Source organism: Ochotona princeps, chromosome 13 (genome assembly GCF_030435755.1).
Source record: "Ochotona princeps isolate mOchPri1 chromosome 13, mOchPri1.hap1, whole genome shotgun sequence".
NCBI classification, from domain to species: Eukaryota; Metazoa; Chordata; class Mammalia; order Lagomorpha; family Ochotonidae; genus Ochotona; species Ochotona princeps.
The window spans coordinates 58,549,068-58,620,017 of NC_080844.1; the positions used below are offsets into that span (position 1 = coordinate 58,549,068).

Genomic DNA, 70,950 nt, shown 5'->3' on the forward strand with positions numbered 1-70,950 from the left:
ATATGCAACAAGGTGGAATATTCCACATGGGGGGAGGGCGGAGGGAGGGGTGGGATGATTCCCAGTTCCAACGAAACTGTATCACATAATACAATGTAATCAATGAATAAAAAAAAATAAAATATAAAAAAAAGTATGAATCAAAAGAAAAGCCCAGGACCTAATGACCTTAATGTTGTATTCTCCCAAACATTTAAAGTAGAACTAACAGGTTTAACTCTTGATTCTCAAACTTTTCTTGGGAAAAATAGATTTGTTTCCATTGGTTCAAATGGGGATTAACTGCAACTATGTTACATATATGGATGCCTAACTGAAGAATGCTGTCATTTGGAACATTCTTGTCACGGCATTACATAAATGAAATCATGTGACTACGTAGTGGAGGAGGGCTGACTCGCTGGGTCTGGGTGAGCAAGAACCTCCCTGATGCCTGCCAAGACCATTCCTCACAAGAGTGTACAGCCAAACAGGCCCAGATGGTCACAGATTGTTCTGTCCAGGGAAGTCCAAGGTCCTCAGGGGGGCACGTCCTCCTGTGCACTCTCAAGAGGCTGAGCCAGAAGGGGAGGGTGGGCCAAGCTCTCTGAAGGTTAAGTAAATGTTGACCCATTTGTCTAACTTGTTAGCTACCTTTGCTCACAGGTGTTGCAGGGGTGTTCTTTTCCTTACCTGGAGTCAGGTGTCCCAAGGTTGCCAGCATCAATTTCCAAACACAGATAAATGTTTTATCTTCTCTTCAAACATAGTGCCTTCATTTGAAACTTCCACGCTTTACATTTTGTTTTCAAATGCACAAGGCTTCAGGGCCAACACTGAGGCAGGCTTACGTAGGGCTCTGCTGTATCCTGCGATGTAGGATTTTTCTTCCTCCAGAGCCTACGTAGGCTTCCAATGCCATGAAGTTCTTGGGAATAGCTGTCATGGCTCTGTCACCCACAGGGATCACCTGCCAGCCTGTAAGCCCGAGACAAGAGAAGCAACAGAACATAGAGGAAAGCAGGTTTGGGGTTGGAGGCCCTTACCTGATATTTCATAGTATTTTATGGATCCAGAGCAATGAGTTGTCCAAGGTCCCACATATGGCATCTGTGGAGCCAGGCAACAAAGAGTAAGTTTTACACTGAATTTTGGGGTAGATGTGGCCTCAGACTGCTTGGGTAATAAAAATTACTCTCAAAAAAAATAAATGGAAGAAATGAGCAGGTTTTTAAAAATAATTTGGAAAGTAGCACTGGAGTGATTTTTTTATATTCTTTTTTAATTATTATTTTGAATTTTATGGTACAATTATGTAGGGTCTGAGATTTCCACACACTGCCAAAATTCCCACTCCCCAACAGATTTTCCCCATAGTGTTACAATAGTATAGTCCTTCGAAGTGATTTTTTAAAATTATTTGCTGATATTTGAAATCCAGAGCTACAGAAAGAGAGCTAAAGAAAGAAAAAAATCGTCCATCCATCAGTTCACTCCCCAGATGGTAGCAAAAGTCATGGCCAGGCTGGCCTAAAGCCAGGATCCAAGAGCTTTACCCAAGTCTCCCATAAGGGTAACAAAGGCTCAAGGACTTGGAACATCTTTTGCTGCTTTTCCCAGGCACATTAACATGGAACTGGTTTGGAGGTGGAGAGGCCATGATTCAAACCATTTCCCATACTGGATGCCAACATTGCAGACAGAAGCTTTACCCACCTTACCACAATGATGGCACCTCCACCAGAAACCGAATTTTTGAAAACCAGCAATAGAAGAATTTGTTCATGTCGGGCATCCCTGTGGAGGTAAAGAATCTAAATCTCATGGTGCACAGTCTGGTTTCATACGTTGGGTACCTGAATAATTCACAGAAGGAGAAATGCAACAAATAATTCAGGAAATTTGATCACTGCCCCCATGAAATCCTACTTTCTCAGAACATTAATAACTCATTTCTTACTTGTGTAATACACAAAGTGGGAGTCTGTGATAGTGGGCTGGCTTTCTCTTTCCAGGGATTCCCAGCTCCTTTCTTCTCAGGGTCCTGCCAGCTTCCACGGGGTTGTAGTACTGTTTTCTGCATTAACCTGCTGAGACAAAGGCACGTGGGAGATCTGGAAGCAGAACTAGAACTGGAACATAACCATACAATCATATTTCATTGCAAAAGCTGATTTCCTTTCCCTTCAAGGATAAATGGGCAATAAACAGTCTGATTCCATTCTCTCGAGGACCATCCCTATGTACTCCACAAATAGATGCTTCCAAACAGTCCATCAGCGGTCTGGGTGGAATCAGGAAGTTGGTAAAGCTGCACAGCTCTACTCAAGCGCTCAGCAAAGCTGCATTTAGGAGAAGTCATCCATCCAGTGTAGACATGATGAACTGATGACTGTGCCCCCAATTCCTTCCTCCTTTCTGTGCATTTGAGGAACTGCATCTTTCTAACACATTCTGAAATTCAGACCTATCTTTGCTTAGAGAACAATCCCTATTGATGATCTTATATTGATCACCTATAACAGACATCAGTTGACCTAATGGTAAGTTAAATTTTGTATCATGATTTTCATTCCCATGAAAAATGGGAATTTACAAATAGGAATTCTCACAAAATGGAAATTACTATCTAGTGCATCAAGAGAGTACATGGTTGGGTTCCATTGGGTCAGTGTAACATGACCATGACTAAACAGTATAGACATACAAGACTTCAATTAGAAAGCTCTGGAAAACATTTTCTCTCATATTTTTGGCTTGTTTTGAGTGGAAGAGGCATAAGAGTTCTTTACTGTGAGATTGTGTAGGTGGCTGATATTGTAGCATGGGGCTTTATGCTCAGGTGTGACCACAAGGCCCAGAAATTCCAGCCTTTCCTGAGATGAGGAACAATAAGTGATATTGGGTACTCCTAAAGGGAAGATTTCCTAAAGGGAAAAGAGAAACCAACCCAAGGAAAGCTGGCTAAGACTCCAAGAGTGGAATTGAAGGATGAGGCATGAAGAATCCAATAGGAACAGGCTGCTCCTTTCATCTGTTGTATTCGTTCCTTTGTCCTTTCCTTAACATTTTCCTGTAGCCAAGTAATTCCGGTATGTTTCCGATACCTGTACATTTTGTCAAGAGGCAGATTAACTCTGACAATTTTTGACCTGTGTGCCTGGCTATTTCATATGATTCATCCTAAGACTTGGAACAGTCAGGATAAATAATTATAACCTCTTAAAGCTATGGTGTCGTGCTTTAGTCATTTCAAAATTAAATGTGAACAATCCATTGCAAACTAAAAAACAACTCAGTTTATATCTGTAAAACCTTCTGTTTCAGGGAGCTTTTCCCAATGATTTTTTTCCCCCAAGTTAAACCTTATGTTCATTTCTCATCCAGTGGAGGACTGAGTGTTTCTGTCTCTTGTTACCAGCAGTAACCACAGTTCCTTAGGTCAGCTTTCTTGTTTCTTTCTGCATCTTCGTGTTGAGTCTCACAGTGATTCTGCAACACATCTAAATGAAGCATGACCCCTGTGGAAACACCACTTCTTCTTCTCAGGTTTTGAGAGTTAGGCAAAGTCCCACCAAACCTGTAGGAACTGGTAAACTCCCCAAGTCCGTGTTCCACACTGGTGTTGGCAGATCGGTGGGTATGCTTGCCCAGAGACCCACACAGAGAACTGTAAACCAAGCAGAGAACAGGCTGGAACCTCCAGAGCTGTCGACTCACTGTGGTTCTGAGCATTACATAACCACATCTCATATGGGCACCTTTCTTATGTTCCCACCGTGCTGTAGGAAACTATCTACTCTGTCTATCTAGGTTTACCTAGGATTAAAATTAGAAATAGATTATTTGAAGTCTCTCTCTGTTCAGGGCTCGTTTGCATGGTACTGCTCACAGAGATAAGGTTTGCTTATAAAAAAGCTTTTCCGTATAAGGTTGTGTGCAGAACCTGACAGAACTGCCACGGTGAGTCAGGAACATGTTTCCCAGGGCCCATTTATTAGAATTTACTTGTGTTCTCCCAGACAACTCAATGAACTTGAATTGTGCCAAGCTTTTAAAAGATGTTTACAGGAAGAGTCAATCATGGTTAATTTTTTTTTTAAACTTTATATAGATGTTGCTGGTATGGACACTTTCACTGTTGCTGGGGGCAGCGACAGGTAAGAAAACATGCCTGTGGAGCTAGGAGATGCTCTACTGCTCATTCCTTCCCAGGAGACCTCTGATAGTGCAATGCAAGCCTCTGTGAAGACACGGAGTACAACAGTGGGAATGTGTTGAGAACACAAGAACTGTAAGAAAGATTCTAGGATAAAATCCAAGATGTCTCTGCTAAATTTGAATTTAAGATACATAATGAATTACTTGGATTATGTGACATGTTGACTTTTCCAAATCACTCTAGAAAATACTTGAGATTCAAATGTAGCTTGTACTTTTGTTTGCTATATCTAACTCTAGATTGGATTAAATAAGGGGGAGGAACTGTGTGTCCATCACCTACAACTATAGTATCCACAGCAAATTTCTTACCTCCTCTGTGGTATCTTTGTCTATTAAATGATAATGACATCTCATGAGATGATTGTGTGAGGTTTAGGGAAGATAAATATATCACTGGGCCTAGCAGCTAGCACATGCTAAGAGTTCCAGGAATGCAGCCCTACCAAGAACTACTAATCTTACTGTGACTGTTAATCTTGCTTTTATCACCCTCAAGAACTTTCCCATCAGTTTTGCTTTGTGAGACACAAGGTAAGCACAGTTCATGCATCAAAGCTTGAACTCGGTCCCATAGTTTTGGAACAGCTTCTTCACTTAGGGTCCAGGACAGCCTCAGACAAGGGTCAGATGCCTACAGGCTCAGCCAAGGTGGAGCTGTCTGTTGGCCTTTGCATGAAATTCAGATTTCCACCCAAAATACCAAACTAGATGGTGGCTATAAGATATTGGCAGTCTCGTTACTCACGAAGGCCAGGGACACAGATGTCTTACTCCTGGCCACCAAGGCCCGGGGAGGAACATTGAGTTGAGAAACTAAAAGGAGCCTCTGCGTGGCGCTGAAGGAAACACAGTGGGAGTGGTGGGGTGGTGGGGGAGGAGGTTGGGGGTTCTTGCCAGGTGGAAAATTGGCCAGAGCTGCTGATCTGGAACACAGGCATGGTCCTTTGAAGCTGCTTTAGGAGCATGTGGAAGTCAAGGAAGAAAATCTGCCACCTGCAGAATTTAACTTGTATTTTGGCAGAGAAAAAAAATTACCAGGATTATTGTGATTACACTAATATCCTTAAAATACTTCTGGATGATTTCAGGACTAGAAGTCTGCTATGAGAGACTCGGCTGCTTCAGTAATGAATCCCCATGGGGAGGAACCTTACTAAGACCCTTCAGCAATTTGCCCTCGTCTCCAGCAGATGTCAACACCCGCTTCCTCCTCTACACTAATGAGAATCCAAACAACTACCAAGTAAGAATTCTCATTGTCTTTGGAACTTGGTTCCATCTGTTGTAGGACATCAGGATACTATCTGAGTTCAGGTTTGCTGCCCAATAGAGTATCATGGGCAATGTATAACCCAAAGGCACCAAGTGTTTCTGAATATTTGACTTACAGTTCTGCAGATAGGCAAATCAAAGATCAAAGTTCTACATCTAGTTTGTGTCTCCTTACTGGAACATCATATTACAGGAGACGCAGCATGGAAAAAGAGCATAGGGGCGGGTGAGAAGAGGGATACAGAGTGTACTTGCCCTTTGTCTAGGAACTCACTCCTATGATTAGTAATCTACCCTTGCAAATAACAGTACTAAGCCATAGATGATGACAGAGCCCTTGTGACCTGATCGCCTCCAAAAGGTCCTATCTCTTTCTACTACCCCACGACAATGAGATTTCAACATGAGTTTTGGAGGAACCATTTAAACTATACCATTTATCTTCCCCCAAATTCATGTTCTTTTCACATATAGAATGCATTCATTTCAACCCAATAACCCTAAAGTCTTAACTCATTACTATCCCAACTCCAAAATTCAAAGTTTAGAATTATATTTAAGTCATTTGTAAGAGAGACTCAAGGCAGGATCCATCCAATTTCCTCCTGCTATAAGCCTGTGAAATCAGAACAAGTTATATGCTGCCAACATACAGCACTAGGACACAGGATAGATATTTCCATTCCAAGATGAAGAAATACACAAGATAAAAGAAAAACAGATCCTCCGGTAAATTTAAAATCCATTAGGGAAAATAAACATTCAATGGAAGAGTATAGAATCATCTTTTCCTGTTATGTGCCACTTCTGGATGCCCTGGGATGGGTATTGTGGCCTCAAAACCTTAGACAACCATAGGCTTGTTTCTGAGTTCAATCCATTTATCAGTTCTCACGGACTTGGACTCTTCCACCTGTAGCTCTTCCAGGCTGATATTACATGCTGGTGGCCCTGCAGTCTGGGGTCATGAGAACTGTCCTACTCCCACAGCTCCACTGGCCATTGCTCCGTGGGGATTCTCTACAGTAATTCTCCCCAGGAAGTGTATTTCTGCCTGAGTGTCCCAGGCTATCCATAATATCCTAGGTGCACACAGCTATGCTCCCACAGTTCTTACATTATGTAAGCCTATATACTTAACACCTTATGGATGCCACCAAAAGTTACCTGTTAACCCTCAGACCCACACCTGTAGCCACTTGAGCCACAGCTGGGAAGACGGGAGAATTACACCAGATGTGTGGTACAGAGGCACAAGATGGCTCTGGACAGTGATGTCCCAGCTCACACCCCCAAGCCATTCTGCCTTCCTAGAACTCCGGTCATGGTGGGAAAGAAAGTCTCAGAAATGATTCTTGGAGTCTTTTCCCCACTGTCTTGATAAATAACAGCACCTGGCTTTCTGTTCCCATTTTTATTTTCTCTCAAAAGGTCACTTGGCTCTAGCTTTGTTTCTGTTGCCTAAAGATGACTTCTCACTCCAGGCTAAAAATCATAAAACCATTCCAGACCGCTTCCCTTTGAACTATAAAGTCCGTTTTAGCTCATGATTTTTCCTCCTGCATCTCATTGTATAGAGTTAAAAGTCACCAAGAAACACCCTAAATGCTTTCCTTCTTAGGTATGTCTTGTGCTGCATGTTCTAGTCATTGCTCTTCAATTTTGCCTTCTATGAGATCTTGGGCAGTGGATGCAAATCGGCCAAATTCTTTTCACCTCCGTAAAACAGATACACTTTACTGTCTTCCATGTGATATTACAAATGAATGGCCTTTATCATCCATGTCTACCAATACTATTGTCATGACCAGCTAAGTAATCCATAAGAAGTTTAAAATTGTCACTGCAGATCTTCTCTGTCCCTCCACCACCCAGTAGCATCTTCAGTAATCCATTCATGGTAAAAATGGACTTTTCCTATCTTATTCCTCCAAATTCTTCCCATTTCTATCCATTTCTAGGTTTCAAAGCAGCATCCATACCTTCAGATATTTGTGGTGGTAACAATCTGACTCCTGGTACCAACTTTTCCATGTTAGTCCATCTTGTAGAGCTAAACAAGAATACCATGAACTGGATTGATTATATGTAGTTGACATTTATTTAATTGGTGGGAGACTGGAAAACCTCAGAAAGAGAGACCTCATGCAAGGAAGAGGGAACAAGTGGTAGGGGCCAAACTTGGAACAGAAACCCACCCCTGCAGTAATTAGTCCACTCCTGCAACAGCAGCATTATCTACTCATGAAATCAAAACGTCTCAAGGCCTGATCTCTTAACAGCATCATAGTGGCTCTTAAATTTAAACATGAGTTTTGGAGAAAATATACAAACCAGAGCAAATCCTGAATTTTTGAGATACTATGAGAGAATTGACCTGAAACCCTTTTCTCCCGCCAATGTAGGAGATCTCTGCAGATGCATCGGTAATCCGGAGCTCCAATTTCAAAACAGAGAGAAAAACTCGTTTCATTATCCATGGATTCATAGACAACGGAGAAGAAAACTGGCTGTACAAGCTGTGTAAGGTGAGAAATGTGGTAATTGCTTAAGGGAAGGCTGCATTAGCAGTGGTCACTAGCGACCAATAAAACGCTGTCCTCCACCAAGGAGGACACACTAGTGGCCACAACACTGGAGGTCCCTGTATCCGCTGCTCATGCCAGGCTTCCCAGGAGAGACCCAGAGGTACTGATAATGGAGGGACCCTGGGACACTCATGACAATGAGGTCAGCAGGCATGTGATGGTCCCAGACAGTAGTTATTCATAACTAACACAGAACTAACTAATAAATTTTAGCAGCAGAAGCAACCATTCATGTGAGGTGCAAACCACAACTTCTAATTTCGTTGTAAAGACCTAGGAGATCCCATTTTCTCAAAATCATTATTTTCCTACAGTTTTCACTTATTGCTCTTTGATCTCTACTGGTAGCCATATCTAGAGAATGTGATGGATTTCATTTCTGGTTTCTGTGGTTTCAATAACAGTAATCCTGTCTCCTTTAATTTGAGTTAGGCTAGGTGCCATGGGATAGAGAAGAATTGAAAGACAGAAAGTCAAATGGAATAAAATGTCCCAGTAACTGCTAGTACTTGCTAGTATTAGTATGGATTCATTAATTAATCTGTGTGTTTGCTCATGTATTCATCCATTTCTGTGGTCGGCAATGGCAGAAAGTTGTAGTAGTCACTTCTAAAAACGTCAAGATAAAGACACTACAGTCTTCCCACATCCACTTTATTTCTGCCCAGACTGTATCAGCTCAAAGAGAGAACTGAGGCAGTTTGGATACACATCCGCTCATCCTGAACACTCATGAAGGCACTCAAGTGCACTCACTTCACAGATTTAAAAATAATCAGTCAAGGGATAAGCATTGTGGTTCCGTGGGGTTACGCTGCTCCTTAGGATGCCTATGTCCTGTATCAGACTGCCTGGATTTGAGCCCAGCACCTACTTCTGATTAATTTCTTGCTAATGCACAGATTGGGGGAGTAGGGGCAGATGCTAGTTCGAACACTGGGGTCTGTGCCACCTACATAGGGACTCTGGCTGGAGTTCTGGGCTTCTGGCTGCTGCCTAGCCTGGTGAAGTCTTGGCTGTTGCAGGCATCGTGGGCTTCAGAGAGTGAATCAGCTGATGGAGTTTATCTCTCTCACACACACATGCATGCACACACACTTTCTCTTTTCCTGTTGCTCTGGATTTTAAATAAAAATAAACATTTTTGAAAACACATTTGTCTTCTAATTTAAATCTGATGATACATAATAATAGATGCCTATACAACAATTAGAGAAAACATGATTTTTCCCTTTAAGGAATATAGTTTTTAATGTATATGTACAATTTATTTCTAAAGCTCCCAAATCAGGTATTTTTTTCTTGCATTTCATTTGGCTTTCACAACTTTGTTTCATTACAATAGAAAAATAAGTGGGTTAACTAGGTAGTAAAAAGTGTTCCAAATTCAAGTTCTACTTTATCCTTAATGAGCCATGACAATAACAATTTCTGTATACTTTTCCTTCTATAAAAGAAGAAAGTATTGGCAATCATTTCTAAAATTCATTATTCACAACTTTTTCTTTTCGGAAAAGATGTGAGCATGTATGAATGCACTCTCAAATAAACATGATTACTGCCGAAACTAGCCAGGAAGCTGTAATGGAACTCATTGGACAAGATCCCCAGTACGTATCTAGGAAAGGACACAATTATGTAAGATAACCTTAATGATGGACAATCAACATGTTCATCAGGAGCTTTAATTGAACTTTGTCTCTCAGACAAGTTTACTCCTTTACTTTCAATGTATTTACACATTATGGAGTCCTTATATAGTCTTCATTCGTTCATCATACATTTATTGATCAACTGCTATGAACTATTCTTGTAAGGTTCCAGTTATAAAGAAGATAGGCCAAGTCCTTGGATGTATTTTTGTTAGGGACACTGGAGTCTAATGACAATTGTGATGTTCTAATGGCGCAACTCATTGCACTATATTGTATACATTTATCCCCAAATCAAATGTATATGCAACTATGGCAGTAGAAGTCACAAGAATCGAGTTTCCATGATGGTCAAATTCCCAGTTCAGAAACAATGATGTATGTTATCCAGGATTCATATCCATAAGAGATCAAAAATTTTGGTCATTGAGTTGGGATTTAAAGTAACATAAGATAGACTAGGACAAGGAATTTATACTAGTCTTCACGTATGCTAATAGAAACCAAAAAGGATCCTGAATTACTCATGTGTATATTGTGTCTCTTCCATCAGAACTTGTTTGAGGTGGAGAGTGTGAACTGCATCTGTGTGGACTGGAAGGGCGGCTCCCGAACCACGTACCCACAGGCCACACAGAACATCCAGGTTGTCGGGGCAGAAGTGGCGTATTTAGTTGACTTTCTTCAGGTAACTACATCCGGGTTCTGTAAAAGTCCATGCATGTTGCCCTCTGGATTTTTTTTCCCAAAACACCTGTAGGTATGAGCATTGACAAAGACATTGTTCTATTAAGAAATGCCTTTCCCTTTGGTTAACGTGAAAAAGAAAAGACCTAGTTTGGGCTCGTCAATATCTCTTCTTAGGTCAGTAAGCTAGTTTTTATTTTTCTTTAAGTGCGTTTTTCCATTTAGGTGCATAGGTTGTTTTTGCTGAATTCCCACCAGAAGTTGTTTTATTTTTAGCAGTTATTATCAAGTAGGCTTGACATGGTCAATGTCAGAACTAAACTACTTTTTAAAAATATTTAGATTTTGTCTTGTTAAAGGAAGTACAGTGACAAACATTCATAAACAAAACAGAAAAATATTTAACTAAGCAATTGCTTATATAATTGTTTTAAAGTCTGTCACGTGTGGGCAAAAGCCCTCATTTCTTTTCTGGAATCATTTACACACTAAACATCATATCCATTTTTAATGATAGCTATAGAGGAAAAACAAGAAAATCCTGACTTTAAAGTGAATGTATGTATTCTTAAAACTTGAAGTTTGGGAAATTTCCTTCTGTGACTGTCAGAAAATCCATCATATTTGATAACATTGCAAAGACATTTTCTTTGGAGGGGATCACCTGTACCCTTCTTAAATCTATTCTAGAGACGTCAGTAAAATTTAGGAGACAAATTAACCCAACACAGATTAATAGAAAAAAGCACATGTCTTACATTATTAAGCTTTATATTTGCATAGGAACACTTACATGAGAGTGAAAGTCTAAAGAAATGGAGAAAGCAAAAAAAGTGTACTTTTTTAAAAATTTAAATTTTCTGCAAAAGTGACAAGAGAAAGGGGTCTAGGACAGAGAGAAGAAATTTGAAAGGATGTCCTGAGAAGGAACAGTGAAAGCTAATGGGTCCCTTGATGAGTCCCCACAGGCACAACCCCTGCAGCCCCAGCGCTCAGCAGGGTCCCAGGGTTCTCCTTGCCATACTGGTCCCAGCAGGCACCTTCCCTCATGGGCGCTCAGAGCTGGCTGAGATCAGGTACGCAGTACAGACGCCATGCTGCAACTACTGCTTCTGCTGGACTTCTGTTCCAACGTGTGTGTCCAAGAGACATACATGGAGGTGACATAATCTTGCTGCTTCCATTTCCCCACAGTCATCCCTGGAGTACTCACCTTCCAAAGTCCATGTCATTGGTCACAGCCTGGGTTCCCATGCTGCTGGGGAGGCAGGACGGAGGACCAAAGGAGTCATTGGAAGAATCACAGGTTGGTCAACTTTTAGACTGTGTGCATCTCCCAGAGTTTGAAAGGAAATGCTGGAGGGAAATTTGGTACAGACCTGCTTTTCTCCTTTCTGAATTAGGCTAAGTGACCAAAAAATCAATCAGTGGGGATTCTTTTTCTTTCTATTTTTTTTTTTTTTGATATGCAACGTGGTTCTATACTGTTCCATGTGACTAATGTCTGAATTAGGAATATCTAGACATTTTATTTCATCTCTGTTTCTCCATTGTCAGGCATTTGCAAAGGACAAGAACTCATGTTTTCACAATTAGTTGTATTCTGCTTTAGCAACAATGGCTAATGAGCCAAACCTCATTAACCCCAATGCCAGAGCTGCTTGAGGTTGGAGGGCAGATGGTCAGGCTGCCCAATGCTGCCAGTACTGAATGCTACTAATTAGATTTCTATAAAACTTCCTTTCACAACACTCCTAGGCCAATCCTGTAACCTTGTGGGAAAAAAAACTGCTAGCTTTAATCTGACAGATGACGGCTTCATTTTTCTAAGTTATCTTCCAACTTTCCATGTCTCACCCAGTGGACCTCCTTTTCAATTATTGGACTAAACTGGATACATTTAAACTTGCAGAAGCATCTGAAACACCCATTGGGTTAATTTGCCCTGTAGATGTCTGCAGAATCCTCTTTCCTGTTGTCTATAAATGTTTGCCTGCCTAGCCAGGCGCTGTGCCATCAAGCCTGTGACATGTGGCCAGGAAAGCCGAGGTCCACGGTCTCCTAGGGTTCTTGGAGCTTCTGCTGGAGGTTCTGCTTCCTCTAGCGACTAAGCATCCATATGCAAAGGCAAATTCTAGGGTGTGGTAAAGTTGGGCAAATTAGAAGCAAGTTGTGAATACTTGCAGTTACTAATACTAATACTACATGTCTGTAGCTCAGGGGAGAGGTGAATGTGCATGAATACTGACAGATATTAAGAACACATCTGTTGGCTTTAGGGCTGGATCCTGCTGAACCTTACTTTCAGAATACACCTGAGTTAGTCCGTCTGGATCCCAGCGATGCTCAGTTTGTGGATGTAATTCACACAGATGGCGCCCCCATGGTCCCCAACTTGGGTGAGTCTCTCAACTTGTCTTCCATCAAGGTTTTGTGTCTGCACAGAGGAGTGTTTTGGAGTTATTTGAGTCTATGCAGTAATATAAACCTTCTCTTTATTTTAAAAATTCCTCAGGATTAGGAATGATCCAGAATGTGGGTCACCTGGATTTCTTTCCAAACGGAGGAAAAGAAATGCCCGGATGTCAGAAGAATATCCTCTCTCAAATTGTTGATTTAGATGGGATCTGGGAAGGTAAAATTATTATGTGTATTAAAAGATTTTCTTTGGGGGAAAAATGGTGCTTTGTTTTGCTAAATTTGCTAACTACCTGGAAATTGTACTGGTCTCTTATTTTATAGGACAGAAGATTTTTAATTGTATTTCCAAGACAGAGGATCTCTTTGAGAGAATCAGGCATTAAGAGATTGGGAAAGAGAAAGTATTTGCAGGCAACTTTCCATGGGCCTAATTTAGGAAACACACGCCCAAAGATTATCTATTTGAACCAATCTTTTTGTTCTGAAGTTAGTTTTTCCATTTTATTTAACGCTGATGTTAACTAGTAGAACCTTCAACAGTAGTTGACTTCCTATTGCATCACTGCATTTCATAACTGATTTTACTCTGGGAATTCCATGAGATCATAACAGAGTACTCCAATTCAGCATTTATATCATTATCATGAAATTAGCTTGAAAAAATCAAGGTGATTGTTTATGCATAATCATGTCTGACTTTAAAGGAACACGGGACTTTGTGGCCTGTAATCACTTAAGAAGCTACAAGTATTACACTGATAGCATCGTCAACCCCACTGGCTTTGCTGGTTTCTCTTGTGCCTCTTATGACACCTTCACTGAAGTAAGTAGAACTCTTTCTGCTCTGACGTCTGTGACTATCACTCCTCACGGCATGTGTAAGCCATTGTTCATGACAGCGTTTAGTGAATGCTTATGCTTTCATACATGATTATACAGTTGATCTTCGATGCATGTTTTCTTAGTGCTACAAAATGCTTTAGCAGAGTTGAGAGAAGCAGGTTTGGAAATGAATATGTCCTATGTCTGCCTTGGTTTCTGTTACTTTTTGTGTGTTAGGGAAGTGCTTAAATTGGCAAGGGAAATATCTTAAACAACAGTAATGGAACTCATCTATGGATAACTGATCTGTGATCACAGGATGCTGATGAACATGGAAATTTTTCCATACAGGTCGACCTTTTTGACAACAGAATAGAGGACATGTGTGCCTTACTATGCAATCTGAAAATGGCCAATATTTTCTTGAGTTTTCATCTTGCTTGGTTTCCTCTCAGTATCTGGGTTGAATTCTTATTTGTTGTCTTAAACATGAAATGAGAGTACTTAAAAAATGAGAGTGCAGAAAAATAGAGATTTGAAGATAGGTTGATCTGTTGTAAGAGTTTTTAAAATACATATGTAGTTCCTCATTGTAAGATATTCTGTCAACTTCCTGAAGGCTTCTAGTATCTATTGCCAGTGATTTTCCCCTCCAGAAGACTTTTCCTTTCATGGCAACATTAAAAAAAAAATCAGCAACCTATGCTATTTAGTAAAAAAAAAAAAAAGATACTTTATGTAATATACATGTGCAGGTACTCACAGCAGAGATGTGGATCCAGACTTCACCAATAAAATGCTGAGAAACACTGGAAAAACCACTTCTTTAAGTCAATTCCCTCACCGTAAATGTGAACAGTAATGGTTGACACAACCTGTTTGGCAGGGAGACTTCATGATATAATACATGTTAATTATAATACATGTTAATTATTTAGCCCAGAGCTAAATAAATAAATATTAGGTATTATGTAGAAGGCACATTTATTTTATTCACATCACAGCTTGTATATATAATAAGAAAAGAGTCCTCTTTCTCGCTTTATTTGGTATAACTTTTCATCTTCTTCAGTAATACCCAAAGCTTGGTAATGTAGGACACAAATAAAGAAAGAAACAAGTAAGTTGCAGGCCTTTCTTGTTAAACTGAGTCTGAATCAGTAAAAATTAAGCGTACTTCGAGGGGTGCTCAGCACTTCTATAAAAACAATGTGCACTCTGCCCGTTCCCCCCTTTGGACCCCATTCTCAGCCGCTCTCTGGTACTTCGCCAGGTAATTGTAGGGATGCTGTGGCTAGCGTGTGTGCAGCAGGGGTGACTCGGCCCTGGGCTCCATTGCACTGGGGGGCATAACCCCACCCTGCTGGCATTTAGAGACAGCTGGGCTCTCCTCCTTTTCTCTTCAGTCAGTGCCTTCTGAGAGCTGCAGCCATGTCTTCCTGCCTGGCTCAGTCTCCTCTTAGGTCTTCTTGAGGGGACGCTGATCTCGCCAGTGTCCACCACACCTGGTCCACTGATTCTGGAACTGACCACTTGGCTGCACTGTGTGGTAACCTTCCTCCTCCACAGTGGCAGTTGAGATGCTCCTCCTCACTCTGTGCTTCCCTCCTCATCTCTTGTACAACAGATCCTGGTCCAGAGAGAAAGGACTTGTATTTGTCTGCCTTTTTGGCATTGTGTTATTTGTCAGTGAAATTGCAGATGTATCCTTGTGACTAGTGAGAGGTGCTGTGACCCGTTGCAGAGACACTGTTGTAGCCCTGGACTCGGGAGAGGGCAGGGCACTGGTGCACAGCATTCTCATGCATCGTGTGTTTGTTTACACTAGAACAAATGCTTTCCCTGTTCCAAAGGAGGATGCCCGCAGATGGGACATTACGCTGATCTATTTCCTGGGAAAACAGATGCTGTGAACCAGGTATTTTATCTAAACACCGGTGAATCCAGTAATTTTGCCCGTAAGTGTCTATTTTATTTAACTTACATTCCAAATCCTACATATTTCCTTCTCTTCACTGAAAATGTGCAAAACTGTTGTAAACACCCCCGCAAATGGGGAAGAATTTCCATTCCATGCTCGACGTCATTGTGTCTAATTTAAGTAACAAAAGAGACCTGGGAGTCTGAGTTGTTAATGACACAAAGATCACTTTCTCCATATTTTACTCAAATCCTAAAATGATACGTTTCACCTCTGTTCCTGTCAGTTTGGTCCAAACTAATTCTAACTGGCTAAAATGCTAATTTACTATTGGTTAGTACCATGGCAATGTTCATTTTGTTACTGTAACAGGACCTACGTCCAGTATCAACCAAAAGTAGAATTATACAGTATTTTAAGTATTTTGGATAGAAAGGTGATAGCATGCTGAAACCTGCTCTTTTAGCTTTCTGTTACCCCTGAACATAAAGCTTTTATACCAGTCGAGAGTAGGTGTTTATGTTAAAACTCTGAAGACAAATATTTTTGAAAATATAATTTTTGACATTTGGGAAAGTTTCCACTCCTCTATGCCTGTCCCCTGAATGCCTAGAGAAAGGAATGCCTGTGACTGTTTCATTAGAAGGATCACCAGGGGGCCCATATTATAGCCCAGTGGTGTAAACCACAATTTGCCACATCAGCATTCAACATCAGAGCGCATGTTCCAGTCCTGGATGCTCTGCTTCTGACCCAGCTTCCTCTCAATGCACCTGGGAAAGCGACATAAACCAGTGCTAGTCTTGGGGCCCTGCCAGCCATGCAGGAGACCAGGATGGAGGTCCTGGGTTCTAGCTTTGGCTTGGGCCAGCCCTGGCTGTTGTGGCCATTTCTAGAGTGAACCAGAGGATAGAAATCTCTATTTGTGTCTCCCCCTTTGTCATTCTGCCTTCTAGATAAATAACTACATCTGTTAAAAGAAGAATCACAAACACCACATATACATTTTTTGAAAATTCTTCAATCATAAGGTCTTGTTAACCTGTCTTAGTGTCTCTTCACCACATCCTGGCAACCTGCTAAGTCTCTTTGTCCACATAGGTTGGAGGTACCGTGTGGCTGTCACACTCTCAGGCAGGAGTGTTACAGGATATGTGCTGGTGTCTCTGCAAGGAAATAACGGAAGCTCCAAACAGTATGAAATTTTCAGGTGGGTAAAATACTACTCTAAGCTTCTTAGAGGTTGGAATATTGGGCACATATAATGAATGCTGTAAACCTAAGAGTTCATTTATTCATTCTGCAGTGGAGTGAAATGTTGTCACACAAAATAAAAAGAAAGAAATTCCTTCACCTTTACATCTTACTGTATTTCAGAATTCTGTCTGAAAAAGCATGCATGTTTATTTAGCCTCTAACTTACAAATTGTAAAGAATTATTCTCCAATTAAGGTAACTGGGAAAGATGACATGATAGTATCATCATTGATTACATTGTGGATTGTAACTGGAACACGTTTGAAGTTTAATGGAATTAAAGAGGATGGTGTTGTTATGAGTGGGTTAAGCCATTACATTCAAAGTCAGCATTCCCAATGAGTGCTAATTGGAATCCTGGTTGCTCCACTGTCTGTGCAATTCTCTGCTAATGCATCAGGAAAAGCAATGGACAATGGCTCAAGGATGGCATTTCAGACTCCTGGCTGTGGCTTGCCCATCCATTGTATTATAGCCATTGAGGGTGCTAAACCAGCAAATAAAAGATTCTCTCTCTCTATGCCTGTCTCCCTCTCTATACATAACTCCAGCTTTCAAATAAATAAATATTTAAAATAAAATAATGATGATATAACAATGTGAGTCATTAATAGTAAAGTAGTGTTTAATGCACTAAAATGACAAATGTACTAACAATTATTTTACATATGGATGCACTTCTTGTTGGCTTAAGAAACATGGGCACATACCTGCATATGTGTAAGTATATGTACACTTATGTGTGTGTATATATGTGTCTATAAGTAGATGTGTGTATGGATGGTTATTCAAATGGCTTTACTTCTTTAACTCCTCAGGGGATATCTCCAATCAGACAAGACTTATACCAATGAGTTTGACTCTGACGTGGAGGTTGGAGATTTGCAGAGTGTTAAGTTTATTTGGAATAACAATGTGATCAACCCAACACTACCCAAGGTGGGAGCATCCTTGATCACAGTGGAACAAAATGATGGAACGCTGTAAGTAATAAAAATCGTAAAAGGTTTGAAATATTAAGTCATACTCATAGTTATGGTCCCACTGAATTTCTTTTTTTTTTTTAAATTAAATTTCTACCATGGTTGTTTTACCCCAACCACAGCTGCTTCCTCATATCTTTTATTTCTACAGGAAGACAACTTTGACATATTTATATACGTGCTAATTTCCTGATACACATCAAGTGTATAAGAATCACTATTCATGATCCTAAATTGCTACCTCTTGAGGACTAGAAATGGCCTCTTTCCAATCACAGGTCTTACAGCAATGTCAGAGTTCTAGATCAATCCTTCCTTACATGTAAGCTTAGGGTGTGTGTAAATTAAAATTTATCACGGTGAAACATCAGAGAAGATGAGCTGACGATGCTCCCAGCGATAACTGATATTAGCTTGCTGCATATTGCTCTACTTCTTCTCTCTTCACAGCATAACAGCTCTTTTAAAAATCTAGCAAGCTGACATCCATTTCTGGCAGTGATGGAGTAACACAAACACTTTTATTTTCCCAGTGAAAACATTCGGACAGAATGTATGAGACAGCATTTGTTTAAGGCACTGAATGTCAAACAGTAGGAGTAGGGATGTCTAGAGAAACACAAGCAAGGTGGAGCCTTCAGCTTGCCCAGACGACGGTGCTGAGAGATCTTACAGCACGTGGCCCTGGCAGCAGAAATCCAGGCAGAACCCAGTGGACTCCATTAATAGATGAGAGACTGAGCCGCAAGCATAACATTGGAAGCAACTAGGAGTTCATAGGACAGCCACCTAGCAGGGAGGAGGAGTCCCAGAAACCTGGAGGTTAATAATCAACACAGGTGTGTTTCACTAGCCACACCCAGGCAAAGGTGAATAAGGGAGTCCTCTTTTAGGACTGGAAAGAGCTCTTGTTTTGTCCAGTAAATTGGAAAAATGTATGCTTTTTAGGAAAGTTTTGCTCCATGATGGGAAGTAATTAACCTAGGTTAAACAAGACCTGAAGTGACCAATTTCCAAATATCTGCATCTCAGAACGAAGTTCAAGAATATTGGTAGGCTTACCAAGTCATCTGACAGTCAGCCAAAAACAGACACACACCAAACTTCAATGCCAAGATTCCCAGGCATCCAGAAAGGCAGACAAACACAAGCTCTGTTCAGAACAACAATTACTTACGTGACAAACCCTGACTGATACAGATGTTAGGGCAGCCACAAAGGCATTCAAACAGTGATTGAGCCAGCATTCCATTTGCTGAAAAGGTCAATTGAGGCATGACTCAATATTGGAAAAATTCCGAAATGAACTTATGGAGGAGAAAAAGTCAAGTAAAATATATAGGGTCTGCAGTCAAGAACTGTTTAGACATTGCAGAAGAAAAGGTGAGCAGTCTTGAAGACATAATAGCAACTATAGAAAGTGAAAGAGAGAAAAATATCTCAAAGAGCATCAGCAACCTGCAGAATGACTTTTAGGTGGCTGATACTCAAACGCTTGTCTTTGAAGATTCCAAAGGAAGAGAATAATGGCTCTATAATGACTAAGCCTGGTGAAAGCTAGATCAGTGAATCATGTTACCCCTCTCCCATGCTACACAAGAAATATGAAGAGATCAATCAGAATACATCAAAATCAAATGATTGGAAATCAGTGGTAAAGAGAAAGTCTTAAAGATAGAGAAAAGTCAGAACAATCCAGACTGCTACAGAAAAACAATGACTTGCCACAGCATACTTCTCATCACACACAAGGCAGCAAGGACACAGCGGGGAAAATATGTGTAAGTATTGAAAGAAGAAAATCCTTAATCTAGAATTTACACCTAGAAAAATGCCTTTCAAAGACATAGATGAAATAAAAACATTGCAGACATACCAGAGTACACAGAGTTTATCACAAGAAAAAAACCTGAAAGAAATGACCCCAATATTTCCCCAGGCAGAGGCAAACAGTACTGATTAGAAAAACATGGCTCATCCTGGCTTATTCTACGCTGTTAAGTCTACACTGGCTCAGCTGGTTTAGTTGCCATGTGTCAGGTGTCTGGTCCATGCCAGCAAGAGGTGACTCTCTGTTTTCTCACCATAGGTCCAGATTCTGCAGCACAGAAACGGTGAGGGAGAACGTGCTGCTCACCCTCACCCCGTGTTAGGAGGCTGCTTGATGTGTGACCTCTGACCCTCACTGCTAATAAAAGCTGCTGTTCCAGCAATCCCTGCACTTTCATTGTCTTCATCGTCATCAATGCTCATTATTACTGAAACACATGAATAAGGTGACAAAATTCCAAATTTGCAGCTGGCATGAAAATCTTACTGAAAATGACAGGTGAATTTTACTTCTGATTGTGTGGGATTGCGACTATTGTTCATGCGACAACGTCATCATGTCCATGATTATTGATCATGTGATATTACCACTAACATCACTGACAGACTTCTGCTCCCAGGAGGCCATCTGTATTTTGCTGTATGAAACATTGGCAAACTGCATTAGGGATTTCCAGATGTATGTGCCTGGAATGTGCTAGGAAAGCAAATATTTTTAAGTGATCATCATTAAATAAGAAAATATCTACTGCAATCAGAGGGACTGAGACAAGCTGAGTCAGAGCAACCACTGGCAGGTGCATGATCTACGGCTAGGGACAGGCCCAGTTGGCGAGGTAAGGGGACACCTTAACTGGTTTGAGGTTCCCACCAAGGGGCGCGTGTGCTGGAATGGGGTTGCGTTCTATCTAGGAAACAGTTGCAATCTCCCGAGGCACTAGTGTGGACTGGGATTGGATGTGCCAGGCCAGGCCAGACCCTAACATCATCTGGTGTCATGGAGAACCAGGGTGGATGTGGGACTGACTAGGCTGGGTCTCAACTCCTTACTGAGCCATGTGTGAGCTGTACGTGGGTATGGACGAGCCATGGCTGGGCTGAAACATCCAACAACAAGAACCAGAATGGGGTGAAAGCAAGCCAGGAAAAGCCACTGTTCCTGCTAGGACATGAGGTGAACTGAATAGGGCTGGCTCAAGGACCCCCTGGTATGCACAAAATCTGGCATTGGGAGAGGTTCTGATGGAGGAGCCTGGGCAACTCCTCTGGCAGGACACAGTCCCTGCAGGTAAGCGCAAGAAGCATGATAGGAAACAGCCCAGAATAGGCCATGGAAAGTTTCCCACTGGCATACATCTGGCATAGGTCAGGGGCAGACCGGGCTGAGTCAGTTCATGTCATACACTGGTAAATCCGAACACCATAACAGAGTGTGGGTCGAGCCGGGACTGGTCGCGACAAAACCAGTGCACACTATGGAACGCTAGGGTGAGGTTGCCTGTACTGGATTTGACTGCAGCACCCAACCAGCATGCGCGAGATCCAGGAAGGGAGGGACAGAGCCGGCAGGGGGATTAAGAGGCTGGTCCCCTCGCCTGACAGCTACTCCCACTGGAGAGCATGGGCTGGGAAGGAAGGGGACAGACCAGACTAAGCAAGGCGGCAACACCTGTGCGCTGCACATGGACTAGATCAGGGAAAAGCCAGGCTGGGCGGATTATTCCTGCTGGTGCAAGCATAAATTAGAGTGGGTGAGGGAGGTTTGGGCCTAGCCACAGCATCAACTGGCAGAAGCTGGCACTGGGGACTAATTCTGTCAAGTCAAATCACAGAACCACCCGAAGAGTGCATAAACTGGGACTGAGAGAGACCTGGGAGGGAAATAGTGGGTTCCCCCCTCTTGGGTCACTACTCCCGCGGAAGAGCATGAAAACTAAGACGGGGGCTGGGGTGGCTAGACAGAGAGGCACTCAACAACATCTGTGAGGGCTGGAGAGTTGAGTTGGTTAGATGGAACTAAGCTTTAATACCCACTGACAAGTACAAGAGCCAAATAGGATGTGGGACAGACTGGACTAGTCTGCTATACATACTGGCAAACCAGGGTAGGGGGCGGGCCTGGTGGGGGTTATTGTGGGTCGCCCCGACTAGGCTGCAGCTCTCACTGGTTGATGCGGGGGCCGAGTGTGTGCTGGGCAGAACCAGGCTGGACTGCAACACCCATTGGTTCCAGTGGAAATCAGGACTGAAAACAGAACCAACCCAGCAATTGAAACCACCAGCTGATCGAGGTGACGGACTGTGCCAGGCCCTGTGCTTGCTAGAACATACAAGAATCTGGTCTGGGAATACCTCAAAGTTTCTTTGGAGATCTCCCCAATCGAACTGCAGGACTCAGAACCCTAGCCAAGAAAAGACAGGACAGAGCAAGTCAATCAACCATCTCAGCTATATGTTGGCAGCGAAATACTGGGCAAATGAAGACTCTGTGATGGACCGTGTCAATCAGTGGACGACCTCATCGAGTGAAACTGGCAGTGATTCATAACTGGAGAACTATTAAAACCATTTGAGCAAGGATCTCAGAGCATGCCCCACATCCGGGACTTGGGGTGGGTGGGAAACTGGGTGGGGCTTCTCCGTCAATACCCCTCTTTACCTCAGATACATGATGGAAACAATATGGACATAATACTATTACCCACTTCCCTATACCCCCTGAGCGTTTTTTTTTTACCATAATTAACTATGTAAATATTGTCAACAAAAATACAATAAAAAAAAAGAATTAGACCATGAACATATCCTGATCAAATATTTAAAATTAGACTATGATCATAGCCTAGTAATGTTTGAAAAGAAAAATGGTTATTTATGCCAAACTTAAAGGATGGCTAGAGATTTATCAGGAGAACGTGGTGGGAAAGGCACTCCAGGAAGGGGCAGCAGCAGAGGGGAAACACAGAGAAATGGGTCAGCACAGTGGTACAGTAGCTTAAGCCTCTGACTGCAGTGCTGGCATCCCATATGGGCAGCAGTTCAAGTCCCAGTTTATGATCTAGCCCCCTGCTTATGCCCTATGAAAGGAACAAAGGATGATTCAAGTCCTTGGGCCCCACTCACAAAGGAGACCCAGAGGAAGCTCCTGGTTCCTAGCTTCTGATCAGTTTAGCTCTGGACATTGCAGCTAGTTAGGAAGTGAACTGGTAGATGGAAAAATCCTTCTCCATCTCTTTGTAAATCTGCGTTTCCAATAAAAATAAATAAATCTGTAAGAAGCACAGAAGAATGAAACTGAGAAACTGGAAAAAAAATTTTATGCTGCATTTCATAACAAAATCTAGCTGATCAGCATCTAAAGACTTGTTCTAGAGATATCAGCCTGTCAATTAGGGCTCCTGCATGTCTGTGAAACAAAATCTCCACTCCATCTGGCTTGGAACAAAAAGTGTTTTGGCTCCCAGAAATGGAAAGTCCCACTTCTGATTGTGTCGATGAGCAGCCCAGTGACTTCTTCAAGAGCCATCTTTGTTCTGTCTCCATCTTCTGTTGTCTCTGCAGAGGTTTTTATACCAAGGCTGGCTCTCCTCCAAGCTGAAGGAGGACTGGCTACAATTGAAATTCCAGATTTCCTTTAGAACATGTTTCTCTTCTTTCATATGTTCCTGACAAAACTACTGAGCATCTCTTGGCAAGGACAGAGCGTGAAGCTTAAGTGGATCAGGGCACATTATGGGAATCCCCATTGTGCCTAGACCAGGTGCAGGAGGAGTGAATGCCGAAGTGAAAGTCAAGATGATGCTTGTGTTGTGCAACTGGATGCAAGGAGTTGCCCTGGGCTGAAATGTGGAATGCTTTTGGAGGAACAGGTGCATCAGATGTTTGAGTCTAGAACTGAGGACAGAGGTTTGAGTTGGACATAGGTTTTGGCACCTTTGGTTTATAGATGACATTTTCTAAAGCACCGTGTTTCTGGGCATCACTGCAGTCATATGTGTGCTCAATTAATGCTTACCATTAGTAGGAGTACCTCACAAAACGGTATTAGCCAGCATTAATAATGATGGTGAATGAAAAAAATCAACAAAAATGTTTTCTGGAAATTATTCAAATATAAGAAGAAACAAAGGGGTTCAAACTGATTTAAATTTTAAAAATACATCTTTTAAAAGCTCTCTTGTCAAGAATGATACCCATTTTGTGAAAGTTGCCAAAATCAAAACAGAGTCACTTTGACAAACTCCAATAAAAAATAAACAAGTAAGGCCAGAGATTATGAAGGAGAGAATCTCATGTGTCCATACCTATTAATAAGAGCTATTTGCACAGCCTGAGCGGTAGCATAGCAAGCTAATTGATTACTCTGCCTTTGACATCAGCATCCTAGATGGGTGCTGGTTAGTGTCCCGCTGCTCCACTTACAATCCAGCTCCCTGAGAAAGCAGTAAAGGATGGTCCAAAGCCTTGGGACCCTGCACTCATGTGGAAGACCCCGAAGAAGCTCCTGGCTCCTGCTTTGGATTGGCTCAGTTCTGGCCATTGTGGCCATTTGGGGAGTGAAGTATCAGATGGAAGACCTTTCTCTCCCATCTCACCTTTTCTCTGTAAATCTCTGCCTTTCCATTGAAAATAAATAAGCCTTTAAAATAAGGTAAGAATAACAAATCAAATCAAATATAAACTGGAAGATCTTTGTGTGCATATGGGTTTGTGTGTTATATATGTGTACACATGGCCTATTGTGTGTATTCATATTGGCTTCCAGGAAAATGAGAGCTCAAATAAAACCATGGAGATTATATAAATAAAATCCAGCTGCCTTTTAGTTCACCAAACTAAATAACCTGATTTCAAAGTTGTTGGTAGGATAACAATGAAGGTGTTGCCTATCTCTAGAAATGCTGTCATACATTTTTGCTCAGGTGTGGTGGCCAGACAGGATTATACTTATCTGATAGAGGTTTAACATTGTAAAAGTTTAAGCACAAGATTTAACATCCTAGAGACTTAAGCAAAAAAAAAAAAAAATTTGAGCGAAGAAAAAATATGTAGAAAAGTGTATGCTGCAGTATCTGTTTCTTCCTAGTGGGCCTGGCAATTTAATTTATAGTTGTTACTTATTTATTTGATTTAAAAAAAGTCCCAGTTTTCATAAGTAATCTATGTATAATTGTTTAAAAAAACAAATAAGTATATGTAGATGGGATTACCAATTATTCCCATAATCTGAATGCTTAGAACATTAACATTAAATTGAATAAATTACATGATTCATTTCCACATAAGCTAAAATACTGAAATATCAATTGCAAAATAGAAATTCATATGCTCTTGGGTTCTTAAACTCTCTGGAAAAGACAATATAGTTGAATTTATTAATAAATATATCTTGTGGGCCAGCGAGACGGAACAGCAAGCTAATCCCCCACCCTGTGGTGCCAGCATCCCTTATGAGTGCTGGTTCATGTCCTGATGCTCCACTTCTAGTTCAGCTCCAGTCTTGTGGCCTGGGAAAACAGTGGAATTTGGCCTGAGTCCTTGGGCTCCTGACCCTTCGTGGAAGACCCAGAAGTTTTTGGTGTCCAGCTTCACATCATCTCGACTCTAGCCATTGCAGCCATTTAGAGAGTGACCCAGTGGATGGAAGACCTCTCCTTTCCTTTCTGTAAAATATACCTTCCAAATAAAAATAGATGTCTAAATAAATAAATAAATAATACTCCACATTATTTTTGTTTGTTTTATGAGAAGGCATATGTTACTAAAAATTATACAGTATTTATTCACGGGTTAGAACTGTGGCACAGCATGTTGAATTACCGCCTGTGATTCTGCCATCCCACTCAGGTGCTCTTTGGAGTCCCATCTCTGCTCCACTGCTGATCCAGTTCTTTGTAGTGCACCTCGGGAAGCGGTGGAAGATGATTCTCCAACATCTGGACTCCTGCCACCCATGTGGGAGTTCTGAAAGGAGTTTCAGGCTCCTGGCTTTGGCCTGGACCAGTCCTGGCCGTTGTGGCCACTTGGGGAGTAAACCGGCACATGGAAGCTCTCTCTACGTAACTCCATCTCAAATAACGAAAAAAAATTTAAATGTACATTTATAAATTGTTGCTTTAAAGTAAAACAAAGATTGTTTTCTTTCTGGATCTTCAATAGAACTTAAGGTGTAAGAGTTAAAAGTTCTAATTAATATAAGTAATACTATATGCAAAGAGTATAATAAGAAAATTAAGATATGTTTTATAATAAAACTCACAAGTACATAAAAATTATGTTTATTGAGAAAAATCTATTCTGTAGAATTCTGTAGAATTGGTAAATACTAAAATGAAAACAGACACGAGACAGCTGAATAGTACCCTATAGCCACTACAAGATGTATAGCAGCCAGTTCTGTGTACAAACAAAAATTGAAGGGTCAATGAAGTCGTCACAGGAGGTGGTTAAGAACTTGCCCTGTTATAACGTATTGATTACTCAATACCATGTCAATTAATTCCATAATGTTGTAAATTGTTGTTGATGTTGTGCTGGGGCTTCTAATCGATTGGGACGATATTCTGCCAGCTCTGCCTTCAGCCCAGAGATGGTCTCCCCAAGTTGTTGAATTTATCTGGACAGTAAGATGCTGGACTCTATGCTTGGTATATGTTTGCAACGAAAGAGTCTCGACTTAATTTGAACTGTAATACTGCAACAAGGTGGAGGAATCCACCACAGGGGGAGGGCCCGGGGAGGAGATGGGGGAATCCCAGAGCCTATAAAACTGTGTCACATAATGCAACGTAATAAGAAATTTTTTTAAAGATTTATTTTTATTGGAAAGTCAAATATACAGAGAGGAGGAGAGGTAGAGAGGATCTTCCATCCTCTGGTTCACTCCTCAAGTGACTACAATGGCCTGAGCTAAGCTGATCTGAAGCCAGGAGCCAGGAAACTCTTGGGTCTCCCACGCGGGTGCAGGGTCTCAAGGCTTTGGGCTGTCCTCTGTTGCTTTCCCCGGCTGCAAGCAGGGAGCTGGATGGGAAGTGGGGCTGCCAGGATTAGAACCAGCGACCATATGGGATCCCAGCGTGGGGACTTTAGCTGCTAGGCTACCATGACATGCCCATAATTAAATGTTTTTTTAAAAGAATTATTTTAAAATGTAAACTTAGGAAAAAATTAAAACAAGGCAGAAAGGAGTCAGCAGAAGAGAGATGTAAAGGAAGTTACATTATGAAGTTGTAGTTTTGACATGGAAGTTGTAAAAATTTTAAAGGGAATTTCTTTGTATGAAAAAGCATTTTTTTAGATTTATTTATGCTGGAATGCAGATAAAACAGAGAGAGAGAGAATATTCATGTGCCGTTTCACGCCACAAATGGCAACAGCAACCAAGTGTGGGCCAAGCCATAGCCAGAAGCCAGGAACACCATCATCGAGTGGATTGCAGGGTCACCAAAACCTGAGCTATTATCTACTGCTTTCTCAGACACATTAGCAGGGACCTGGATCAGAAGCAGAGCAGATGGGACCTGACACTCACTGTAGGATGTTGATTTCAAAAGAGGCAGTTTAACCCGCTATGCCATGCCAGCCCCTACATTATTCTGTAAGATGCTGTATGCTTATAACCTTGGACACGCATTTTTTTCTATGTCTCATTAAATTCAAGTATCTTTTTTATCAGGCTTTACTTCCAGGTTATGTAACTTTGTTTTCACTAAGGACACGAAATCGTGTCATAGGAAGTTTTTCTTTATCTGTTGGTGATATTTTTGGTTTTGTGCTGTTTAGTTAGGTTTTTGTTTACTAGAAAAATTGAGCCTTGAAAGAGTTAAAGCTTCTTTGTTAATACCTATTTGTTAAGTCTTTTAATTACCACTTGATTAAAAGAATGACTTATTGATCTGTAATTCTATTTCAATGAGTTTTAGAATTTTAATACCTCTTCTTTATACTGTATTTAAATAAACATGTTCTTGGTGCAAATGAACCAAATATTTTTTGAAAAGTATTCAAGCTGACAGGTCGTGGTGACATGATGAGTCATGATTGCTGTCTTACAATACTGAGTGCAAGAGAACATAAATGCCTTTGTTGATTGCTGGACTCTCATCAAGCTTTACTCATGGCTCTTCCTTTTGTCATCCACTGTTTTGAATTTCCTTTAACAGCGTTTGCAATGATGGAAAATACTCTGACAAAGTACTCTTCTTAAGTTTCAGATAAATGCAAGTAAACACCTTCAAAACTCTAAAGAAGAACATGATGGATTCAGCAAACTGCTAATGAAGGTGAGACTGAATGAGCAGCTTGAAGTTTGTGGAGTCGACTGCCTTTTATTTCAAACAGTGTGGGTTATATATATATTTTGCTTCTCGATTTGAGAAACTTTTTTCTTTAACTAAACATCATTCATGGTGATTCAGTGTGATCTGTTTTTGTAAATAGGTGTGGAAGCGTTTACTTGTTTCTACTTGATTGTTCCAACATTCAAAAACTGTGCTTTTTTATCTTTTGTTATGGCTATGTGTTTTTGCATAATTTCAATAAGTTTCTATTCCTTTTTGTAACAGTTTACAAATGAAAACATTGGCATATTGGGAAAGTAGGCGTACAGTACCTGACTTCCAATGAGTGAAGACCGCCTTACAGGCTGTGAGTATCACTGTCACTTCCCAGAAGGAGCTCCAAGATTAGCCCTCACAGGTGTGAGCTAAGATCTGCCTGGTTTGGGTCTCCTGCCTCCAGAAATTTCTAAATCAGACAACGGTATAGTAAATTGCTTTACTTGCTGCACTAATGTAAAATGGTGGAGCCAAATCTGGGAAAAAATTAAATTCACTTGCAAAATTAGTTTTTCTTTAATTATATTTGGTAAAACTCAGTATGCCAGTAGAGATAAAGAAATTGTGTCAAAAGAAACACACTAGGGCCTGGCGCAGTAGCCTAGCGGCTAAAGTCCTCGCCTTGCACACCCCAGGATCCCATACGGCTGCCAGTTTTAATCCTGATGGGCCCTGCTTCCCATCCAGCTCCCTGCTTGTGGCCTGGGAAAGCAGTTGAGGACGGCCCAAAGCCTTGAGACCCTGTACCCACGTGGGAGACCCAAAAGAGTTTCCTGGCTCCTAGTGTTGTTGTATTGGCTCAACTCAGGACATTGTGGTCGCTTGGGGATTGAATCAGTGAACAAAAGATCTTTTTCTCTGTCTCTCCTCCTCTCTGTATATCTGATTTTCCAATGAAAATAAATAAATCATAAAAAAGAAAGAAACACACTAATAGATACTAATAGATTACGACTCTGGTCATTGTTTGGGAGTTTTTCATTTGATACCTGTTGACTAGACAACATGCCAAATTCTTCGAAGTTCTCCTAGTCTATTTTTTTTTCTCATGGAATTGATAAAAACAAGAAATTCTCTTTCCTAAATCCTTATTTATGTCAATTTCAAGGGACAAGCCTTGATGCATGGGCCATATAGGGTGCACCAAACTTTCCAATGCTGTAGGCAGAGGCATTTAAAATGCAAACCAAGAGGAGAATTGACATTAAAACAAGTCTGTATACCATAATGAGACCTTTACCTGTCAGGGTTGGGCCACTTCCCTATGGCAGTTCCAGAAGTTGTGGCCTAGCAAAACTAGACACTGTACATTTACATAAACATACAAATGGAAATTCATAAGCATAATGTATGTCTCATATAATTTCCTTGAGTCCAATTTATTGTGGTGTAATTTATATGCTGTAGAATTCACCCCCTTTGAGTGTATAATTAATAGTTGTGTCACCATCAGCACAATCTGACACAGACCATTTCTATCACAATGTAGGTATATTTTAATCAATCCTTCCACTAATGTAGTGATGCATGACAAAACAAGTTAAACATTTCAACACCATATATGCATTTCTCAACCAGGCTTTATTTATGGATCCCCAGACTATGTAAGACTCTGAGGATGCAGGGATGAACGTAACACTCTACTCATAATTTACAATCAGGCAGGAAGACAGAAACTGAGTAAGAAGTTACAGAGGCGGCAAACGTAATGGATTGCTGTTGTGGCATGGAATAGGGATCCAACCTGACCAGTGGGAGGGATGGGGCATCTTATGTACATAAATGTGCAAATATTTCATGTGAGCATGTGTATGTGTGTGCATCAGTGTGTGTTGTTGTGCATGTGTGTGCAAGGTTGTATCTTTGCATCATTTAATGTGAGTATATAGCTGCCTGTATGTAGGTATGTGTGTGTGTGTGCATGGGTTTGCAAATATAGACTTGAATGGTGTTGTGCAGGTTTGCATGTGTTTGTGGGCACTGAAATACTACATGTAGGCAGAAGTCTAGGCAATGATTTACCATGCTCCTATGTTGTGCTAGAGTCTTGCTGGGGTCCTGGGAACAGACTTGAGAGTCAGCCCCTGTTCTCAAGGCACTGGCCAGATTGTACTCCTGTGTCATCCTCCTGAATGAAGCGGCTAGCCCTGCTTTTCCTCCTCTCTCCCAATTCCTAGCCCTGCCATTCTAGAGTGGAGCCATCTAGCAGAACTTTCCGTAATGAAAGTGTGTTATGCCCTGTCCAGAACATTTACCCATATTGTGTGACTCATTACATGCAGTGTTGCTTATGAACCTGAGAAACTAAATTTTTTGCCAAGTTCCAATTTGATTTAGGCGTCGGGAGCCCCTCTGACTAGTCACCCACTTATGAGGCATAGGGTGTCTACAGGGAGCCCTGCTGGATATGTATTTCCCCTACAGCCTAGCTTGAGTTGTAGATTAACAAGTACAGTTTCTCACACCCCATGCCTCCATGTGAGGAACAGGAATCTGGGATCTGTTTTACCTCTTTGTGTGTAATAAATTGTCTCTTCCATCCTCTGTGTAGGCTGGAGGTACAGCATTTCCATAACACTGAGTGGAAGAACAGCGCCTGGTCAGATCAAAATCGCCTTGTTCGGAAGTAAAGGAAGCCCTCGCCAGTACAATGTCTTCAGGTAAGCACTATTTGCAGAATTCATTTCCTATCTTTAATCTAATGATTCGCACGACCTTGAAACCACACACTTAACCTGCTATTGCCTGCTTTATATTGATGGTTTTAAAGTTATTTAAATGAATTGCAGAATTCTGCCAGTGAGTTTATTTTTCTGTGTTACATACCCAGGTATTTGGCTCTTTCTCTTCCAACAGAACAGATTGAAAAAAAAACACATCTGCTCTTATCCCATGGACCCTGTTTTCCGATTAGCACAATAACACTTGATTGCTTTGTTAAATCAAGTGGCTAAATTATTACTGCACAAATGATGAATTTCCCAAACAATAATATAAAAGAATTATATCATTTTATGCAATAAAGTTTCGAGTAGAAACTCATTAGGTTTGAAAAACAAAGCTTAAATCATAGTTTGGGAGTTGCCAGCACATAGGTGACTTCCATGTCTCTATCATCCACTTGAGGATTAAGTTGGAAAAGTAATCTCAACCATCCAAGGTAGAGAAAAGCAGCACAGCTTTCTAGAATCCTGAGAACTTGTCTCCAGGAAGAGGGTTTCTTTCTTTGTTTCAGGGGGATCATCCAACCAGGCTCCACCCATTCTATGGAGTTTGACACAGAGCTTGATGTTGGAACAACTGAGAAAGTCAAGTTTCTTTGGAATAACTACGTGGTAAACCCAACCTTCCCCAGAGTGGGTGCAGCCAAGATCACTGTGCAAAAGGGAGAAGACGGGACAGTGTATGTATCTTGGCTGATTTGGGTCAGAGGATATGTATGTTTCTGTTGGGTAAACTGTACATGAGTTCTCAGCATAGCCTATGGTGATACAGAATATGTGGCCTGACCTTCAAAGGAAAAAAAACAAAAACAAAAAATTGGAATAAATAAGAAAGAGAAACAAGGAACTCATTCCTGAAAGTCCAAGGTCAGAACTATGCGCTAGAGAGTAGAGTGGACCAATAACATCTCAGAATAATTTTAGGAAAAGATAGAAAATGTGAGCTAGCACAAGAGGGCACTGAGGTGGCTTATGGAATCTGAATCCTCCTGGTGGCCTCTCTTGATCTGTTTCTGAACCAGCACAGGGCCTTGAGCAGGGCAAGCTGAGCCTACAGGAAAGTGGAAAGAACCAGAAGGCAATAGAGCTCAGGCATGGCTGAAGTGACCTGGTGGGAAAGAATCTGGGCTCTCAGCCACTGTGTTTAGGGTTAGGTGGGGCTCCTGGCCTCAGAGTCTGGGGAGTGATACTTGCTTGGTTGGCAGAGTAGCAGAGAGGCTGCGCCAAGACACAGCCGTGAGTCACCAGGCTGGAGGCTCTGTAAGGTTCTCCTCCCTACGAGGCAGGAATGGCAGGGCTGGAGGCCCAAATAAGACCCCTTACTGCCATGTCTCCTGTGGAGGACACCATACCTCTAAAATCAGCTCCATGAGGACCCTTTAGGAGTACCCTGAAGTCTGGATCCAGCAACTGAGTGGTTAAGAAAAAATCACAAGTTGATACTATTGGGTTCTTGAAAATAAGAGAAGTTACCAGGAAATGAATTCCCACAGGTAGCCCATATAAGACCAAGCCATCCATGGCTAGCACCTGCTGGGTATTTCGAGGAAAACAGATTTTCTTGAAACACACATGCTTGAGGCCATCTTTGAGGTCCTGAGCCCAACAGCTATGCCTGAAGCCTCCAGTGAAAGGACAGTAGTTGGAAGGGACAGGGCATGTAACGGTGTGGGACAGGCAAGGGGCTGCTGGAGGCTGGACCCTAACACTGAGCTCAAGGTACAAAGGAATGTGTCTGGGGTCTTGATGCCAGGTTAGGGCCATCAGGGAAGATGAATGAAACACAAAAGAAGTGGTAGGAGTGGAGATGTGAAGATAAATGAGGAACTAGGACAAGTTCTGGAGCCCAAAAGTAGTGAGGCTCAAGGAAAGTCTGGTTATCCAGTCGCCAGCTTAACAACGCCTTACAAATACCTCTTTTGTTAATTGCAAAGCTTTTTCACATCTAATGTGGTGGGGTATTCCATAGAGCACCCTCTTCTACAAATAAAGGTATCAGTGCTGAAAGTCTTTAGGTAAACAGCCCCGTGCTGTGGCTAGAAGATGGGTGGGTACACTCAGGGACAGAGCCAGTTCTCCCAACTCCAGATCCAAACCACAAGGTCAAGGAAGCTTTGACTCTTAACCCTACCACAGAAAGGTCAGGCCAGGCAGAGCTCAGTGGATCAGCTAAAACTCAGTCCAGTAGCTCCTGTAACATTCAGTGGGGTCTCCTGTGGGGCTGCAGGAAGAAGGTCCACCTGTGAACCAACCACCTGTCCTCTAAGGCTGCCCTGCACCTAGGAGTAGCACCCTCAGGATCCCCCAGTCGTGTTGGACATAGGACCAGGTGACAGGGCCCCAGCCAGAGCAACAGCATCTTGTCCTGGGGCCCATGTGAGAACCCTCAGACTGGAAGCTACAACTGCACAGCCTTCCTTGTTCCTTTTGAGTTGTAACTGAGAAGTTACATTTTTCTTACCAACTCACAAGGCCATGGCTTTCCTAAGAAGGCTCAGACCCTTAGAGAGCCCCGCTTGTGTCCTCAGGTACAACTTCTGCAGTGAGGAAGTCGTGAAAGAAGATGTCCTGCTGACCCTCATGCCCTGTGTATCTCCAGGCGCTCTGTGATTTCCCTGTTTACATCAATAAAACCCACCCTGCATTCTATCTGCTGCCACCATCTGTATCTGGCATCAACTGCCATCTGGGGAAAGGGAGGACACTGGGGAATGGATCATTCAAGAACTCCAGGAGCATTTGCCTCTGTTTGGGTTTCCTGCCATTGAGTTCCCATCATGCCCCATTCTCTATCCCCAGCTCAATGAAGCCTCTTACCCAAGAAAGAGTGATTCTCAACGGAACCTGAGTGTGAGGGTCCAGCCCCATCAGCTCCCTTGGTCCTGCCCCTCATGTTCTAGTGCAGTAGCAGGTGTCGACTGCTGACACTGAGTGGACAGCAGCCCCATCAGCTCCCTTGGTCCTACCCCTCATTTATAGTGCAGTAGCAGGTGTCGACTGCTGAGACACTGAGTGGACAGCAGCCCCATCAGCTCCCTTGGTCCTGCCCCTCATGTTATAGTGCAGTAGCAGGAGTTTAGTGCTGAGACACTGAGTGGACAGCAGCCCCATCAGAGCTGGCAGTCACATCCCTTCTCTTTTTTTTTAATATGAGCATTTATTTAAGATTTATTTTATGTATTTGAAATGAAAATTTGCAGAGAAAGGACAACAGAGAGGTCTTCTATCCACTAGTTCCTGCTCCAAATGGCCAGAACGGTCAGGGTAAAGCCAGGAGCAAGGAACTTGATCCAGGCTTCTATGCGGATGGCAGGGGCCCAAGTACTTGAGCCATTCTCCACTGCTTTTCCCAGGCCAGCAGCTGGGACAGGAACCAGTGCCCACATGGGGTGCCCCCACTGTAGATGGAAGCTTAACCTGTTATATCACCATACCAGACCCCACCTCCTGTCTAAGTCCCCTGGATCACCTTGCAGTGTCACAGGGAAGCCCTGGATGATGCAGCCTCCCTGTGATGATACTGGTTGAACTGAGAGCGCTGGTGACCCTGGTTGTTGGTGTGGTATCCGGGGATGTTGTGGAGTCAGTGGGTCATCTCTTGTTGGAGTTCTTCCTGGGAAAGACCTGGGCACTGATGAGGGCTCCCCATGTGGGATTCTGAGCCCAGTGCAGAACCCTGATCAGCTGCCACCGTGGGTTCCACCCATGCACACCTTGGATCTAGGCCAGGGAAGGATTTTCTTCATCAAGGCCCAGCCTGCAAGGATCTAACAAGAAAGTCAACAGCACCTGGAAAAGCAAGGCCCTACCTGTAAGTTAGCAGGCTGTAAGGTGAGCAAGCCAGTTACATACCCCAAATCCACAGTCCAATGCTTTGGGTTACCTGCACCCACCAGGCAGCAGTGCTTGTTACAGCTGGCTTCACACGTTCCCACCCCACATCCTACACATAACCCTGATGTCCAAGGATGGCCCTGTCCCCGGGGTGCCAGGTTCCAGGAGACCAGCCAAAGCACAATCAGGGAATGCCAGGTTGTCATCTTGACCATGAGCCGAATCACCTGGGAGCTTACAAGGACCCCTGGGGCCTCAGCCTGACCAGTGAAAAAGTAAACTGCATCACAGACATTTGAAAAAGGCTCAAGGGAGTCTGGTCTGTCCCACGTACAAACAGTTGAAAGTTCTGCCACAGGTCCCGGCACGATAGCCTAGTGGCTAAAGTCCTCGCCATTCATGCAATGGGATCCCATATGGGTGCTGGTTCATGTTCCGGCTGCTGCACTTCCCATCCAGCTCCTTGCTTATGGCCTGGAAAATCCCAAGGCCTTGGGACCCTGTACCTGTGTGGGAGATCTGGCATAAGTTCCTGGATCCTGGCTTCAGATTAGCTCAGCTCTAGCCATTGTGGCCATTTGGGGAATGAACCAGCAGTGGAGCATCCTTGTCTTTCCTTCTCTGTAAATCTGACTTTCCAATAAAAATAAATAAACCTTTTTTAAAAAGTTCTCCTTCAGCCTCCAGGACCCTGGCACGCTCTCTTACGAACAACTGTTAGTATTCTGTTTTCATTTTGATAATAGCAATGTGTTTTCTCTTGGTTGTGTTGCTGTGCATAAAAGTTGATTTCTGAGTCATTGCTCTATCATGAAATGAATAGAATATTCCAGAGGGTGTACTAAGGAATATTCCAGGAAGGCTGGATGGCATACATTTCCTGGAGTGAGGCAATGAGAGTATGATCCGGGATGGAAAATTCTAAAGAGGGAGTCCACTCTGGTCCCAGAGTCCACTCTGGGACCTGGAAAGGAGCAAACATGGCTGGCGAGGAGCCTGGTAAGAAGGAGAATAAGTGAGCCAGGGTGTGGGGAGCTTCTGGGGCAGAACTGTGGCAGCATCCCTGGCAGAAGGAGCTGTAAGTGTAAAAGCTCAGGGGAGGGAAAAGCATGCTCATGCCAGAAGCCCAAGTCCTGCTGCGTATAAGCAGTAAGGGCTCAGAGTAGCACAGAGGAAGCTAGGTGGAGGTCAGATGGGAACTGGGCTTTGGGCTGCTCTGACAAAGTAGCTTCAGCAACAGAAACACATTGCCTGATAGTCTCAGAGGCTGAAAGTCCCACATGACTGTGAGGTGGCTCCTTCTGAGGCCCGCAAGAGAGAATTGATGCCATGCCACTTGCCTGCCTTCACCAGCAGTGCTGGTACACTCGGCGACCCTGGCCCTCGTGTTCCCCTGCCTTTCTCCCTGGGGTATCTGGCTGTATCCAAAGTCCCCTTGCTGTAAGGTCACTAAGGCCCCTCCTAATGACCTCATTTGTAACTTCACCATCTGTTAAGACCCCCTTCTGCAAGTCAGACCATGCTCTGAGTTGCTGGGGATCAGAACTTAAACCTGTCTTCTTGCAAGGAACACAATTCAACCCATGGCAGTGGCCTCTTGCTAGGATGTGAGTGTATAAGCACCTCCCAAATGCACTTGGAAGCTTAGCCCTCTTGGTGGGGTATTAAGACGTGGGGCAAGCTCTGTCCTCTGGAACTGCATTCATGACTGCATAAAAGATGCTTCCAAGAGCTGCCTGCCCATGCAACCATTTCCGCCATGTGAGACAGGCATCACCACCCCGGCTGCAGACACCAAATCTAGCACCTTGATCTCCATTTTCCCAGCCCCGGAACTGTGAGCAACAAATGAGACATTATTCTAAATTACCCAGGCTGACCAAGACAGCACCCTTGTACATCCAGCTTAGGAGCTTGGCTGCTCCTGTATTCTGACCCCAACGCAGAGCTGTTCTCTTGGACAAAAGTCTGAATCGCATTACTGCCTACACACAAGCCCTCAGCAATCTACTTTCTCAGCAATTTTTGGCATGTGTGGTTATGCATCTATTTGTGGTCCTATTGTCTACTTCCATGCCATCATCAGTCCCACAAGGGCAGGGAAGGAGGATGTCCAGTTCGCTGTTGAAACCCCAGGGCTTCAACCCTATCCATGCCATTGAAGGCCACATGAAAATAACTACAGGAGGGTGACTCTGCAGCCATGCATCTGAAGATCCAGCTCAGGATGAAAGCTTAGAGTAACTTGGCAAGTTGGGGGAGGATAACTTGAAGAGGGAGAGGCTATAGCCTAGAAAGAGGTGATGTTGGCCACATGAGAGTAAAGATGGGTGGGCTGGGAGGATAAAGTGGAGGTGATAGATACAGGAAGTGTTGAGTGGCATGGGGCAGGTGTGTTTCCATAGGCCTCAGGAGCAGGAGAAAGAGGATCCAAATCACCACCATCCCCCAGGTTAGCTGCTGTGCCAGCTGGCAAGGCTCACCCAGACCCTGCCACCTGCTGGTCATGTGGTTGCTGAGTGTGTTTTCCCACAGGTGCTGGCCTCCATTTTCTTCTCACAGCAGACAGCTGGCAGATCCTGGTGCCTCAGACAGGGAAGGGCAGCTGAGCTGGCTCTGCCAAGGGCCGACAATTGCGAGTGAATGAGTGCCTGGGCACTCATTTGGGGTCAGCTCACCTGCTGTAGATCACCCCTCTGGAAGACAGCAAGCAGGCTCTGGGCTTCTTGGATGTCTTTTCTTAACCACTGGTGATTGGTCAGAAGGGGGGGTCCCTAATGCTCTTGATGGGAGGAGTTTGGCATAGGGACAAGTTCCTAAATCAGCCCAGATTCTGCCCATTTTACAGATCCACAAACGGATGTGCAGGAGGAAGAACCCAGAGATCAAAGTCCTGTTCTTTTCCGTCTTTCCACTAAACCCTTCAGTCTTTGGGCCTCAGCTGTCACTGCTGAAAATGGGAATACAGCAAGACTATTTCTTGAATGTCTTCAGTTTCAGAGGACTTGGATTTCATCTCTGCTGTTTTCTTTGAGCACATTTTCCATTGTCTACCACCCAGTTCTTTCTCCATCTCCACTCTTCCCATCTCAGCCCCCAATGCCTGCCCCTACTGTTTATTTCTCATTTATTTTGGCATTATGACATCTGGGTGATTTTTTTTATCCTTGTTAAAAGAAGGACTTCAATTTTGTGCTTCTTCATTTTGTGCTTCTTCAAGATGAGTGTTGCTTGAGCAGAATAGCAGTATTCTTGCCCTGGGTTAGCTTCCAAATTTCTAGAAAAAAAATCTCTATTTGAAAAAGATTTTCAAATCAGATCGCTCACATCACCTGTACCAAATGCTTGATTTCTGCCTACCTCCAGTCACGCTGCAATACCATTCAGACTTGATGGCGATTTCACTCTCCACCTGTAAAACCTCATGATGGCTTGAGGTGACCCTGAGCTGCCCTTGACACTTGGAACAGAGCCTGATGACCTGGATTCAAGAACTATTCTTGTCTAGAATTGTAACCCTCCACCGTTTCCCTAGCTCAGCCGTCCGGGATGGGTGCTTACCACATGAAACACCACTGGCCATTCTGGCGTGAAAATCTCCCTGGATTCCTGATTAGCCTGTGGCTGGAACTACGTGACCTAATTTTCTCTTCATGGATGTGCAGTGGTCAGCGCACTATTGGGGTGCTGAAGATGGCCTCCAAAAGGGTGTATCAAAAGGACTCTTTGCCTTATGGATAAGATTAGAGGAACTCAGCCGGAATGAAGATGCACCCAAGGATCAAAAGTAGCTGGAAATCTTTTCTTACTGAGGCATGAACATGGAGAGAGGAAGTTGTTCTAAAATCTGCAAAAAGTTGGGGGCTGTTGGAGGGAAGCTGCTTGTGAGGCACTACAACCCTTGGGAGAAAAGTAAAGACCTAGCCCAAACACTCCCTGGGAGACAGGGAGCCCGAGCACAAGCCCTCTAGCCCCTGCTTCCTTCTCCAACCCTTCCTCTGCTGGAGTCTTCCACAAGCTGAACTCAACCAGAAGACCAGGGACCAAGGATCCCAGGGAGGCAACCTTGGGGCCCAGAGAAGGGGGAAGACCCAAAGACCATCTCTAGAGAATCACTGAGTTATCCAGCTCACCAGCCCAATGAGCCACTCATTTCTATTGCCCTGTTCATTCATTTGGCAAATATTTTTGGATCACCTGCTTCCTGCCAGAAGCTATATTGTACTCAGGTGACATTGACAATGGCCACACAGATCTAGATCTGAAATGAAGACAAAAGCTTAAAAAGTGATCACAGAAGTATAAATGTCAACTGGGGCACTTCCTATGAAAAGAAATTAAGGACTAGGAAGAAAGATCAGATTTTGACTTGGGAGGTGAATATGGTCTCGTTGAGAATATGACTTGTAATTAGAGCAACTTAGCCAGCAAAAAGGAAAGAATAATGTTTTAGAAAAACCCTACACACAAGAATCTAAAGGCTGTGAAAGCAAAGAGAGCTTACAATGGAAAGCACACAGATTGTGGATCTCTGGCCCGTGAGGCAGGGAAAAAGGCCAAAGATGCCCCACAGCCAAGACTTTCTCAAGAACAGTGACCACCCTGTGCATTAGATAAAGTGCATTTCAGGTTCCAGCCCCACAAGATAGTCCAACGTCTTATCTAATAACTTAGCTTATCCTGTAAATGTGGGATCACCCTCAGGATTATTTAAAGGACAAGGTAAAGGGTATGTCCAAGATGGCAGTGATCATGTCAAGCAGAATATTTACACAACGGAATATACCAAGGTCTGAGATGGCCATTTTCCAGGATCAATTTGAGTTCAGTGATCTAGGGGGAGAGAGGGGAAGCTGGAGCTGGGGAAGGGTCCAGGTGACGCCCTCGGAGTCATGGTTAGGAATCTGATATTTTCCCAGTGTGACAGGCAGCCCTGGCCTCATGGCATGGGCCCAGGACTTCCTTTCGGTCTGATATTGTTCCAAGCAGCTCAGTGCAGCTCTGTATGAGTGTGACCTAACCTGCTGCCTCAGCTGTTGGACACCTTTCCAGGGGCTTTGCAGTCACCCAGGCAGAGATGGTCCCATTCAGACTTCAGCATCACATTCGCAGTTTCACAAACCCTGACTTAAGCCTGTTTGATACAGGAAACTTCATTCCTTGGCGCCCATCAGGCCACTTTGCTTCACGTTTTGTCTATTTCCCAAGATTAGCAAACTCGAGACAGCATCCTGGAAGTTCCCACCTCAGTTTTTTCAGTATTCCGTTTTGTAGGATTCAGACTGACACAATGGCAGCATATTGAATGTGTCTACCAGCTTGGCCGCCGGGCAGCCCTGACAATCATCCCAAATGTTTTTTAGCCTCAGAATCCTCAGAAGGGAGTCTATCTCTCCCTCTCTCTCCCTCCCTCCCTTCCTTCCTCCCTTCCTCCCTCTCTCTTTCTCTCTCACACACAGAAGCCATTTCTCTATACTTGAGACTCTCAGGAAGTTCCTAGCAGATTCAGAACTTCTAGGATTGCTCAAACGGCAGAAGAGGGACGTGGAGTGATAGGAACTCTCAGCTAACTGCAGGTAGACCTTATGCTGCTGTGGCCTCTTTGGAAAGCTGCTTGCCAGTACCTCCTAAAGCTAAGCATGTGCACACTCCAGGACCCACAAAACACCCTTGGGGATATGAGAAAACCCTAGAGAAACGAGTGTATATGTCTTCCCAAAGATGTACAGATTAAAATGCTCTTAGCAGGATCATCCATAGCATCCTCTAGCTGGGAGGAATCCACATGTCCACCCGTGGCCAAATGGCACCTAAATTTCAATAATATATTCCCACAACATTCACATAGCAATGCCACACAACAGTAAAGGAAATCAACCATAGAACAAAACCGTTTCCTATGAAAATGAATCTTAAAAATGTCTTGTGTGAAAAAACACCAACAACATACTGTACTATTATATTGATGTGAAATCTAGGAGAAAGAAAAAAATAAATCTGTGGTGATAGAATTCAGAGTTACGGTGTTATTGTTCTAGGAGTGGAAGAAGAGAAACTTTTGGGTGCTCCAAGTATTTTACATCTTGATGTAGGGGACTGTAAAAGTACTTCAAAATACTCATGTGAAATTTGAATTAAAGTACGTTATTGAAATCTGTTCGTGTTTTCAGGATACACATTCGCCAAGGATTTTTGAAGACCCCTTGGATATATGTCAGAACCCATTACACTGAAAAAGCATTTTAAGTATAAATTTTAAAAACTTATTAAATCATACTTAGGATTTAAACTGAAGATCTATGTACTTTGGTGGATCCAAATCAGAGGCCAATTGAAGACATGACAGGGGGCACCTGCGCATTCCACCCCCTGCATGTATGTGCCCCTTGAGCACTGGAGGGAAGAATGCACCTCTACTTCTTATCTCCAAGCCAGAGTAGATCAATGCAGTTCAAAAAGGCTTGGAAAAGAGACTGCATGATTTCTAGACACAGCAGTGCTTGGACAGTATCCACTGTGTTGTGCAGTGAGCCAGGTCTGCGGTATTGCCTTTGTTTCTACCCTGTCTGGTCTGGGTTTATCAGAGGCAGGGACCACTCTGCCACCAAGGATAACAAGCGGTGGGCACATCCCTACTGACACATGCTTGCATGGATAGGAAACGAGGAGCTTCGCAGCCCACACTGTCTGCCAGGAACAGCAGCATGACATGCTAGGTTTGGGGTTCCTGCAGCAGGTGGGATTTGGGTCAGTAGATGCTATGGTTTTATAATCCCCTGCTATCACTTCGGGTACACAATCCTTCAGAAACTGGGGAGTCCTTCCCATCCAACCCCCACCAAATCGATTTTTCCTCCTCTCGATTTCACTTTCAAAAGGGGTTTCACTGGCTGTGTGTGTTTAAGATAATAGGTTCAAAGTTCCCATGTACAGTCCCCTGTCTAGCCTGCTGTGGCATTTCCTCTAAGGAGTCTAGAAGATAAAGCCTGGTATTAAAAAGCCACAGCAGGTTTGTGGGGCCAAGAGAAAAAGCTCCTGCCTTGCACTGTAAGTTGTGGCTCTGCCTGGCTAGGGGGGTTGACAGGATGGCCACATGGCATCAGGATGGAGGTTGGGGGAGGGGTCGCTGTGGCTCTGGGAAGATGCTGAGTTCAGGGTTCTAGGGTGGTGCTGCCCACTCTTGAGCCCCACTTTATCCTGAATACTCTCCCAGCCTCTCACCCTGCCCCAGTCCTGCCACTGCAGCACACAGCTGTGGATGTAGCCTCTGTGTGTGTCTGTGTTGTCCGCCCTGCAGATGCTGCCCCCGTGGACCCTCAGCCTTCTCCTGCTGGCCACAGTCAGAGGTGAGGACAAAGTGAAGCCTGGGCTGTCTGGGAGGGGCGGGGTGGGTAAGCAATACAGTAATAATCATACTTATGAGCAAGATTATAATTGCGGTTATTAAAACACCCATTGCTTCATTTGGAGTGCTGTCTCTGAGGCAAACAGGGCGGTGTGCTGGATATGTGGTTCCTGCAGGGGCTTCCTTCTTCACCTTGACTCTTGCCATTGTGTCCTTGGCATCCCAGCCCACTCTTGGCCTTCCCTTGTGCCCTGGCCATGAAATAAGACTCAGCTCCTGACAGCAGAACCAGGGGAATCGGGCTCTCCTCTTCGCTAACCTGCTGCTTCCTCCTGCTCCAGACATGGGAACTCCCCGAGGCTCACCCTCAAGGCCCTCCCCTCCTCAAGACTCTCTGCTGATTGACCTCTGGCCCTCATGAGTTCCAGAAAGCCTTGCCAGTCCCATAACTCAAACCCATAATCCTGCACCAGGCAGGCAGTACCTTCACTCCTACCCTTCACTTTGCTGAATTTTTATGCTAATCTATTAGGTTGTTTGCCAGCAGTCAGCCCAGTCCTCACCCACTTAACCCCAGACTCACCCCTACCCTCTCTCAGATTCTATTGCTTCTGAGCCACTTCTTCCTGGTTCCCAAAACCACCTTGAGGAAGCACAGCCCCACCCCTCACCCTTACAGCTCAACGCTGTCCAGGGCATTCCCTGCTCTCCACCAAAGGGAGCCCTGACATCTAGATCTGGCATCCAGGGCTCTTTGGTCAGCACTGGGCCCAGCTACCACTGCCTTCTTAAGCAGAGGCTGCTCTAGCCTGCTGTAGCTTCACTTCCAATCCCCACTTGGATTCTTCCCATGGCCTAGAAGGAACCCAGCGTCATTGCCAGTTCTTGGGGGATTTCCTCACTTTTAGGACTGGGCTGGTGGTCGACTTTTCCTTCTCATCCTCAGTTCCTGCCTTCCACCCCAACTAAGTTCTTGGGTTCACATTTCAACTCCATCACTAGCCATGGCCATTAGCTTCCTGTGCCTTGGTTTCCCAACCTGTAATATAGAGGCCGCAGCTGTTCATTTATCATGTACTAAGACTCAGATGAGCTAATACTACTTAGAACATTCTCATGGTATCTGACATGTGGTAAACAACATTAGATACTCATTTTTGAATACATGGCCAATATGTGGCACTATCCTTTGAAGAGTGGAGAAGTCCTAAGAGAGAAACCAATTATAATTCTTTGGATCTGCATTATGTCATCTCTCATGACTATTTCTTGTGCTAATGTTTATGTCATAGACATGGAAAGGACACTCAGATTTAGTCATAGCTCCTTGGGTCATCAGTACATGTACTGAGTTCATACTACATTCAGTGTGATGCAAAATGAAGTCATCTCCATTCTTAAGAAATGTACCCTTCAAAGGCAACAGAGAAAATCTGGTATGACAGGGAATAATTTGAATAACGGTGTATATAAAGATGACATGAAGATGTATCGATTGGACAAACACCAGTGAAGGCTTCCTGTGTGCATGGCCTGTGTTGAATATGAGAAGAGAGATGCCAAGACAAACAACAGCACAGGTAGCATACCTGCTTGATGTTTGGTGTCGGTGCATTTGACATGGCCAAGGGCCAGCTGTGAGTTTGCCACTCAAGGTGGTTTTAGTAACAGGTTGCAAATCAATGATTCTGCTTATTACATTAGCTGTTTCTAGGGTCCAAACCCATATCACTGTGAATCAGGATCTACAGGGGAGGGCTTGGGAACATATGTGCAATACAAACATCCAGCTCCAGGTTCTGGGTGATTTGCATCATGTAAGTCTAGGGGGTCACTGATGGCAAAGAGGACCAGCCCTAGCTTCAGCCACATGTGAGCTCCTAGCTGAAGTCATCCCGTGCAGAGGGGACACGGTTTATCTCCAGAATCTCACGTGTGTCCTGTTGCTGGTACCATCTGTTCCAGGGAGAGAGATCTGCTATGCACCTCTTGGTTGCTTTTCTGATGAAAAACCATGGGCAGGAATCATTCAGAGGCCTTTGAAGCTATTTCCCTGGGCCCCCGAGGACATCCGCACTCGTTTCCATCTGTACACCAATGAAAACCCAAACAACTACCAAGTAAGAGTGGGTGTGAGGTGGGTGGAGGGCACAAGGATGTGGATCCATGCTGGAAACTTGCTAGCACCGTCCAGGGAATACGCGCTGCCTTGGAACTTTCCCGATGAGGCGCTCACTGTTGTCAGACCTGTCACCATCCTTGCTCTTAGAATGCTAAACCACTGAGTACCTGAAAAATCTATGGATGGCTGAGTCACACTCACCCCTTCATGCACACTGGTGCTCGAGACTCCTGGGGCTGCTCCAGCATCAGGTCCCTGCTACTACGAGGGAGAAATCAGACAGTACATCCATCCCTCCCCCAGACCCTGAACTGGGGACAAGGAGATGTGACTCCTTCTCTGGGAGTGAAGTGGGGAAGAGAGAGCACATATCCATGAGTGAGAAGAGGAAAGGTGTGCCCAGCAGGCCTGTGGGGAGAGCAGGCCACGATTGCTCCAGGTGGTCAGCAGTGACCACAAGGCGGTTTAGAGGAATCTCTGGCTAAGGATGTCAACACCTCACAGCCCTGGCCCCTGACAGAGTTGCAAGATCCAGTTATCTGCCTCTTCGTCACCAAGGTCACCCACTTTGGGAATCTGTGTGACAAATTCCTCACTCACCTTGCTGAGCTGACAGTGTGCCTGCACATGACTAATATGCAATTTAAAAACAACACAAAACATAAACCACTTGTATTTATTTGAAAAGCCAACAGACACACAGAGATAAAGAGCTGTCATTCCCTGGTTTACTCACTATGTGGCCACAAGGGCCAGAGCTGGGTTTGGGCCAAGGTCAGAAGCTATAAACTAAATCCAGGTCACCTTTGGGGCGGCAGGGACTCTAATTACCTGAGTCATCACTGCCACCTCTAAGGGTCTGTGCTGGCAAGAAGCTGGAGGCAGGAGCCAGAGCTGGGTATGAAACCCAGGTCCTCTGGTGTGGGATGCAGGTGCCTTCATCACTTAGTTAAAGCCAGTTTGTACATGTGATCCTTCTTTAGCATCGTGTCTGTGACAGCAGGTGCATTGGCCAGGCAGGCCAGTGGGCAGTGAGGAGTCTGTTCTGAGCTCTCACAGCTCCACAGAGCTAAACCATCCCTCAGCCCACATGCTTTGGGCATATGAATTCTGTGCCTTGGACCTCTGTGGCCACCTGGGAAAATCTACAAATCCCCAGTCAGCGCAATGATTTCAATTGCATAAAGCCTATGAGATTATGAAGGAAGCCCATTATATTGGGAAGCAATCACCAGAAGATAAAGCTACAAATTACAAAAATTAGAGCTATGTGGTAGAATAATGTATGTGCTGCTGTATTTCCTCACCAACAAGATCTAGAGATTAGTGTAATAACTGCTGATACTTCAAGTCACCCTGAGTGTAATATTTTGAGGAATCTGCCACAACCATACTATGACAGAAAAAATTATCTTTTATTCTATGGTCTTTTGCTGCTTCATTTCATGATTCCCAGAAACACTAGATTTCAGGCAGTGGGAAGTGGAAATAGAAAGTTTATGAACTTGGACTTGGTGGTTCTACCCACAACTCCAGGTCAGGAACTCCTTGCAGACTGCCCCAGCTTCCTGCTGTGCAACCTGTGGTCTCGCTGCTACAGGCACTTACAGACCCGTGGTTCAGAAAGGCCATCGTTTGTCTCATTAATGCAGCTGATCACGGCCACTGACCCAGCCACAATTGCAGCTTCAAACTTCCAATTGGACCGCAAGACTCGCTTCGTCATCCATGGCTTCATAGATGAGGGCGAAGGGAACTGGCTGCTGGACATGTGCCGGGTAGGGGCCCGCCCTCCTCACCTGTTTTGTCCCAGCACACAGGTGCAGACACTGCACCCTGATATCCTTGGAATGGGGTGACAGCCTTCCTCCAAGGCTGGTCAAAGAGTCTCAGAGATGGAGCCCAAAGCAAGCTCCCGGAGGCCGCCTCTGAGGGTGAACAGCTATAAAGCAGAATATTCTGCAGTGACACACATATTCTGCACCCACATTGTCATAACAGCAGCCACTGGCCATGTGGTTCCCCAGCTCAGGCCTGCTGCAACTGACAAACTGCTGCACGTTATTGGGTAGTAGCCTGCTCACTCCCCGATTTCTAGTAAGTGAGCTTTTTGCCCTGGCTGTGTCCTTACCTACAGGCCTCAGCTTTCACATCTGTGCAGCAGCTCTGAGTAGGCCCAGTCCAAAGTGCTGCGGATGAGGTTAAGGAATATCAAAGCTCCCGCACAAACAAGGTGCCTGGTGGGTGTGAATCGCTGGGGAGTTGGCAGATGGGTTTCCCAACTTCATGCTTGCCCTCTCCCCTTCTCTCCCCAGAAAATGTTTCAAGTAGAGGAAGTCAACTGCATCTGCGTGGACTGGAGCCACGGGTCACGAACAGCCTACACCCAGGCAGTGCACAACATCCGCGTGGTGGGGGCAGAGATCGCCCTGTTGGTCCAAGTGCTCTCGGTAAAACCCTGCCTGAGCCAGGTCCTGGGAGCGAGAGGGGCAGAGCTGGGGCAGGGAAGCACCCCACTGCGAGCAGGGCTAGTCCAGGACTGGAGGGCCAAGGCCGAGCAGGGTCTGGGTAGCAGTCAGGTGGCCAGGCTCACGTGCCCTTCCCAAAAGTGCACTGACACGTTGAGCCTTTGCCAATCGTCCTGATGTCTTCAGGACCCTCTTGGAGGATCTGAGGCGCGCTAATATCTTCAGTCGTCCTGTGCAGGCTGTTCCGGGAAACAGCATTCTAGCTTCGCTGACAGGTCCCACCCGTGCCAGAGACTGCGCCGGGAGCCCCTGGTGGGCGGCAGCAGGCGGCGCAGGTGCGCTCCCGGCCGGCGCCCAGCCTGCAGTTGGCGTGGAGGCCACTGGTCCGCACTGTTGCCCCGCGCACGAGCTGGCCCTCCGCAGTGATGGGGACCGGCTCCTCTCGCGTGACCAACCTGGGCCCTTAAACCTGATACGCCGTCCCAATACAGACCGAGATGGGATACAGCCCCGAAGACGTGCATCTCATCGGCCACAGCCTGGGCGCACACGCGGCCGCGGAAGCGGGCAGGAGACTGGGGGGCCTCGTGGGCAGGATCACAGGTGAGAGTCTGGGGATTGCGGGCTTGGATCGGTGACCAGGGGGAGTGTGCGGCAGCGGCGCCCCAAGGCGAAGGGCACCCCCACTGGCTCTCCAAGAGCAGATGGCCTTGCTCCCACCTAAAAAATAATTGCCCGTGTATTGTAAAGTGTGTCAGCAAATAGATGATTATAAATGAAAATACACTTATGAAGAAAATAAGCAAATAGATATGGTTCTAAGGAAGAGGTAACCAGCGCCTGAAACCCATGACTTCACGGATATAATTACTAGAGTATGAGCTAAAGAGAAAGGAGGAAGGCAGAGAGAGAGAGAGAGACGGAGAGAAACTTGCCAGTTCACATTTTCTGCCACACAGGCAGAAAATGAAACTGGCTTAGCTGAGTGCTGCCAGTAGGAGGCGCCCAGGAAATAGGAATGAATGAATTACTAAGTAGAATGGGTATGGAGAGGCACGGCTATTCTGGGCAGCCAGTAGATGACCACGGCAAACAGCTGGACTCTACTCACAAGTGTCTTCTGGGCACCAGGCATGGGGTGAAGGATGGGATGGGGAGAAGTAATCATTTTCACGGTTATGTAGAAATTTGCTATTTGTAAAAGACTTTCTCTTACCTCTTTTCATGGGGTTTGCACAATGGTTCTGTAGGGTAGATTGTTTATTCCCATTTTCTGGGTGGGAGTCGAGGTCAGAGAAGACAGACATGTGACCCTGAGCAGAAGCAGGGCAGGGATGTGGGTCACAGTGTGCGTGTTTATACCCTCTGCTGTTTCTGCTCCCACAGTCGCGTGGGCCAGCTGGGGAGGCAGACCACAGGGTCAGCAATAAAAATCAAACAGAATTAGTCAGTGCAGAATACGCCTGTACAGTGAGGAGGGGACTTGGGAAGGGTAGTTGAGTCTTCCTCCAGGAGGAAGTGCTTGAGCTCAGTTTTAGAAGGGAAGGATTTAAGGTGCAGCAGGCTGGGGAATAGCATGAGCAAAGGCCCAGAGGAGCAGATATGTGGGCCTTGGGGCCTGGACACAGTGGGGGAAGGTCAGGGAGCCCACAGTATCTCAGGGCCAGAGCTGGATGGTGATTGGTGTGGAGACAAGGAGCCAGGCATTGGGGATTTCAAATGGTCCCTGAAGGCCACGATCCCTGTTCCCATTGCCCTTCCAGGCAGGCCCAGGTCCCTAACCCAAGCTGCTGGGAATCCCTGGAGCAGGTTTCTCACACCCCGTTTGTGGGTATGGGGCATAGATCTCAGTCTTCCCTGGTGTGCAGCCTGTTGAGCTCTCTCCTTCTCAGGGCTGGATCCAGCAGAGCCCTGCTTCCAGGGAGCGCCCGAGGAGGTTCGGCTGGACCCATCCGATGCAGAATTCGTGGATGTGATTCACACCGACATGGCTCCCATCATCCCTTTCCTAGGTGAGCTCCTCAGTCCAGCCTCCTGTGTGGCAGGGCTGTGGCTAGTGACATTGGGTCCAGGTGTCCCACACACACAAAATTTTGTTCATGGCTTATTTTGTTGACAACTAAATATATCCCACAATTTTTCTTCTCAGTTCAGTTCTTTTTTTTTTCAGTGCTTTCATATATAAAATCCCATAAAGCTTGCCAATGTATTGAATGATGATGTAGCATTTGTCAGGTGCTGCACTGGATATATTATAAACATGAGCTCATTCAATCTGTGGCATCCTACAAAGTGGTCCCCATTTCACAGCTGAGGAACTGAGACTCAAGGAGGTTAGGTAGCTTCCCAAGGTGCGTGATCTGTTAGTAAAACAGCATTTCATCACAGCTCTGTGTGCCTGCAAAGCTCCTCACCAGTGTGCAGTGGCTGTCAATATAAAGTATGGCATCTCATTAAAACCATGTAACATAGAAATCATCATTTAAAAGTGAATCAAGTAACACAAGTAATACCAGTCATGATATGGTCCAATGGTGCACTATGGTATCAGGGCACAGGGGGCCCCTAAGGTAAATAGACACACACACACACACATACACACATACATATACCCACACAAATACATGTATGACCTCTCCTCCCCCCTTGCCTTGCCAAGCTTCCATCTCTGAGAACCTCCTGCCTGCAGACTTGGAGGCGGCAATGGGGAAAATTTGCCAAGAGTGTTCTCACAGGGATTGGCAGGGGTTGAACACCTCGCTATGTCCCTGATCCAGCTTGGAGGCTACTGACCTGCCTGCTTCCCTCTGCTCCATATACCTCAGGTTTTGGAATGAGCCAGAAGGTGGGTCACCTGGATTTCTTTCCAAATGGAGGAAAGCACATGCCAGGATGTCAGAAGAATATCCTGTCCACCATCATTGACATAGACGGGATCTGGGAAGGTAGGATCCCTGAAGGCAGCAACAGCTGCTTAGTTTGGAGGGAAGAGCAGTGAAGGGGGGAAGTGGCCGAGCCACTCCAGTGCTGAGTCTGTCACCATTTACGGAGCACGGTTTCTGATCCAGGTATTTGCCCAGCAGTACCAGGAGACAGTTTACTCTGATTAGCCCTAGTTTCCAAATGCCAAGTCTGGGTATCATGAAAGTTATTGAATTAGTCATCACAGGCTGGTCCAAATTTAATCCCAGTTCAGACTGTAAATCTATGCTCTCAGCCCCAGCCTATACTATCTTCCCAGAGCAGAAGTCTGGAATGAGACACACACATAAGCCAAACCCAGCTCCAGCTTCGGTCACCTATTCTGTCTGCAGCATAACTCCTTGAAGATCAGATCCCTTATTTGTCTTCATTTTTCCATGCTTGGAGTTCTGCAAGGCTAAAGACCCTAGTCTTGGGCATCCCAGCCCCGAGCCACTCTGGTAAACTGAGTCAAGTGATTGGAGTGACGTGTTATTAGTTCACATGCTTCATGTCAAAGCATGGGGTTGATAAATTAACAGCCAGCATTCTGCCCTCCGCCACTCAGTTCTGATCCAGATAACTACTGAACCAATGTGCCTGGGCCACTGAACCTGAAAGAAGCAGGAAGTGAGGAGTAGGCACACAGCAGAGAAAGGCTCCCTCATTTCATTAAGAGGCAATTTGGAGTGGACAGTCCCTGAATGCTGGAGAGTATCTCCATGAGTTCAGGGCATGGGGAACAAGGCACGCCACTCTCCTATGACGGGGTCCTTGGGCAGCCGTTGGAGAGAAACGAGTTGGAAACAAGTTGTGTCCTGTGGCGATGAGTGTTGATATGGGCACAGGCGCATGGGGCGTGGCCATGGCTGGCCTGCGAGTGGTGAGGAGCAGACCTGTATCAGGCTCAAAGAGGACTTTCTCTGTGAGTGGGAGATTGAGTCCACCAGCTCCTCAGGAGAGATCCCAGGTGTGTCTGGGGATGCTCCTGTGGATTACTCCATGGAAAAATTGAAGCCAGGCAGCTGGAGGAATGAATAAACCAATTTTCAAGCAAGAGACTTGATTAAAGACAGTGACAAGTATAGCTGACAGTCACAGTGTCGCAGCTCTCCATGAAGTCCGTCTGTGCCCGGCATGACAGGCAGGAGTGGCTACTCAGCCTGGGCTTAGGCACAGCAGAGACCAGGCTGGCAAAAGCGTGTTCCGTGTGGCCTTGAGGTTCCCACAACACCATGGGTGGAAAGCAGCCCTCGGTGTGTCTGAAGGACCTGAACAGAACCATCTGGAAAACTGGAGTAAGCTGCAGTCCTGGAGTCATGAAAAGTAGATTCTCCTTTCTCATAACAATCAGAGGACCAAGCAAGCTGTGCCTCTAACATGCTGGGGAGGGACTCCTGGAAGCCACTGTTCTCTTCTCAGGCCCTCGGGTTCTAGGTAGATAGACAGATGGATGTTAGACATAAATCAGTCTGTTTCAAAAAGCTGGTACTGCCTTTTTAATCTTTAGATGTTTGATGCATAACACATTACACGTGTTTGTGATCCCATGAGATATCTCAATGCAGTATGCACTGTTCATGCGCAGAATGACTCTGCTTCTCTATACCTTGAGCACCTCTTCACAGAAAATAACCCAAGTCCTCTCCCCTGGCTGTCATTCAGAAGGTGTTACGCCTGTTCTTATCTTCCTTCAGTCCCTCTTTGTACATATGTGTGTGTACAAATATGAACTCTATGTTTCTCTCTGTCTCTCCATCTGTGTGTGTGTGTGTGTGTCTGTGTCCACAGCACTCCCTTTCCCCCACCAGCCCTCTCATTCATTCATTTTTGGCACATGCCTGGCCACTAGCGCCCTGAACACAAATGCTTGTTAGGACTCATCACTCCTCAGCAATCGCCTGGCTCTGAGTGAGCATGCCCAGTGTGTTCAGTGGTGCTGACACCCGTCTAAGACATGGGGAGGTGACTCCTTGCTTACTCATTTCTAAAGAAAAGAAAGGTCTTCCATGAGCCACCCTGGTCTTTGTCCTCTCAGGAACCCACAACTTTGTAGCCTGCAATCACCTCCGGAGCTACAAGTATTATGCCAGCAGCATCTTGCAACCTGATGGCTTCCTGGGATATCCCTGTGCCTCCTACAAGGAATTTGAGGAGGTAGGATCATACTGGGGACCTAGAGAAGATGTTGGGGAGCTGCACTGTTGGTACCGCCTGTGGCTTAGAACAGAACGAGGACATGTGACTCTACAACTCAGGCGAGGAGGTGGAGAGAGGGCTGAGGTCGGGCAGTATACGTGGGCCTGAGGGCAGGTGGCACAGACCTGCCAGGCTGGCATTCCCTGGGGTCCCCAGCTTTTCAGCTTTTCATGTAGGACAATCGCCAGCTCACACACAGTGTGAAAGATCAGTCCAAATGAACACCTGTATAACCATCATCTGGAAGCACTGCTAACATTACTCATACACTAACACATGTAAGTGTGTGTAGGGGCTTTCATAGAAAATAAAACTCAAAGCTAAGTTTACTTTTGTGTAATTAATTTGAGACCATGCATAGTTTTTCATAATACATATGTTCTATGAACTTTCTGGGTCCCCTTGAATATGTACTTTTCCTTTAGGTTGTGTTAGTGAAATTAAAGATATTATAACGCTTTGCTCATGTCCTAAGGACTAGATCATTCTCCTATGCATGAGAAATGCAACTTTGATGTGCTAGTATTTTCCAATATGTAGATCACAGTCCAGCTTCTGCACTTTTCCAAATGATGGCTTCTACAGCTGTGTCTGCCCTCCTCCTTCTGTTCTTCCTTCCCCACTCCTTCCTATCCTCCCATCCCTTCTTTTCCTTGCATTTATTGTGTTGTCACTTTAGCTTCCGTTCATCCAGAACAGTTTTCCCTTTCTTGGTTGTCGAGAACATTGACAGTTGTGGGGATTCCAGATCAGGTGCTTAGAGACTAACTCACATTAGAAATTGATTATTTCAGTGTAATCCAACAGAAGACACTGGTACTTCTCAGCTTATTACATATATAAGGCACTTATTTAATAGAGCTTTGTCCATATTTTGATGCCATGAATTTTGATAACTTGGTTAAGGTAGTATCTGCAAAAGTTACCCGTTGTGAAAGTATTATTTCCCTTAAGTTCTTCACTAGGTAAAATTGTCCCCTGACAATAAACCCAGAGGTTTGAACGCCTGCGATGATCCTACCTTGAATTCACTACTATGTTGGAGGTTACAAAAAGTTGATATTTAAATTTTTTTCTCAAATACAAAAATGTTTCAACTCACATGTTTTGCATTCAAAATTAATTTTGACCTTGGCATTCTAGGGTTGAGTTAAGGTCTAAAGAGCATCTTGTTTGATCCAGGTATCTGTGAATCTTCAGGAAGAATCCCTGGCTGTGTTGATCCTCACTGGTGCACAGATAATATTGTGGCCTCCAGAGTTCCATGCTACATGCTTCCCAAATTGCGAAATAACTCCTCACACCACACATTTGGTTCATGGTGTAGGCTCAAAGGCAGAGTGAATATTGATGCTGTGCCACAAAGTGCTCACCTGATTGCAAAGAGCAAACTGCCTCCTTTAAACCCAGTTAATGAACAACCGTTGAGGAACAAGGAGGAACAAGGAATATTAAGTAGTCTAGAAAAATAACTCACATGAAAATGAATATGATCGTGTTTCCCTTCCTCTTTTGAGATAGTTAACTCACCTCTTTCTAGAGACACTGTTTTCCATCTTAATTTCATATTTTAATTTGACTGTGTCTTCTAAGTGACTTGACTCTTCAGCTGTACTCTGAGTCTTCCATGCTTAGTGGGTTATCTGCAGGGCGTAGCCAAGTTGTATGTAGTTCTAAGGATAGATGCACAAATGGGCTGGGAGAGTGCAGGATCAATGGAATGATGGAGGGGTGGGTGATAAGTTGGGTAGGAGGTGAATTGATATGTGGGTGGTTGGATAGTTGGATGGATGAACTGGAAAGCTGATGGAGTGAGTGAGCAAAAGGCATACCCCTAATAGACATTTTTTTTCCTCATTAGAACGGTTGCTTTCCTTGTCCACCTGAAGGATGCCCCAAAATGGGGCACTTTGCTGACCAGTTTCAGGGGAAAAATAGCACTGTGGAACAAGCCTTTTTTCTGAACACAGGAAGTCGTGGTAACTTTACTCGTAAGTTTTACTCACTTAAAATGTCTTGCAAGTAAATTTAAAAAGTATACTAACTAGCCTTATCAGTCAGAACGCTTGGTTATAATGGACAGAAACATAGCTGCAACCAGCTGAAGGTGTAATATACACAGAGAACACCATTTGTTTGGAGTCTTTTGTTCACCAGTGATGGTCAGGCGTGGTCACACGTCTACCCACTCCTGTGGCAGGAAGGATCTATCTATTAGAAGAAAAAGAGGGCAGCATGAGACCAAGTCCTTGCAACTCAAAGCACCTCCAAAGTGGCGACTGGCCACCATACTAGTTCCCCTACTCACATGCTCTGTGTTATTCTTTTGCTCAGCTCCTCCTTTAAAAACAGCAGACAGTAAAGTCATTAAGACTCATTTGCTAGAAATAATGTCATGTGATGACCAGAGAGGAGCAAAGTTATTTTCCAAAGAAGTGTTAAGTTGTTAAAGCTATTTAAATTGTTTTAAAACAAAGTATTTAATAATGAATGTGTAACTAGGCAAATGTATAATATTTAGCTATAAAATAAGTTTAAAATTAATTTTTTAAATGCATATGTCATTCTATAAAACATTTTTCACACTCGATATTTCCTATAATCTTTGCAATGCTTATCACAGAAGGTGCCAATTGGCAGTATTTGTAGAGTCTAATGTACACATTTCTTTAACCCAGTCACTTCACTTCTCAGAACACACCATAGAAAATGCCTGCTTGTATGCACAGCGGGACTTGTTCAAGGACACCCACTGTAGAGTTGTCTTTAAATAGCAGAAGATTGATGGACAAATGTGAGTGTCGGCCACTTGGCAAATGACTAAATAATAATGTTATTTAAATCTACATGGAACTAATAAAAGGAGGCTACAGCTCTGTGTACTGAGGAGAGGAAACCATGCAACCAGAATATGTAAACTAGACAACAGAAATTTATTTCTCACCACTCTGGAGGCTGGAAGGCTAAGAACGTAGTGTCCACATGGTCAGGTCCTGGTGTAGAATCACACCTTCTTATACTCTCTCACATGGAGGAAACAGGGTGACTGAGTCTCTGGAGTCACTTTTATGAGGCTGCTCATGGTGACCTAACTGTATCTCAAAGATATTGTCTCTTCACATTGGGAGGTAAGACTCACTGCTTGAATTGGTTGGGCAGAATGGGGGAGCCAAATACTCAGTCCATGTCCTCCTGTATCAGAGAGGGTCCAAGTAGGTGTGTGGTCGAGGCTCACCTTCATCCCTGGGGACACAATTCTTGCTGTGTGAGTAAAAGATTGTGCTGACCTATAATATTCCCTTCCAAATCTTACACACTCCTAGGAATCCAAATACCTTGATCCCGCATCCACCAAAGGGAATTGTCACACTGTCCCTAACCTGTGCTCTACAGGGAATTTTGAGCTGGGAACAAAAATGCTTCCACTGGGCCATTTTCTGAACTGATTGTGCTTCTTTGGACAGGTTGGAGATATAGGGTATTGGTCACGCTGTCTGGAAAAAGAAAACTGAATGGATACATCAGGGTTGCGTTGTACGGGAGGGACAGAAATTCAAGACAGTATGAGATTTTCAAGTAAGTTCGACAGTAAAGGGATAGAGATGCTTTTTATAATGGATGCTTTTTCTATTTGTAGTAGATTGAGTAAAAACCACTTTTTATATTGAAGTATATGTTATATAGAACCACTGGGTCCCAAAAAATCAGAGCCAGAAGGAATTCTTAGCATGTAGTTCAATCATCCCATTTTCCATACAGGAGAGTAGTGAGGCCCAGCGTTGCAATTCACTGTTTAAATGAGTCCTATGAAACCTGCTTTTGGAATTCTGATGGCCTGACTGAACGTCAAATTGTCAGGCAGGGCACATGTGTAAGAAAACTCCTTCCCACACATGGAGCCTTCCCACACAACTTCCTATTCCTGTGGTGGCTTCAGGACTGGCTTTTGTTGGGTACATGAGGTGCTTGATAAATACACTAGGCAAATGCATAATGTATGCAGTAAAATGAGTTTCTGTATTTGCACTAAGTTTTACACAATATTTTTCAAGCTTAGTTAAATTTCTTTGGTGACTTCCTATGCTACTTAGGAGTATATTTAAATATGAGACACTAGGCCACTTGGTTGCATAATGAACTTTAAGGTTAATATGCTACCCTAAATATTTTGTCATTCTCTAGGGACAAATATTAACAGTGGAAATGTGGAATCCAATATTTTTAAAATGTATGTCCTGTACAAATACATTGGTGTTTGGGCAACCTCTGGACATATATAAAGTTATTCCAATTGTTTGCAAAAATACAACAATGGCAACCATTGTTTAGAAAAACAGCAGATTTCTTTCATTCTGTGTGTCCTTACATCCAACTTATGCAACATTTTTTGTTAAATATTTTATTTCATTTGATTTTATGAGATAGAGAAATTTTCCCATCACTGATCTATTCTTCAAAGGCTTACAATAGCCAGGGCTGGGTCAGGCCAAAGCCAGGAGCCAGGAAATCAACCTGGGTCTCCTACGTGGGAAGCAGCGACCCAACTAGTTTAACCATCACTTGCTGCCTCCCAGAGTGTACACGTGCAGTGAACCAAGTTAGAAGCAGAGCCAGGACTTGAACCCAGGCATTCAACATGGGCATACGGAGCAGCATCTTAGTCACTGTGCCAAATACCCAGCCCTGACACAACAAACTATGTCTGTATTTTCAGAGGATCCCTCACACCTGGTGCAAGCCATGTTCGTGACATTGATGTGGACTTGCATGTTGGAGAAATCCAGAAGGTTAAATTCCTGTGGAACAACCCCGTGATCAATCTTCTCAGGCCCAAGCTGGGGGCTTCCCAGATCACAGTGCAAAGTGGCGGAAATGGGACTGAGTGCGTCTTTTACTGCATCTAACTCGGATTCAGTGTTGATGTATCTACCTACCCTTCATTCAGACACCTCAGATGCATCACTTATCCTTTGCTGTGCATCCCATTTAACCGCTTACCCCTTTCCCTTACTCACCCACCTGTTCATCCAGACACCTACCTCCTCATCTTCTGGCCATGCAGCCACCATTTCATTCATCTTCCTGAGCTGTCCGTCTCAACCTGGCTTACTCTGGAAAATCACTCAGTGAATGGAAAATAAGGCATAGATTGAAAAATCAGGCTAAAAAAATTTATCTCAAATGATAAGGAAAATGCCTAGGAAATACCTGAGAGAAATCTTTGAGCCAATTTCAATTGCTGTGCAGTTATTAATATACCAAAGGCATGAGAGAAGTTATAAGTTACATTGGGAATCTGGCTCACAGGGAAAAGTCTTTCTTATTCTGAGGGAATAGAATTGTTGGAGTGGGAAGAGAAGATGACTTTTTAAAATATAGAGTAAGAAAGTAGGACAATCTAAGGAAAATCAGAAAATGATGGCGCTTTGGAGTTTAAAGGAATCATAGATGTCATCTCTCAACCAGACAAGGAGAGAGATATTGCAGGGGGAAGCGCAGCTTACCATTGTGGGAGAGGCACTCATCCTGCTGCCTCAGCACGTTTTCAGCAGGCTCAGGTGTCCCTGTCAGTGAACTACTGCCTTGTGGACTCCAGTGCAGAAGGCAAGTGTGAGACCCAGGAAGGACTTGCATCCAGGGCTCTCCCCTGAGCCCATAAGCTCACACAGCTGCCTGGAAGGTCTGGTGGTACAAGGCCTTGTAGAGAATGCCTGGCTCTCACAGTATTTGGGTGCAGGTGGATTTCCTATTTGTAAGTACAATATATGTCACAGATCATTTATCCCTAACACCAAGTTCCCTACCCCACATAGAGCTCCCTCCTCAACAAGTTCAATTCTGAAGCTAATCCCTAAGGGAGGGCTGGCTTGGCCACACTGTCCCTTTAGCCAAAACCACCTACAAGTCACAGTTGCCCCAACCTGGCCAGACTCGACCCCTTCAGGATTGATAGCCCTCTGTGGTTGTGCTTTAAACATACTTTATTGATGTGTAATTTCCACACTATACAATTTGCCCACATGAAGTGTGCAATTCAGTGGCTTAGTGCAGTTGTACAACCCTCACTACAAGAAATTTTAGTATGTTTTTATCACTCCAAAAGAAAGCCCTGAGTTGTTAGTCATGCCCAGTCCACACACATCCTGTTTCCCAGCCCTGCACGTCCACCTCTCTTTCTGTCTCTCTTGTGACTGTCCTCTCTTCCCTTGCAGGATGTTTTCAAGGTTAATCCACATAGCCGATATAATGACTTCAGTATTTTTTATTGCCACATAATATTATGTTATGCAGATGACCACATTTTATTTATACCTATACTAATGGGTGGATATTTTGACTTTTTCCTCTTTGAAGAAGCTAAAGATCGGGTTCCTCTGAAGGTTCATGTGCAAACTTTTGTAAGGATCCCTGACTTCCTTCTCTTGAGTATATACCTATCAGTAGACCTGCTAAATCATAACATAACTGTATTTAGTCTTGAAAGCAACTGCCTGGCTGCTCTCAACATGGCTACCACATTTTACAATCCCAGGTGAAGTGTGTGATGAGCCCTGAATGATGTTAACTGCACAGAGAGAATCCTTTCTGGAACCAATGGGATGCACAGACCTCAGGAACTCATTGCTAGGCTAGAAGCAGCAGGCCCGAGGAAAAAAGCTCGGTTCAGTCCAGCATGGTTGGATCTAGCTGATTCACTGTCGAACCATTAATAACCCCCAAAGAGAAGAAGATTGCTTTGGGCAGGTTTCTTTAGACCCTGACTAGTGTCACGGAGTTGTGTGCAAGGGAGCTGAAACCAAAGCGGGCAAAGTGCTGCCTGTTCATCGCAAGTCCCCTTTCCACCGGTAGAGGGCTCACACTGAAAATGTTGTCGTCCACAGGTACCGCTTCTGCAGCAGCTACACGGTGAAAGAAGATGTGTTACAGTCCCTCTACCCGTGTTAAAAGCAGGGCGTGCCTCTTGCCCTCTGTGATATTAAATGTTTCAATGCACTTGTTCTGAGAGTTGGATCTTCTCCATGTTCTGGGGGTACATCTTGTCACTTATTATAAAGTCTGGAATTAATTTTATTGGAGGGAATGCCTTGAACTTCCTACCCACCCACATCACTCTTACAGGGCACCCTGTGTGACCCATGCTAATGATGCTCAATTTCCTTAGACAAGGAAGTATTGTCTTATTTGGAAGGGTTGCTGTTGTCACTCAGCCAGCTTTTAGCCATTGGGGACTGGGGGAAGAATTCATGCAAGAGCAGCCTTTGGCTATGAAACACCAAATTCATGTTAAATGTGCTTGTGGGAGATAGGAAAAGGAGCTCTAAAAATCCGATGCATGCACATGGCACAAAAGTCCAGTGCTACAGAAATTACTGTTAGAAAAGATGAGTCTTTCCACTTGCCTAAGCCATGGGATTGCTGGTTCGAGGTGTTGTTGAATGATGAGTCTAGCTTGTCTCTAATGCCAGAAGGAATAGAACAGTGAGCTGCAGGAAAGATCAGCAGATAAGGAAGAAGGGGAGTATAGGCGTGCTCGCCAGTGAGCTGCACTCGGAGTTTCAGGGTCATCACTTTATATGGTCTGGAGGCATAGCAGGTGGTGTTTGGGGCAAGGTTTGAGCACCACCCCTGTCTTTTCTGTTTTTGGACGTCTCAGAATTGTCAGATGTATCATGGAAGTAGAAGTGTCACCATGATCATTTTATTATCACAACATTATAATTAGCTAAAGATCATTGCAAAACTGCTGCCTCCAGTCAAGTTAGTTATTGTTAGCTGGCATCAGTTTGGGGGCATTTCTTGCAAACTATACTTTTTTTCTGTGTCACGGGAAGGAGGCCGTGGAGGGAGCAGGTGGAGCTGCAGGAAGAGGCCGAGAACTTGAGCTGCCTTTCTGCTTCACAGCCTGCAGTTCTCTCAGCTCTTCTTTCCAGAGACAATATGGGTTTTTTTTTCCTGAAATCTTCTATGAAATTAGAAAAGTCTGTCTCCAACATTCCAACTCTACCCTACCGTTTTTGTCCCAGTACGCAGGGCGGCATCGGGCACACGCTGTTCTGCATCTTGTTGTGTGCACTAACAAGAAGACGGATGTTATTCTCTAAAGCACAGAAAGAGCTGCTTAGTTCTTCTTAGAGTTCGTAGATTCCACCGAGATGCGCTTGGTGTGATTGGACCTGCTGAGTGCCAGGTCCTTTCTAGCAACTCCCTGCTCCGTATTCCCATGCAATTAAGTTTTTTCTGTTTTCTACACTAAATATAATTGTCCAGTAAGTGCTTCAAATGTGTTTATTTTGATCAGCATTGCCAGATTATACTCTATAGCAGTTGTCCCAATTTTTACACTTGCGACAAACAATGTGCTAGGTTGAGCCACATGAAATCGCTCACTCCTGTAGGCCAGAAAAAGTCAAATCTTGGCAAATTCATAGGATTTGTTCTAAGAAGAGAGCACTTCACTTCATCACCAACAGAGTGTAGTATCAAACCTTTTGCCAATTTGATAGGTGAAAGTGTTTGTCTTTAAGCTGCAATTCACATTCTTTTTTCACTATGAATCAGGGTAAATACATTTCCAGGGCTTAATGGCTCTTTGTGTTCCTTTGTAAATTCTCCAAATTCATTGCTGGTTCTAGGCACATTTTCAATATTTTTACTTTAAAGAGCTCTTTCATATTTGGGAAATTGGAGTATTCTGACATATGCAAATATCTTTCTCAATTAACTGCTCAGCTCTGGAGGAAACAAAAAGTCAGCTTGTGGCCATGGAGTAGCTGCATGCAGGCTCTGTCCCTGTGCCTGCCTTGTCTTTGTTTGCTTGCTTGGTTGCTTAAAAAAAAGGATTTTTATTTATGGGGCTGATGTTTCTGTGGCATAGCTGGTAAAGCCACTGCCTGCAAGCTGACATCTCTTAAGGGCACTGATACAGGTCTTGGCCACTCCATTTCTGATCCAGCTCCCTGCTAATACGCTTAGGAAAGCCAGCAGAAGATAACCAAAGTGATTTGGCCCATTCTATCCACATAGGAGACCAAGATGAAGCTTCTGGCTCCTGGTTTCCTTCTGGTCCAACCTTGGCCATTACAGCCATCTGGAGCGGAAGCAATCAGATGGAAGATTCTCTTTCATGCTGTCTCTACCTCTCCCAGTGTAACTCCAACTTTTGAACAAGTAAATAAATGCCAACAATAGTCAGGGACAGGTCAGTCTGAAGCCAGCAGCCAGGATTTTCACTGGGTCACTGATGTAGATAGCAAGAACCCAGTTCCTCAACCCGTCACCCATTGCCTCCCAGAGCAGGTGGCAATGGCTGGAAGCTGCAATAAGGAGGGGAGCAGGAATGTCTTAGCAAGTGTCTCAAGTAGCATCTTTACCACTAGACCAAATGTCTGTCTTGCTTCCAGTCTTAGAAGCCAGAAATGGCCTCATTTGGCTCCTGCATGGAGCTGAAGTCCTCTGGCTCCATGTCTCAGACTTTTGGTCCATTCTCCTTTTCCCTGTGCAAAGTGGGAAAGTGTGGGACGTACAGTATCCATCCTGGCTGAGTACTGGAATCACAGCTGAACCTCTGAAAACCTCTGAGACCTCTGAAAACAGACTGTAGCCTAGACCACCTCCTGGATGAGGCACTGGTATCTTCTAGAATTCCCCATGCATTTAAGAGCCAAGTTTGAGAACCTCTATGTAGGTGTCCTTCTAAGAATTCCTGTTGAGAAGCCCTCTCTGATCCCACCAGTTCTCAAAGTGAGGGCGGCACTGAGGCGCTCAGCTCTGTGGTCTTGCCAAGACAGCCTTGAATCATAGCTTCATCTCTCTGCTGCCTGGACTGGCAGCTTAACTTCTCTCACCTCGACAGTTCTTCACGTGGGATTAATAGTTGCCTTGTCACACAGGATGACTGTTAGGATGACATGAGATGAGAAGCCCAGAGCACACAAGAAAAAAAATCACTCAGTGGGGCAGGAAGCACTTGCCAGCCTGGGGATTAATTTTTTCACAAATTTATTCATTTGGGGCTAGAGTGTCAGGATAATTCTCTGCCTGCAGCACTGGCTTCCTATATAGATGCAGGTTCATGTCCCAGCTGCTCCACTTCTGACCTAGCTTCCTGCTTATTTCTTGGGAAAGAAGCAGAGGATGGCTCAAGTCCTTGGGCCCCTGCAGCATGTGGGAAACCCAAAAGAAGTTGCTGGTTTCAGATTGGTTCAGCTCTGGCCATTGCAACCATTTGGGGAATAAACCAATAGATGGAAGATTCTCTGTGTGTGTGTCTCCCTCTATAATTCAGCTTCCCTCCATAATTCCTTCAAGTAAATAAATCTTTTCTTTAAGGATGTATTTATTTATTTTTATTTGAAAGACATAATTATAGAGAGAAGGAGAGACACAGAGAGAGATTATCCATCTGTTGGTTAACTCCGCAAACAGTCACAGGTAGAGGCCCAAACATTTGGGCTAGCTTCTGCTTTGCCAGCTACATTGGGTTGGAAACAGAGCATCCAGGACGTAAACTAATGCACATCTGGGATCCTGGCATTAGAGGTAACGTGGTTCACTATGCCAGCAACACTGATCCCTGCTATTCTTTAGGAGTGGCTGAGTCACGAAGGACAGAGGAATAAAACAGCCTTCAGAGAAGATACCTGAAGCAATATATCCCAGGATTGACATCCCAAATACAACAAGAAAAGGGCAACACCAAAGCGAGATGGACAAAGGACCTGAGCAGACAACCCCTGCAAGAACACGAAGTGACAAGTGTTTGCAACTCAACTGGGTGGGGATCACATTGCGTTTCCCACTCAACGGATCATCCCAACAGTCTCAGCAATGAGGAAGAATGAAGTAGGATTCTCATATGTCGACACAACTAGAGCACAATGATATCTTGTGCCGCAGGAAAGCAGGTTTCTGGGAGCTAGCATTTACATAGGAAATGACCACTTATGCGCATGTTTCATTCGCAAAATCTGCCACTGACCATATGTGTGGTGTCAAATATCAAGACCCGGCCCAGAAGGCCACTGAATTTCCTTCTTTATCAGTAACGTCATTTTTGTTTTCTGTTACAAAGGACTTTGAGGTAAACATGACAGATGAGTCATCTCTGCTAGTTCCAGGTGGTGATAGTATTTTTCTCTAAGTTATTTTAATGGTTTTATCTAAATTTAAAATTTAAGAGAAAGCAGGGCGAGAACAAGCTGGGTTGATGGCTGACTCTGGGCATGAGCTACCACTTCACTCTCACTTGTCGCTGAGACTGTGTTGGGTGGGAAAGGCTGTCTGGTTGGTGTCATTGGGCTTCCCTATGAACTTCTCAGACAGACTCCCCCGGGGTGGCTTTACTTCTGTGTTTGGATTTCATTCCTCACTTCCCAGACACCCTTCCTGAGACAAACAGGAAGAGCTGGCCTCTGCTTCCTCTAGACAATCTGCCGCTGTTCCTTGAACCCCCCCCCCCCCGCCCCCCGCTTTCCCTGCAGGGATCACACTGCCATCCCTTACCAAGTGGCACTGCTAAGGAAAAGCAGGACAGCCCAGCTGCAGCAGGCTGAGATCCCCAAGACACCTGCCAGGCACAAACTGCATCACCCCCTACCCTGCAGATCTACAGCTCCATATGGCTGCAGCCACAGGGGAATGACAACAAGCCGTCCACCAAGACTCAGCACCTCCACCACCGCTTCACAGCCCCCACCGGGGGGAAAATGAATACTTTACAAAGCTCTTTCACAAAATGTTATGTTAAATGAATAACACATTACTTTTCCTTTTACTAGCTTTTAATGCTAATAGTGCCATTTATTGCTGACCTTCAGAAATATGAGATATTTTAAATGACAGCATAAAAGGAGTTCTTGTTTGAAAACCCAAGCTACTTTAGCCTGCATATTATTACTTATAAGTATAGTGTGTGTCAGCATCACTCATTTCTATCTAACTGGTGTATATTTCAGTTGGCATTTATTGTTCTCCTGCATACGTGTCAAATTCCTTAATGATGACTCCAACAAAGGCATAGCACTCGGTATATATAAATTACATTTGCTACCATATAATCAGTGTTATCTATTAGAATGCTATTTGTGACAAATCACGTTCAAAATAAAAATTGAATTGATTTTGCTGTGATTTTAATATTGTGCCGCTCGCAGCAAGCCTTTGATTGAATCTTAAACACTTTAATGCTCAATTTTTGTCTGAGGCGGATCAGAAATGGAGTTTGTACTATTCACAAAGCTAAAACAATTTGTAAAACAACAAAATCAAATTTCCAAAAGCATCTTTATTTTCTAGCCCAGGCAATACATTTGGTAAAGCCATCGTTACAGGGCGCACAACTCAGCGCCGAAAGCCCCGTGTGCACATTTAATTTCTATGCATCCATTTTCATCTAAATTAGATTTTAACTTTAATGCAGGCTATGAAAAGCCTCTGCCAGGTCTTTGTCTCCACCTTTTCCCTTAAGCAATTGCAGGCTCTCTGCTGCCTGGAATAAGCTCCCAGCCCCCTCCTTTCTGCCCCTCCCTCCAGCAGCGGTTGGGGCCACAGTCTGGATGCTCAGGCCCTTCTGGAGAATCCTCTGTTTCTCCCATGGGCTGCCTCTCAAGAAGGTGCCTGCTCAACCCTTAAAGCTCACAAAAGAGCTTCTTACTGGTTCCTGGGTTGTTTCAGAAACCAAGGCCATAGGTCCATTCATTGTTTTTTGCTACCTTCCAATAAAGCATGATTTTCATATTTTATCAAGTCTCTTAAAGTGCAAAAGACAGAGGCACAGGGGATTCAGCTTGCTGCCTGCAAACCCAGCATCTTCTGATGCAGCTCCCTGCTAAAACACATGGGAATGCAGCAGAAGATGGCAAGTCCTTGGGCCCCTGCCCCCAACATGGGAGACCCCCTAATGGACTTCCCTGTGCCTTCTGGCCTCCGTCTGGCCCAGCCCCAGCCTTCGTAGCCCTCTGGGGAGTGAACCAGTGGGTGGAAGACTCTTTCACTCTCTCTCTCTCTCTCTCCCTCTCTCTCTCGAACTCTGCCTCTTACATTTATACATAAACCTTTTAAATGTACACAAAAGATGAACAATATTTCACAATACACAAAAATAATATGAAATGACAATGTCAGCATCTATAATAAACTTTTATTTGAATTCAACCATTCATTCATTTGCATATTGCCTGTTGCTGTTTTTCCAGCCAAAACAATGAAATGCAATACCTATGACACTGATGACCCACAAAACCTACACTATGGACCAATTCGGTCCTTTGTAGAAGATTCCAGCCTCTGGTTTCCAAGCAAGGTCTGTACTTTATGTCCTGTTGGAATCTTGGATACCTTCAGGGCAGGAAGCTGAGACAGTGCTGAAATGCAATGCTGCCTTCATGACAGTAAATCCAACCAAAGGGCTCTTTGGGCATGCTGGCTGCAAGGTCTTCATGGTGTTCTGAAGGTCAGGAAAGAAGAGGAAAGAACATCACAGGAGAACACAGCAAGGGAGGCTGCAAGTGTGATCCATGGACACCAGGACCAAAATGGCCAGGAAAGGCATTAGACAAACAGGCTGAACAACAAGTGCTTGCACTGGCGACCTTGAGCTTGGGCAAACAGAAGCGGTTATAGACAAATTAGCACTGGACTAGGGGTTGGTTAGAACTTGAGCCAAGGATCTCTGACAAGGAGCTCCATCACTGCTCCTCCTCCTCCCTGCCCTGATATGATTCAGGAGGATGTCTACCTGAAACCAGGCCTGAAGGATGCCAGGCTGGGTGCCAGTTCTCCCAGACCAAAGACTGCCTGGTGACCCTTCCAGAGGCACCCTGGGCTGCTCGGGAGAGTGCTACAGGTGCTCCCCAGCCTTTGAAGACCCAGACAAATCTGGTTTAAATCCAAATATGTACATAAAGCTTTGCACTGGGGACATACCTCCCTCCTCTGCAAGAAGGCTGAGCCCGAGTTTTGGAAGCCTGATGGAGTCTGGTGTACCCGTCCCTCCTCTGACTGCCCTGTGTCAGTTGAAAGTTAGAAACTGCCAAGAAGAAAGCAGATGAATGGGTGGTCTTACCAGCTCACTCTTGCAAGGTGCTCAGCTGAGGCTGGCAGCAGGGGCAACATGGGATGTTTAGGGTAGAAGCAATATAAATAAATTGGAGGATTTCTGGGAAAGAAATAAAGATGCCAACTCCTGCAGCTCCTGGGGAACGAGCAAGACAATAGAACAGGGCAAGGAGAGGGGTTGCCCAGCCTCCCCTCCACTGAGCCACCACAGGTTGGCCTGCACATTTGCTCCTTTGCAGTGCTTTTAACTGGGATCAGCAGGAAAGAGGCTACACATTGTACCTTTGCACAACACTCTGCCAAGCCCCTGGCCCCAGGCCTGCTGCTGCTTGGAGTCCTCCAACACAACCAGGCAAGGAGTGCAGCACCACCACTTCATACCCGAAGCTCTGCTCGAAGCATCCGAAGCTCAGCTCGAGGCAACTGCAGCCGGGTTGATGCTGGCCCTGCTGTGTGGACTGTGCTGCATTGTTGCCCTTGCTTGCCCTCCCATCCGATTTCTGGCTGGATGAATTCTGGGTTGAGACCATGACTCTTGTTGGAGTTGTTTGTGTCACTGTGCCAGGGACCACGGAGGAGGACACTGGAAGTTTGGCCTCCAACCACCCAGATTCAATTTTTGGCTGGGCCACTTCCTCTTCGTGAGACCAAGCACTACTGGCTCGGTGCCGTTACTCTTCCTCCCAACCTGGTTGGCTGTCACACGTTTTCCTCTGGGACCACGAACTGCAGCAGCCACTGCCCAGTCAACATGGCCCTGCTTAACGTATTCATTCAGCTCCACACCTTGGCTGCCTGATGTTGCTTCCATGGTACAAAGGAGGGCTCTGAGGCTCAGAAGTTTGGGAAACTGTTGCAGCCACACAGCCAGAGAGAGCGCAGCTCCTTGAGAACCTGGCGAGCTGTTCCAGACCCACCTACCTCACAGCCACGCTGGGGCAAAGAGGAAGGTGATGTCTGAGTTCCTTCCCAGAGCCAGCTGGTCAGCACTCTGTGGGGTGGGAGTGGGAGACAGAGACCCTGGCACACAATGGAAGTAACCCCATGGGAGTGCTTTAGTTGTCACCAAGACCAGACCCTCCCAACAAAAGGCCGCCTGGGCGCAGGAAACTGTCCTATCAGGTAATAGAATTGTTTTTAGAGGCAAGAATGAGCTCATTACGGATGCAGCTTGTGCTAATCATGATAATTTGCTGAGCAGTAAAATCACCTCTCTGCCTCCTCCGGCCGACAGACAACGCTCCAGAAATTATAGGCTAGGGAGAACCAGAAAGGACAAAGATTAAGCAAAAGAATGGTGCTGCAGAATGACTCCAACAAAAGGAGTTACAGATTTGCACATTGAACTTGGTGATCTTAATCACGAAGTTGGGGAAGAATTAGATTCTAGTGATGAATTTTTTAAATTGCTTTTATTCAATTTTGTTACCTCTGTCACTGAGTGGATATCTTTTTTCTTTTTTTTTTTTCAATTTTACAGCTTGAGTCACTTAAAGTACTGGTGCAGGATGAATTCATCGCTGACTGCAATCTCGATGCACAGTATGATCTCATGGGTGTGTGCTGTGGTGAGGAGTCATGCCAGGCCTGGCATATCCTTCATCCAAGGCCCACATGCCCTTGAACTCTGAGCAGGCATCTGCAACACCACATAGAGCAAAACCAGGCACACAGTCCATCCCTGGAGTGTGTTTCTGGGGGGCTGGCTGGAAGGCAGTCCCGGGCCACACAGCCCTAGGGAGGTGAGAGGTCTAGCTCACTCCTGGTTCCCCTCTGGGTTCTGCAGGCACTCCTCCCAGGGAAGGGGTGGGCGCTGTGAAGAAGCTGGGAAAAGGGAGGGGAGGGTAGTGTGGCGCAGCAGTTAAGCCATCACCTGCCAGCTATTTCTATGGAGATGTTTTTTTCTCTGAATGCATCATGTTTAACAGATCAGAAAAAGATTTCATCAATGAAACCAAGGATTTTTAAAAATTGTTTCCTGATTCTGAAACCTATACCTGTTGACTGTGGAAAAGCACAAATGAAAACCACCTGTAGCACCATTATCACCATCAGTGACTGCTGCGCTTAATACTAGGGCTTAGCTCCTCTCTTCCTTAAAAAAAAAAAAAAAGATTGACTTTGTTTACAAGGCTAAGACAGAGATAGGAATATCTCATCTATTGGCTTATCCCCTACAGGTCCACAACAGTCTGTACCAGGCTGAAGTCAGGAGCCAGGAATGCAGCATAGATTTCCCATATACACAGAAGGCACCCAACTGTTGGAGCCCTCACCCGCTGCCTCCCAGGGTGAGCATTAGCAAGAAACTGGAGTTAGGAGTGAGGCAAAAACTTGAACCCAGGCACTCTGCTATGAGATGTAGGGGTCTTAACTGCTGCGTTGAATGACCATCCCCACCTTTTCAAACAAGATGACAGCTGTGTGTGCACGTGTCATATGCAGAGATGTTCTGCTGCTGCACATTTGGATGGACTGCCATTATTCACGCACCACATTCTGAATGTTTTTCCACAACAGTATTCTCCCATGAAGTCATTAATTTTCTCCTACAATTCACACATAAAAATCCTACAGATTTATGGAGTGCCACGTGGGTTTTGATCGCTGTGTGCACTGTGGTGTTCAATCAAGGTGAGCGTGTCTCCCCAGTGTTCCCTTGCACATCACACCACGCTTGGATGTGTGTCCGGGGCTATTGCTCTGGGCACCGTACCTTCCCACTCATCCTAGTCTGTTTCTCTAGACAAAGGATCTTAACCACTTCTGTGCCAGAGATTCATTGGCTATCTGATGAAAGCTGTCATTTCTTAAAGCAATGCTTTCAAAGGTCTGCAATAAACACATGTAAGAAGACAAAGGAAGCAATTAGAATAGCATCAAAATCATAGAGACCAGATTAGCAAACTAACCTTGAAAGTGCCTTCACATATCCATATTAAATAACAGAACGTAAGGGGTAGAGACAGTACAATGGCTCCTGTGGGAATAAACCGGCGGTGAGCCTTAAAATGACCTCAGGCTCTTGGCGCAGAAGGCAGGGGAAGGGGAAGAGCTGTGAATTCTGCCCGGCTGAGGTGACATGGGACGCTGTGACTTATCACTTGCAGTCACAAGGGAGGGAAAACGCAATGTTTCACTTGGATGTCAGTGAAGACAAAGATGAAACGTGTTCCACGAAGCTCTGCAGCCTCCTGACTCCTCTCCTGGGAAGCCTGGGCTGGTCCAGGGAGCTTTCCTGCCCCAGGAACCGCTGATGACCCTACCGGCTGCACATGTGTCGAGCTTTATGACAATAATGGCATCTGTCACAGCTCCTGGAGCTTCCTGTAATAATTAATTACTTTTCATTTTCTTTGAAAGGCAGAGGTGGGGAATCTTCCATACTCTGTTTCATCACCCACCCAAACTCCTCTCAAATGCCAGACCCAACTGAAGCCAGAGGCCTGGCTCTCCCTCTGAGCCTCTCTTGTGTGTGGCAGGGACTCAAGTCTCGGAGCCATCGCCTGCTGCCTTGCAGGGTGTGTAAGAGCAGGAATCGGAATCAGAGACAGAGTCGGAACTCAAGCCAAGCACCCTGATACGGGATACAGGCATCCCAAGTGGTGTTCTAACTGCACCAAACATCCACCCCTGAACTGCTTTTGACTTCTTCTGAGTGCCCCTGGGTATGTGTGTGTGTGTGTGTGTGTGTGTGTGTGAGAGAGAGAGAGAGAGAGAGAGAGAGAGAGAGAGAGACAGAGAGAGACAGAGACTCAGTGTATTGTGGTGTGACTCCATGTGTGTGATGTGACTGTGTGTGTGTGTGTGTGAGAGAGAGAGAGACAGACAGACAGACAGACTCAGTGTGTTGTGGTGTGACTCTGTGTGTGTGTGTGTGTGTGTGTGTGTGCTCATAGGCCAGAGCGAGACATGCTCAGTAGTGCTTGGATGGAACTGTGTTCCTCGGAACAGATACCATGGAGTCCTGGTCCCCAAGGCCCCAGATTGTGGCTTCTTTGGAAACAGGGTCACTGCAGGTGTCATCAGTGAAGAGGAGCTCATGCCAGAGTAGAGGGGACTTCAGCTCCAATGGGACCGTGTCCTTCTAAGATGGCCACTTGATGATGCTGACACACACAAGGGGGATACTTGAGATGAAGAAGGTGGAAGTGGAATTACCCAGCAAGGAGTGTTCAAGTTGCTTCAAGCCACCACAATTCCATTGTCAGAAGCCACTCCTTAGGGGTTGCTTTGTGATATCAGCCCCAACAGATGAATATGGCTGGCATCAGGCATGGATCCTGGAAAACCAGGCCTGAGGTAGGCATGGCACCTGCACTAGTGTTGGAGACAGGTTGTGCGAGGACCCAACATGTCTGTGGAGACCAACTGGCTAGAGGCAGGGTTGAGACAGCATGGTGTTAACTCTGACACACCCTGACCTTGAGAAACCTTTAGCCTGACCCCATAAAACCTTTAGCATGCTGAGTAGCATCCTCTTTATTCCCTCATGACTCAGGAGTCTGCACCATTGTTGTTGTGTCATTGCCCAAGAGCAGTCAGAGAATGCTCATTGTAACATGTCTTCTTCATGCACTAAGGTGTGGGCTGATTTTGATGTGAGAATAAGCTTTGATGTGAGAGTAAGCTTTCCTCTTCAGGGGCCTCTGTGCTTTTAACATTCTGCATAGGTTGCTGAGGACAGCGGCTGCAGGTACAACTTCCCCCTGTACCAAGCGTCTGGCCTCTGAGCGCAGCCACATGTCACCGGGGTGCTGACGTCCTGTCTCAAGGGTCTTTGCAGGACTGGGCAGCTTCCATCTGGAAGAGAAACCGATTACGTGAGCTGAGAGTGTCAGCAGAGAGGCCCTGGCAACCCTCACATCCCCTCTCAAGGGGCAGGAATCAGGAGAGAAAAGTCTTCACTTACCTGGCACAGAGAAATCTGGGTGTCTGGGCAGCAGCCCTTGGTGGATCAAAACTTCAGGAGGAGGAGGAGTGGGAAGTGGGGTGCTCATTCCGTAACTTCTAAACAACAAAAGCCATTAATGATAAAAATAGCAATTATAAACAAAATATTTTATGAATAATAAAATAATACATAATAAAAATAATATCACACAATAAATTTTAACAGAAATGCATAATAATACTGGTCCTGGGTGAGTATGGTATATTTATTCATTTTTAAAGATTTTATTTATTTTTATTCGAAAGTCAGATTTATAGAGAGAAGGAGAGACAGAAAGATCTTCCACCTGCTGGTTTACTCCTCAATTGGCCTCAGAG

At 44.6% G+C, this 70,950-nt stretch overlaps 3 protein-coding genes across 9 annotated transcripts in view; 2 read left to right on the forward strand and 1 right to left on the reverse strand.

The window, feature by feature from the left end:
* Positions 1–4,093: 4,093 nt before the first annotated feature.
* On the forward strand, positions 4,094–33,343 carry LOC101516567 (pancreatic triacylglycerol lipase-like). 2 transcript variants are annotated; one of them, XM_058671456.1, is made up of 12 exons: positions 4,094–4,139; positions 5,292–5,446; positions 7,881–8,003; positions 10,269–10,403; positions 11,597–11,708; positions 12,682–12,801; positions 12,918–13,037; positions 13,528–13,646; positions 15,474–15,603; positions 30,524–30,632; positions 31,208–31,375; positions 33,224–33,343. In XM_058671456.1, exons 1-12 carry the CDS (start codon positions 4,094–4,096, stop codon positions 33,303–33,305), a joined length of 1,419 nt encoding a protein of 472 aa, XP_058527439.1. In that variant the 3' UTR covers positions 33,306–33,343. The 2 variants fall into 2 exon arrangements, with proteins under 2 accessions (XP_058527439.1, XP_004579849.2); XM_004579792.2 differs by lacking the exons at positions 30,524–30,632; positions 31,208–31,375; positions 33,224–33,343 and adding exons at positions 16,668–16,776; positions 17,642–17,806; positions 19,896–20,069.
* Positions 33,344–41,823: 8,480 nt separating this feature from the next.
* On the forward strand, positions 41,824–58,569 carry LOC101516331 (pancreatic lipase-related protein 2). 2 transcript variants are annotated; one of them, XM_058671527.1, is made up of 13 exons: positions 41,827–41,875; positions 43,840–43,994; positions 45,649–45,774; positions 46,312–46,446; positions 46,956–47,067; positions 48,357–48,476; positions 49,290–49,409; positions 51,464–51,582; positions 53,486–53,615; positions 55,089–55,200; positions 56,339–56,487; positions 57,037–57,055; positions 58,506–58,569. In XM_058671527.1, the coding sequence occupies exons 1-13, from the start codon at positions 41,827–41,829 to the stop codon at positions 58,567–58,569; spliced, it is 1,410 nt and encodes a 469-aa protein (XP_058527510.1). The 2 variants fall into 2 exon arrangements, with proteins under 2 accessions (XP_004579848.2, XP_058527510.1); XM_004579791.2 differs by lacking the exon at positions 57,037–57,055 and having other exon boundaries at positions 41,824–41,875; positions 56,339–56,506.
* Positions 58,570–70,309: 11,740 nt separating this feature from the next.
* Positions 70,310–70,950, reverse strand: part of SPMIP5 (sperm microtubule inner protein 5) — a 6,454-nt gene continuing 5,813 nt past the window's right edge. For all 5 annotated transcript variants that reach the window (XM_058671556.1, XM_058671558.1, XM_058671555.1 and 2 more), the window contains exons 5-6: positions 70,592–70,689; positions 70,310–70,482 (exon numbers count right to left, since the gene is read on the reverse strand). In XM_058671556.1, the coding sequence (XP_058527539.1) occupies positions 70,337–70,482; positions 70,592–70,689 (244 nt within the window). In that variant the 3' untranslated portion in view covers positions 70,310–70,336. The remainder of the gene's footprint in view (positions 70,483–70,591; positions 70,690–70,950) is intronic.

What these genes read in the sequence shown, in the direction of transcription:
- LOC101516567 (XM_058671456.1), top strand. Translation starts at nt 4,094, where the DNA reads ATGTTGCTGGTATGGACACTTTCACTGTTGCTGGGGGCAGCGACAG. An exon ending in GTTGCTGGGGGCAGCGACAG is followed by an intron (nt 4,140 to 5,291) that starts GTAAGAAAACAT and finishes GGATGATTTCAG; the next exon opens with GACTAGAAGTCTGCTATGAG. An exon ending in AGAATCCAAACAACTACCAA is followed by an intron (nt 5,447 to 7,880) that starts GTAAGAATTCTC and finishes CCGCCAATGTAG; the next exon opens with GAGATCTCTGCAGATGCATC.
- LOC101516331 (XM_004579791.2), top strand. Translation starts at nt 41,827, where the DNA reads ATGCTGCCCCCGTGGACCCTCAGCCTTCTCCTGCTGGCCACAGTCAGA. An exon ending in GGCTGCTGGACATGTGCCGG is followed by an intron (nt 45,775 to 46,311) that starts GTAGGGGCCCGC and finishes TTCTCTCCCCAG; the next exon opens with AAAATGTTTCAAGTAGAGGA. An exon ending in AAGTCGTGGTAACTTTACTC is followed by an intron (nt 53,616 to 55,088) that starts GTAAGTTTTACT and finishes TTCTTTGGACAG; the next exon opens with GTTGGAGATATAGGGTATTG.